This window comes from Lactuca serriola, chromosome 7 (assembly GCF_051521515.1).
Source record: "Lactuca serriola cultivar US96UC23 chromosome 7, Lser_US96UC23_V15, whole genome shotgun sequence".
Taxonomy (NCBI): Eukaryota; Viridiplantae; Streptophyta; class Magnoliopsida; order Asterales; family Asteraceae; genus Lactuca; species Lactuca serriola.
Genome location: NC_136414.1, coordinates 136,882 through 208,970, shown reverse-complemented (window position 1 = coordinate 208,970; position 72,089 = coordinate 136,882). Strand labels below are relative to the sequence as shown.

Below are 72,089 nucleotides of genomic sequence, written 5' to 3'. Positions count from 1 at the left end.
ATAAGGACCTAATAACATTCCTATAATTATTTGAAAGATATATTAAAAATTGTGTAAGCGTGTGACAACTCGAAATTTCCATTTTGTACGAACAATATCTATTCAATAGAAGTCAGTCCAGTTTCAGTGATTTTCAGACTTTTCCAAATAAGTTTGTGTACATTAGGGCTTACATTTAAGGAGATATCCGGAGAGTGGATGCTCCTGGGTTTGTGAAACTTGAGCATTTCAAAACTTCATAATGTTAGATTCCAATTCCAGAATAAAATATTTTCTGCCAAAATATTCCAGGATTATAAATAGAATTCTGAACTAAATTATTCATTATTCACATTTCCAACTAGAGAAAAGCCATTTTCTCTCTCACAGATCCTCTGGTTTTCATCCCAAATCGTGAGTCTACTTTCCTAGATGTGTTTTAATGCTTGTTATATGCTTAATAACATTGTTTACATGTCAAATATGTAAGATCCGGGACTTTACCGCCCAAGAACGTTCTTGGGGAGTAAACTCCAAAACGAAGCCTAAGAGCTATCTAGTCCCATTTCCTTGTTAGGTAGCTAGTTAAGGACATTATGTATGATCTTTTAAGGCTAGAACACAGTCAAGAACACTTAGCTTTTGGAGTTTACGTCCCAAGAGTTTCTTGGACCGTAAACACCATTTTCAAGGGCTTAAAGTGTGTCCTAATTACCCCTAAGGCTTTAGACTTTAACCCTCTATTACTTGTAGCTTAAATGGGGAGTAAAACACATCAAGATCATCCCTAAAAGGGAGTTTACGGCCAAGAAATACTCTTGGGCCGTAAATTCCAAGTGAAGGCACCAAAGTGTGCCTAAAGTCCCCTTTAGCCTTAAACAAAAGTCTAGAAATTATCCTTTGTGTGCAAGAGGCTTAAATGAATTAAAACACCCACCCCATAGGAGTTTATGGCCGTAAACTCTAGGGGATATGGTCTTTAGGCCGTAAACTCCTCAAAGGAGCATTCTAAGGCCCAAAAATACGCAAATGATTAAACCACCAATGCTAGGCTTATTCTAGAAATCATTTGACACTTTAAAACACCCAAAACCACCAAGAGTGGAGTTCACGGCCGTAAACTCAAGGTTTTACGACCGTAAACTCCAAGGGTGGGGTTTGTTGGGTGGTAAACACTTATCCAAGGTTCTTGGAAGCTTCAAACCCCTTTTGCCTTGTCCCGTAGCAACTTAGATGCAACCATTAGGACCTATAACACTTATACCAAGTGTTTGCATGTTCCTGAGTGTCCCAACTTATTTCATTAAGTTATTATTCGGCTAATTAGTTATATATATGCTCATTATATGATAACTAGGCTCGTGCGTGTGAACAAGTCTCCGTTTGCCACCTAGCACGGTATCCGACACTACAATCCAATCCACTCACCACAAGTGAGTTCATACCCCTTTAATTAACCTTTGAAATGATTTTAAATGTTTTAAATACTTTATGGGGGGAATACAAGTTAAATACTTATAGTTATTGCTTCAATCACATGTGATTGCATTAATCACATGTGATTAATAACTAGGAAACCAATGATTTTATCACTGTTCAAACTGTTTATCAAACTGTTTTACTTCAAAATGTTTTACAAACTCTTTTACTTATCAAATGCTATTATTTAAACTTTGTTTTACTTCTTATAAATTGCATGCCCATATATGTATAGATATATAAGTAATGTTTAAAGGGCTTAGGAAGGCCATCCGCCCTATTTCCTTTTTCTCGATTTGGATGTGGTCTGGTGGGATTTCGGGTGACCATCCGAAGCTCGTTTCAATATTAACTATATATCAAATATACATATATAGACATAAAAGTACTTCCATATTCATGCGTACTATACACACATCATTAGTAAGTTACCATCGGGGTAACACATGATCATACTACTATAACTTCTAGATCAATGAGTCAGTTCATTCATGAGTCTATACATTACATTACTATGAGAACATATACAACTATACTAGGAAGAGAACATATACAACTATACTAGGAAGAGAACATATACAACTATACTAGAAAGAGAACATATACAACTATACTAGGAAGAGAACATATACAACTATATTAGGAGGAGAACATATACAACTATACTAGAACGAGAAACATTACATTACATATACAAGAATACGTTAACAATTGTGATCCACTGGATCGGAGCATGCCTTAAATGTCATGTCCCGAGTTGTAGCCAGAATTCTCTTAGAGGGAGTGCGTGAGTTTGCGTATAGATCTATACTGGATTGACTATCCTACACCTTGCTGCTAGCTACAGCCGGACCTGCAGGTCAACAGGTGCCAAATGTCATTCCGTTATTACGACCATTCGTATCTCGTTGTTACCAGTCGATAGTATGGTGCAATTATCACATTATACCTTAATATAAATCCGGTTTAAGGTAGTTAGTACAGTAGTAGTTCCTATAATACAAAACTACAGCACTACAATGATTTACCTTTTACATATTTTTAGTGATAACCTCACTTAAACATTAAGGTACTAACTATATTTGTTAAATGATAGTTAAACTTGGGGAATTACACACTTTTACAACAAACGAGCATACAAAATAGTTAAGCCTTGGTAGAAGGCTACTTTAATAGAAAATATAGGTTTTTCTGAGAGATTCAAACTTTTACAAACACTTACATACATTTTACAAACTTATACTTGAGACACGTTCAAACGTTTTGATAACAAACATCGACACTAAAATACTTATGAACTCACCAGCTTAATGCTGATAAACTCTTTCACAATAACTTGTATTCTCAGGTCATCAGTAGACAAGTACCGATGCCAGCTTTTGAGAAGATGGGGCGCATTCAAGACTCATCATATTATTTTGATTTACATTATATTTTTGGTGCCTAAAACTGTACAGAACACGCTTGTATTAAAATTATATATATTTAATGCAATGGATGATGTTGTTTGCTTATTTACATTTACTGTGTTGTGATACTGTACATGACGTCCTCCGCCCCAAAACGGTTCCGCCGTTCTTGGTTTTGGGGTGTGACAAAGCGTAGCTCACTTACAGCGGATTTTTAAGAAAACCAGAACTTTATTTGGAGCAGCGTTTCAAAACCGAAAGACTCTTTTTCTCGGGACTCCAGGAGCCTCGGGGCTTCCCTTGGGAGCTAAGGGGTTTATCTAGGGTTTAGGGGACTCAAAAGGGGCTAGAGAGAGAAACAAATTAGAGAGAGAAAGTGAGTTTTGGTGCAAGAAACTCGCTGCCTTTTTATAGCCTGCGAGGCCTCGGTACGTTGGGCATACCTCGGACCTACGCGGGGCGTAGTCATCAGATAAGGTTGCCAGGGAGCCTCCAGCTATCTTACACTCAGAGCATATTAGAGCGAGGGTACACTGGGCGTAATTCGAGGCGATGTGTCCTTCATCCGAAGCGAGCCGTGATCAGCAAGCAACGGTCAGGATTGAGCCACGTCATCGATCGAGCAACAGGTTTTGCAAATTGCATTCTCGACTTCTAAAAATCATAAATTTTGCATACGAGCTCCATTTTCGATGTTCTTAATATCCACACGAAAGTGGGAACGTACTCTATAACTTTCGTTTAGACTCCGTCGGCTAATTTTCACTCGATTTCAAATTTTATATTATTAACAGGCCGGGACAGGATTGGTCCGTTAAATTCTCATAACTTCTTCATCCGACGTCCGTTTTCGCCCATCTTTTTCTCGTTACGCTACTCTTAACGAGATCTTTGATTCTCATTCAGGTCGGGTCGGCTAAAAACCGCTCGATCTAATATTCGAATTTTGGGCTGTACACTTCTAATCCGAAACTTCGAAAAATCATAACTTCTTCATAAGAAGTCAGATTTGGGCGTTCTTTTTATCAATGTTCTTAGTTTAACATATTCTACGACTTTCGTTTAGAGCGCTAAGGCTAAATCTCGCTCTATCGTAAGTTCACTATTTACGCTTCACAGTATCGTGCCGGTTCCGTTGCGAAACTTCGACCGGTCATAACTTATTCGTTATAACTCGGATTTCGGCGTTCCTTATATCCCCGGAATCCTTGTTTCGACCACTGCAACTTTATATAAAGATATCGGGTTTATCTCACACTTTAGTTTTGATGCTTATTTTTATTCTTTATTTATTAAATATTTATAAATACATAATAAGCATAAAAATTCACATAATTCACATAATAATCAAATATTTCATTTTTATTACTTCAAAAAGAGTTACAATAGTTGACCTAGACTATTACATTGTCTAAAATGTTTAGCCCTGAAACCCGGGCGTTACAATTCTCTCCCCCTTAGGATGATTCCGTCCCGGAATCATGCATCAGCAAACAGATGTGGATAACGACTCATCATGTCATCCTCTGTTTCCCAAGTGAGATTCGGCCCATTCGAATGTTTCCATCAGACTAGCACCAAGTCGACTATCTTTCGTCGTAACTTCTTAGTCTTACGGTCAACAATTGCCTCAGGCTCTTCGATCAGCCTCTTATTCTCATCCATCCTTAACTCTAAGATTGGAATTATGTTGGGAACTTCTCCCGTGAATTTCCTCAGATAACACACATGGAAGGTGTTATGAATACCATCGAGTTCTTCGGGCAACTCCAGCTTGTAAGCTTGGTTCCCAATCTTCTGAAGAACTTTGAACGGTCTAATAAAACTTGGACTCAACTTCCCTCATTTCCCGAATCTTATAAGTCCCTTCCATGGCGAGACTTTAAGCAAAACGGAATCCCCAACTTCAAAAGTCATTGGTCGTCTTTTCTTGTCAGCGTAGCTCTTCTGACGATCCTGAGCCGCTAACATTCTTTCCCTAATCACCTTCAACTTCTTAGAAGTCTCATGGACTATCTCGGGGCCCATAAACTGCTTCTCTCCGGCTTCAATCCAACAAGACGACGTACGACACTTCTGTCCATACAATGCTTGATAAGGTGCCATCTTGATGCTCGAGTGAAAACTATTGTTGTAGGAAAATTCCACCAGAGGTAAGTGCCCATCCCAATTCCCTTGGAACTCAAGGGTACATGCTCTCAGGATATCTTCCAGTGTTTAAATCATTCCTTCGCTCTGACCATCAGTTTGCGGATGATAAGCAGTACTCAAACACAACTTTATACCCAACTCCTCTTGTAGACTCCTCCAAAACCTCGACGTGAAACGACTATCACGATCTAATACAATCGTAAGAGGAACACCATGAAGTCTTACAATTTCCTTCACGTAAGCATTTGCGAGCTTATTCATAGACCACTTCTCGTTGGCTGCTATGAAGTGTGCACTCTTGGCGAAACGATCCACGACTACCCAAATCATGTCGTGACCGCTCTTTGTCCTGGGCAGTTTAGTCACAAAATCCATGGTGATGTCTTCCGATTTACCCATGGGTACAGGTAAAGGTTCTAAACTCCCATACAGTTTTTGATGTTGTGCTTTAACTCTCGCCCAAGTCACACACTCGGCCACATATTTCGCAACATCGAGCTTCATCGTCGGCCACCAGTAGTAGAGTTTTAGGTCCCTATACATTTTAGTGCTACCGGGATGAATCGAGTACATGGTCTTGTGTGCTTCTTCCATCAGAAGATCTCTTATTCCTCCCGTCTTAGGTACCCAAATCTGATCTTGGAATACCTTCAGTCCTCGACTGTTTGTACCGAACACTAATGTTTTGCCCAAACGTTCTTCCTTTCGGTCATTCTTCTCTAAAGCTTCTTCCTGAGCTTTCCTGATACTTTCCACAATCGTCGAGACGACTTCAATTCTCAACGCTCTTGGCCTTTTCCTTTCAAGATTGACTTTCCGAAAGAGAGCATCAGCAACAACATTTGCTTTACCTGGGTGGTAAAGTATCTTACAGTCGTAGTCCTTGAGTAGTTCTAGCCAGCGTCGTTGCCTCATGTTCAACTCCTTCTGATTAAAGAGATATTGGAGACTCTTATGATCAGTGAACAACTTGCACTTCGTGTCGTAGATATAATGCCTCCATATCTTTAAGGCAAATACTACTACTGCCAACTCGAGATCATGAGTGGGGTAGTTCTTTTCGTGCTCTTTCAATTGTCGAGATGCGTATGCTATCACGTTCTCTCTCTGGGTTAGAACACAACCCAACCCGACTCCAGATGCGTCACTGTAAACCGCGAAGTCTTCAACTCCATCTGGTAGAGAAGGTATCGGTGCTTCACATAACTTCTTCTTTAGATTCTTGAATGCCTCATCGTGCTTCTCACTCCACGTATACATAGCCCTTTGTGAGTCAAAGCTGTCAATGGAGCAACTATCGAATAAAAGCCTTGGATAAATCATCTATAATATCCGGCTAATCCTAGAAAGCTTCGAATCTCCGTGGGACTATTTGGATGTTCCGACTTCATTATAGCTTCGATTTTTGCTGGGTCAACCATTATCCCTTATTGGTTAACCACATGACCCAAGAATTGGACTTATCGGATCCGAAAATCACACTTGGAGAACTTAGCGTAAAGCTTCTCCTTCTTTAACACTTCCAACACTTCCCGTAGATACTTGCCATGCTCCTCTTGGCTTTTCGAGTAGATCAGAATGTCGTCGATGAACACTATCATAGATTTATCGAGGAATGGTTTACAAACCCTATTCATCAAATCCATGAATGCTGCTAGAGCATTGGTTAGTCCAAACGACATAACCAAGAACTCGTAGTGTCCATATCTCGTTCTTAATGCAGTCTTCTCGATATGCTGATCTCTCACTTTCAGCTGATGATATCCCAGCCTAAGATCGATCTTTGAGAAGTAGCTCGAACCTTGTAGCTGATCTAATAGGTCGTCAATCTACGACGATGGATACTTGTTCTTCACTGTTGCCTTGTTCAGCTCTCGGTAGTCTATACACATTCTCATACTTCCATCCTTCTTCTTCACGAATAACACTGGAGCTCCCCAGGGTGATGAACTAGGTCGAATGAAATCGTTCTCCAACAGCTCCTGAAGTTGCGTCATAAGCTCCTTCATCTCCGTCGGTGCTAATCGGTAAAGTGATTTTGCTATCGGTGTTGTACCTGGTAATAAGTCTATCCGAAACTCCATTTGCCTATCAGGTGGTAATCCGGGAAGATCTTCGGGAAAGACTTCCAAATAATCACATACAACCGATATACTCTGCACCTCTTTCTTTTCTTTCTTAGCATCGATTACGAATGCCAAGTATCATGCACATCCTTTGGGCAAACATTTTATGGCTTTCATCAGGGAGATGATTCCAGAATTCACTCTGTGTTTGTCCCCGTACACCATAAAGGATTCTTTTCCGGGTGGGTTTACCCTTACTATCTTCTTTCGACATTGAATCTCAGCATCGTTGGCGCTAAGCCAATCCATACCCAAAACGATGTCGAAACCGTTTAACTCTATGGGTAATAGTTCTTCGTGGAATTCGTTTCCGTTTAGGTCGATGACTACGTTCTTAATACAATTACTAACAGGTACGAATTTGCCACTGGCAACTTCTAAAATCAGGGCATTATCAAGTTTTTCTACAGGCAATGCTAATTTCCCACTAAATTTATGCGACACAAAGGAGTATTTGGCTCCGGAATCAAATAGTATATTTGCAGGCAAACCATTTACAAGAAAGGTACCTGAAGCGACGTCTGTTGCCTCCTTTGCAACCTCGAGCGTCATCTGAAAGGCTCTCGCCTTCGGCTTCGGTGGAATGTTGGGCCTTCCCGCATCTTTCTTCTTTGAGCAATCCTTAGCAATATGCCCTTCTTCACGGCACTCGTAGCACACCCTCTTGTTGATGGTGCACTTATTGGCATAGTGCCCCGTTTTTCCACACTTGTAGCAGGTTACTTCCTCGCTACATTTTCCTGAGTGCTTCTTCTTGCACTTCTCGCACCATTTCAATTCATTGAACCAAACATTCGGGTCTTGGTAGAAGACTACATTTCATACTAGTAGGAAATAAGGGATTTTCTAGGGTATTCAAGCTTATATCAATTGTTTCATTTAAAGATTTACAAGACATTCATAACCACTTTCCAAAACAAGAAAATGACACTTAAATACTTATGAATTCGCCAGCTTTAGGCTGATACTTGCTTTCAAAATAACTTGTATTCTCAGGTCACCAGTTAGACAAGTACGGTGGCCAGGCTTTTGAGATGACGGAGCACAGTCAAGACTCATCTTATTTTGATTATTCATGTTTTTGTTGTACATTATGAAAGAACACACATGTATTAAAACTTTACTATTAATGCAATGGATGATGTTGTTACTTGTTTACTACTTTACACTGTTATGATACTTCACATGACGTCCTCCACCCCGGAACGTTTCCGCCGTTCTTGATTTTGGGGTGTGAAAGATTGGTATCAGAGCATTGTTTATAGTGAATTAAGTATATCAACCCATAAAAGATATACTAACTATAAATACAATGGGATTAAAAATACTCTGTCTAAGAGTTTATACTTCTAAAATAATAAAATATTTAAGTAAGTATATGTGCCTGCATTCATACTAAAATCCGTGTCACAATGACAAGAACAAAAGTATTGCGATTGTTGAATATCACAGGTAAGCTCGGGGGTGTATGGTCAGTCTTGGGAGTGGAATAGCCTGATCAACTATGCTGGTCCGAGGAGTGATTAGCACAGGCCCAAGAATGGTTGTGATATGGCAACAAGTCTAAAAACTTACCAACATTACCACAATTAGAATATTATAACAGAACCTAAGTCTAAAATACCATAGGGTTGTTTTGTGTTACTATAAGTACTTTATACTTGAGAACTAAAATGGGATCTTCATTACTAAGTTGATAGTTGCTAAGTGGATACACTAAAGTTATAAGTAACTAGGATGTTATAGATTTAGAATCGGTGAAATTTTTGCTTTACCCCTATTCCTTGTGAATTTGGAGTTGAGGTCACTTATTCGAAGGCCTATCCTGTGTTGATTACATACAACTGGTATGCACTTTACAAATAACGATATAACTAATGAAGGTTTTCTAAATAATTATCTAGATAGTTCGCCAAATAATTATTTTCTTACTCCAATTCTCGCGTAGATAACATGGTTGGATTCCATCCCCACGGCAACATGTTCCTTCCGAACGAAGTTATTGCTGGATGGTTTGGAAAAGAACCAGTTAATGATCATCCAATCCCTTTGAATGATCACCATGCTGAAGACCTTTCATACGGTGCTATCTCCGAACCCGAGGTTCAGAACCTACCCCAGGCAGCTCCTGTTCCAATTCCTAACCTTCGTCCGACTTTTCATGGCCCGACGCCTCCATGGGTGAATGTCTGGAAACATGGAGCGAAGATCAAGATCAACCTATGCCGTTCAATGGAGACCAAATTTTCTACAACGTAAGTGAAGGGAGCTCAACAGACAGAGTTCTAGCAATTCTGATCCGAAGAGTTGCCCGAAACGAAATTCAGGGCAGGACAGCTCTACAACGTATCGCAGAAGTTGATACAAATGGAGGAATGCATATGCTTCGCACCAGTTGCCTTGAACATGCTCGTGAGAGGTCTGAAAGAAACCATGAAACCCTACTGCAAGCACTGGCTGAATCACGAGCCGAAGTCATAGAACTTCGAGTACGCCGGAGAGTGTACGAAAGACACCTACTTGATGTGGAACGCCAACTAGCTGAACTGAGAGTTCACCAGACGGATGACCGTCGCTAGTAGTAGATACTTTACTTTATATTCCTTGTTAGAAAGGAATCGTGTTCTTGTCTATGCCCGATGTGGCATTTTCTATAAAACTATCTTGTACTGTAAGTACTTTAGTTAGGTCTTTATACTGTCAGGAACTATCTTCTCTGGATATGATGTGAGATCTTTTTACAAGGTCATTTTCCCGAACTTGTATGTCATGAATATCCAAGATATTGACAGTCGGCTAATTTCTGTGTCATTCTTTATTCAAATACTCTTATCATACTTTCATTAGAGACTATTTGAAACATGCTCTAGTCAAGTCATTGGACTATAGCAATTTAACTCTGGAGACATCTCCAAGTCTCTTTTAAATGGTTGGATCATGTTATTCGCCAACCAACGATACCTCAGTTCGAACGACAAACGTCTTGAGACCATTGTACGAACTTACTTCCGATCCTTGCTAAGACTGCATCATAGGGATGTAGGTCAAACCTTCGTGAACATACTTCCATTCCGTACTAGGACTGCATCATAGGGATGTAGGTCGAACCTTAGAAAACATACTTCTATTCTTTTCATGAGCGATCGAACTACGTCTAGGTTCAACCATTTTCGCTCACAAATTCATTTTCTTTCGGTGTAACAGAATCATGTCACCCAAGAAAAATGATTAGCCCATCAACCAAACACCAACTCTTCAAATTGATGCAGCTACCTTGCAAGCTGCAGTCTCGGCTACCGTGTCAGCTATTCTGACCCACCTGAACGCTAACAACGCAATTGTTAGCGAGATTGATATCAACCATTCCAATCCAAGTAACAATCAAGCACCGCAACGAGCAACAAACTACCACGATACCCCAAGTCCCAAAACCAAGAGTAACAAATGGAAGTCTTGGACTAAATCTAAGGACAAGTCGCTTCGAAGGGCGAACAGGAAACAACCACCAGTAACAAACTTCACAATCACGGCGTCTGTACCTCAAACTACCTTTCCTTCTAGTATCCCAATTGTCCCTAAACTAGCCAAACTTTATGCTGGAAATCTCCCAAAATGCATCCAATGCAGTTATCACCACCATGGACCTTGTAGGGAGAAGCAGTGCTCAAACTGCAACAGAAAGGGGCACACCAAACGTTACTGCAAGAGCCTAACAAGGCCGATCAACCAAGTGTCCAGCACTGGTGTGAACCAGGCTTGTTACGGTTGTAGCAAGGTAGGTCACTATAGAAGGAACAGCCCAGAGGCAGCAAATGCTGGCACAGACAGAAGTATGCTACCGACCACCACCGCAGGAGAGTCTACTCCAGACCCACGTTAATGTAATTTAGGCGTTTCATTGTAACATACTTATGAACCATCCCAACACTAGTGCAACCAGAGTCTTATCTTTTACAGGATCCCGTCCGTTTAGGGATGCTCGTGCTGCGTATACTTGTCTTTTGTAGTATACCTTGTTCGCAGCAATAGTCTTGTAGTAAATCCTAAGTACAGTAACTCTGTTAAAAGTTGCACTGTTGTGTTTTGGTCTGTAACGCCTTATGTTCAAATCTAATGTCTTTAGTTTCCATATGTTTCCGAATTTATCATACGACTCGAGTAAATTTGATCCACACAATACCAGCTCCATACGTACATCTCTTTCTCAGTAATCGTCTTTTAGCAAATCCGTCATATCAGAACACCGAAGTACCCATGCAAGGAGTACCTTAAAGTTCATTTCCTTTCCGAAGGAATCCCCATGGTATCACTCGTACAGTACGTCAAGTTCAATCCAAAAGATGCATACGGTCGAGCTATCACTGAAGTATGTATACATGAGAGTATTATATAATCAAGGTTCTACAAGTTTAGAATTGATGATTCCACTTTAACTTCTTTCCCCTCAAAAGGGATGTGAGCTTAAAGAAGAATCAGTTATTCGACTACCTTTTCAATCTTAATTATATACGACTCGTATACACGAGATTGTGATCGTTGAACCAAGTATGAATTCTAATATGAACTTCAGGACGGAGACTGCCCAAGACTACGAGTAATTGCATTTGGCATGTGAACAAACTTAGAACCCAGTATGACTCTTATAACCAGATCGCCTTACCGTCTAAACACCTACGGAAATACAAGAACAACCCGGAAAACTCAGCGAACTACTCAACAATATAATTGGAAGACTAGGCTTCTCACCCTTGAGAGCTCTGGTCTTATTCTTACCAGAAGTCGACGGAGTGCATCCTATGTACCTCGACGACCGGGGACTTCATTAAGATTTCCTTTAGAAATCATTGTCTCTGCCTCGCATAGATGAGTTGATTGAGCAAACACAAGGAAAGAATTACTTTCAGAAATGGACCTGAGATCCGAATATCACCAGCTCAAGCGTTAGGGAAGGATGTCCTAAAGACTACCCTCCGAACTCGATGCGGACACTTCGAGTCCGTAATGATAACCCTCGGATAGGACCAAAACGCCCATAGTATTCATGAGCTAAATGAGTGGGGTACGTCTTTCTTACTGGGATCAGTTTGTCATTTCTCCATGTAATGACTTACTTATCTACCCTCGTAGTAAGAAAGAACGCATGGAAACATTACCCTCGGAGATACTTTTTGCAAAGTTCTCTGAACAAGAGTTTTGGAATTAAGAGTCAAATTTCCTGAGACACACTATTAGTGATGTGGAAATTCTTGAGTACTCTGTCAAATTATCCAAAACCGTTGGGAATTTGTCGGCACCGTAGTCACCGACGGAAAATTCGCCAAATACTAGGTCTTACAGACCTACTATCATAGTCCATTCAGAACTCCCCGCAAATTTCAGAAACCCTATCGACTTTGACCCAGCAAGAGGTGGCCCTTGACTGGGAAGTTAAGCGAGAGAAAGAACCTTTGGAATTCCAAGTGAGAGACCAAATTCTTTAGGAAACCTCACTCTGGGAATGGCTTAATACGCTTCGTAAAGCGTGGAAAGCTAAATCCAATGTAGTTGGGACCTCCGAGATTTTTACCAGAATCGGTCCTGCATCTCACAAACTAGACCTACTCCGCGAACTCAGTAACGTACATTTTACCCTTCGCGTCTCGAACTTGAAATAGTACCTTTCCGTTAGGACTCTCGTAAGCCCTCTCGACGAGATCGAGATTAACGAGATCCACGCCTTCGTATTAGAACCGTTGTGACCCTCAACTGAGAGGTCAAGCAGACGAAGCAACGCCATCACCCGTTATTGAAGGTTCGTTGGGATACCAACCGAGAACCCGATTTCACTTAGGAGCGTGAGAACCAATCGATCAGGAAGCTCACCTAACGACTCAATCACTTCTACCTACTTCCTTGCCTAAATTCTAATTTCGGGACGAAATTCCCTTTAATAGGGGGATGATGTGACAACCCGAAATTTCCATTCTGAACAAACCATATCAAGCCAATAGAAGTTAGAACAGTTATAGAGAAATTCCAGACTTTGGGTATAAGTTTGAGTATTTCAGGTTTAACACTTAAGGAGATATCAGGAGAGTGGTTGCACTAGGGTTTTGTGCAACACTGTTAATCCAATACTCTATGATATTAGAGTTCATTCCGGGGATAAAATATTTTCTGCCAAAAATCTCAAGACTATATATAGAAATCTGAGCCATATTCATTCATTAGTTACATTTCCAACTAGAGAAAAGCCATTTTCTCTCTCACGGATCTTCGGGTTTTTATCCCAAATCGTGAGTACCTCTCTCTAGTTGTTTTATATAGCTTAGATTGTGCTTATAACATCAAAATCGGATCAAAATCCCAAGATTGGGAGTTTAGCGCCCAAGAACACTTGGAGAGTAAACTCCTTTATAAGGGCCAAAGTGTTCCCAATGTCCCTTAAAGCCTTGGAAATCAACCTAGAAGCTACCATTTCATGTTTAGACCACAAAATCATAACAAAACTGCAAGATTCGGGAGTTTACCGCCCAAGAACATCTTGGGGAGTAAACTCTTATATAAGGCTTATATGATGCCTTGTCCCTTCCACTTGTTAAATAAAGAACTTAGGATTGTATATAGGTGTATTTAAGACAAGAAAACATCAAAGAAACACCAAAGTTTAGGTGTTCACGGCCCAAGAAGTTCTTGGACTATGAACTCCAAAAACAAGGACCAAAGAGTGCTTTTAACACTCCTAAAGCTATGGACAATTACCTAGATTTACTCCTAGTTATTTGAGGGACCTTAAAACATCATAAACCCCTCCCAAAGAGAGATTACAGCCGTAATCTCTAAGGGAAAAGGCTCTTGGGTCGTAAACATGAAAGAAGAGCACCAATGTGTGCCTAAGGTCTTCATTAGCCTTAGATAAATGTATAGAACCTATCCTACATGAGTTTGGGACTTGAAAGCAAAAAAATATCCACTTCCATATGAGTTTACGGTAGTAAACTCAAAAGGAAATGGCCTTTGGGCCGAAAACTCCTAAAAAGAGTGTTTTGATGCCCTAAACCCTTCCAAGGATTAAACCACCAAGGCAAATTGCTTCTAGAAATCATTTAGGACTTCAAAACACAAAATGACACTAAGTCTAGGAGTTCATGGCCGTAAACACAAGGTTTTACGACCGTAAACTACTTGTGTGGGGTTATATAGAGAGTAAACTCAAGTATGAGGTCCCTTGGAACCCTAAACTCACTAGCCTTGTCCCACAACAACTTAGATGCAATCCTTAGGGCTTATAACACTTATATAAAGTGTTTATTGTGTTCTAGGATGTCTTAACATTATCAATTAGTATTTTAAGACTAATTGGATACATATATGTGGTATTATATGTTAACTAGGGTTATAAAGTGTGTTCAAGACTTCACTTGTCACCTAGCGATCCTACATCTTCAGTTCATCCGTACCACTCACTACAGGTGATTTCATACCCCTTAATCAATGCTTTAAATGATTTTAAATGCTTTAATGGGGGAGGGGGAATACAAGTAGAAAACAGCATGTTACTAAATCATTCATATGTATTTTATAACTGTGTTTTCATTCAACGGATTTCACATACTACAAAATTTGATGCATGAAATGGTTTTCTATCTTAAAAATACTTCGTTATCAAATGTATTACTTTTGAAATGTTTATTAAAATGACATCAAGTCATTGTTAATTATTGTTCAAAACTCTTAGATGTTTTACAAAACCATTTTTACCTTCTGGAACCAAACTATACTTATACACATATGATCTTATATATGAATTGACATCATAGTTTCCATCCTTCATTCAGTTTCCCACACTCTTGTGTAGCAAGGGTGTATAAACTTACTTGAACAAACAATTACCTTTCAGTTAATTATCATAGGGATAGTTAGAAGATACAAAACATTATTCCTATTACAAGGAATCACACAAGAGTCAGTTCATTCATGAGTCTATACCAGTACATTACATGATACATGAGTACACTTACATATGCTTACATGATACATGAGCACATTTACCTAGGCTTACATGATACATGAGTACGTTTACATAGATACATTTACCTGAATACGCTTACATGAATACCATACATGAGTTACGAGGAAGATTTATTAGTACCTTCTATGTAAATTTTCCTGCCTATCCCAATTTAACGGGATATCTAGGCGGGACTAACCATTCCGAATCCCAGCTGATTAGCACCAGTGGTCGATCAACATCTACGGATGCCTAAGGTTAATACTTATATTAGGATTCGTTTACGGGACTAACCCTTCCTCCCCCCTGCTGCTGCTACAGAGGACAATTGAACAATCTTCGGATGTTCATTAGGTTATACATTTCGCTTACCGCGATGTAGTGTTAGTCCTGGTACCAAAGGATAACACTTATAGCATATCTTTTTCCTATTTTACTTTATTTTGTGACACATTCACATAAACGAGGAGTTAGACTCATTACTTTTTATAATAGTCAAAACGGAGGAAAAACTATCATTTTTATAACAGAACATTCAGGTCTTGGTAGAAGACTATCATGTTCTTTTGTAGTGTTAGTCCTAGTACCAAAGGATAACACTTATATTATGTTCATTTCCTATTTTACTTTATTTTGTGATACATTCACATAAACGATGAGTTAGACTAATTACTGTTTGTAATAGTCAAAAAGAAGGAAAAACTATCATTTTTATAACATAACATTCGGGTCTTGGTAGAAGACTACATTTCATACTAGTAGGAAATAAGGGATTTTCTAGGGTATTCAAGCTTATATCAATTGTTTCATTTAAAGATTTACAAGACATTCATCACAGCTTTCCAAAACAAGACAATGACACTTAAATACTTATGAATTCACCAGCTTTAGGCTGATACTCACTTTCAAAATAACTTGTATTCTCAGGTCACCAGTTAGACAGGTACGGTGGCCAGGCTTTTGAGAAGACGGAGCACAGTCAAGACTCATCTTATTTTGATTATTCATGTTATTGTTGTACATTATGAAAGAACACACATGTATTAAAACTTTACTATTAATGCAATGGATGATGTTGTTGCTTGTTTACTACTTTACACTCTTATGATACTTCACATGACGTCCTCCACCCTGGAAGGTATCCGCCGTTCCTTGTTTTGGGGTGTGACACCTGGTGAGCACATAGGGTTTTCAACCCATAATAAATAAGTTTATTAGCTTTATCAAACTAAACAAACCTGATTACCCGTTCCCGTTATCCTCACTTCACGTCCCTAAAACATCTAACACAAGGGACCTAGTCTAAGGACTATCATCGGGATGGACACTACTGCTAAGGGGATTCCTCAACAATAAATGTCCTTAAGGCAACCATGTAGGGGATGGAGTACATCTGGTGAGCACACAGTTCAAATAAACACCTACAAGGTGCGAGCCTGCTAGTGTTCCACTGGACTGTCTAGAATAGTCTGTAGTCGTCATCTATACTCCGCTAGATGACTGGATCATCAATAACATCTATAACGAGGCCTCTCATTATTTCATTTTATCACACAGTAACTAATACATCTACCCATGTTTTACCCCAACATTTTCGTAGATATAAAATATATATACAGTTTAAATCATTGAAAACATGTATAAAAATGTTCATCCAACATAGATAGCAAGTATTCAGATAATATGCACACATAGCACGTAATTTATATAAAAATACTTCATATCTATGTTTAAGCTGAAAGTAACTATGCACTCACTTGAAAGGTGGTGACCCAGCACTCGAACAGTGCTTCGATACTCTCAGAACAATTTTCCTTCGATAAAACCTAGTACAAATACCACTAGGGTTTAGTTTAATGATAACCGCAACAAATTAATTAGTCTGACTATTATTATTATATAAGCGTTAATAACACTCAATATAACTCATAATAATAGCCCAAATAATTATTTTAAGGACCTAATAACATTCCTATAATTATTTGAAAGCTATATTAAAAATTGTGTAAGCGTAGCTCACTTACAGCGGATTTTTAAGAAAACCGGAACTTTATTTGGAGTAGCGTTTCGAAACCGAAAGACTCTTTTTCTCGGGACTCCGGGAGCCTCGGGGATTCCCTCGGGAGCTAAGGGGTTTATCTAGGGTTTAGGGGACTCAAAAGGAGCTAGAGAGAGAAAGAAATTAGAGAGAGAGAGAGTGTGTGTGTGTGTGTGTGTGAGTTTTGGTGCAAGAAAAACGGCTGCCCTAGCTACCTTTTTATAGCCTGCGAGGCCTCGGTACGCTGGGCGTACCTCGGACCTACACGGGGCGTAGTCATCGGATAAGGTTGCCATCGAGCCTCCAGCTGTCTTACACTCGGAGCAGATCAGAGCGAGGATATGCTGGGCGTAATGCGAGGCGACGTGTCCTTCATCCTAAGCGAGCCGTGATCAGCAAGCAACGGTCAGGATTGAGCCACGTCATCGATCGAGCAACAGATTTCGCAAATTGCATTCTCGACTTCTAAAAATCATAACTTCCGCATACGAGCTCCGTTTTCGACGTTCTTTATATCCACGCGAAGGTGTGAACGTACTCTACAACTTTCGTTTAGACTCCTTTGGCTAATTTTGACTCGATTTCAAATTTTATATAATTAACAGGCCGGGACAGGATTGGTCAGTTAAATTCTCATGACTTCTTCATCCGACGTCCGTTTTCGCCCATCTTTTTCTCGTTATGCTACTCTTAACGAGATCTTCGATTCTCGTTCAGGTCGGGTCGGCTAAAAACCACTCGATCTATTATTCGAATTTCGGGTTGTACACTACTAATCCAAAACTTCGAAAAATCATAACTTCTTCATAAGAAGTCAGATTTGGGCATTCTTTTTATCGATGTTCTTAGTTTAACATATTCTACGACTTTCATTTAGAGTGCTAAGGCTAAATCTCGCTCTATCGTAAATTCACTATTTACGCTTCTCGGTATCGTGTCGGTTACGTTGCGAAACTTCGACCGATCATAACTTCTTCGTTATAACTCGGATTTCGGCGTTCCTTATATCCCCGGAATCCTTGTTTCGACCACTACAACTTTATATAAAGATATTGGGTTTATCTCACACTTTAATTTTGACGCTTATTTTTATTATTTATTTATTAAATATTTATAAATACATAATAATCATAAAAATTCACATAATTCACATAATACTCAAATATTTCATTTTTATTACTTCAAAAAGAGTTACAATAGTTGACCTAGACTATTACATTGTCTAAAATGCTTAGCCCTGAAACCCGGGCATTACATGAGGTCCCCGATCAGTTCCATGTGCGTTTGGGTACGTTGAGCGTACCAAGGGGGTACGCCCCATGTAACTCCTTCTTGGGGTTTTTGGGCTAAGCTTTATGTTGGGACTTGAGTGTTGGGCTTGGAGTTTGGACTTCATGCAATAGAGTCTTGGACTAGAGAAGTGGATATATGTGCTTTGGGCCCTTGGTTTGGGCTTGCCTCTTAGTTTAGGATTTGGGCCGTGTGAGGGCCCATTTATTATTGGGCCTTGGTGGGCCCAATGGGCTTAGGGCATTAATGGGTTGGTAGGTGGTCTATCTTTAGACCCAATAAGTGAGAGGTTGGAATTAGCTCCTAATTTAGATAATTGTGGGTTTAGCACAGGGTTAGAGGCCGGTGCGTAGCAGCAGTGTTTATAGGAGTTGTTCTTCACTCAAGGTGAGTCTTCTCACTATACATTACCTAGAGTGGTAATTAGAGTTATGTGACAGAGTATCTGTGTTTTACAAGGTTCTAAATGGCGTGAGGCGTGGCATGGCGGCAAGGTCAAGCCTCAAGCTTAACGAGCCATGGCGAGTCATGGCGTTTTTCAAGGCGTGATGTAAGGCAGCGATTTTGTGTTAATTTAAAATTATATTACCACATAAATATAAATTTATATTAAATATAACTTCTTTTTAGAAGTGTTAGATTAATAAATAATAACAAAAAGTTAACAAAAACCACAATACTTGTATCTCCGATTTGAAAAGACATAACAAAGAGCAAAAAATTGTGTGTCGAACGAAAAAACACGCGCCATAACGTGCCATGGCACGCCATATCACGCCTTGCCACACGTCACGCCTAACAACAACGTTATGAAGCTTTTCGTAATGGCGAAGCCAAGCCTCACGCCATGGCGCGCCTTGGCGCGCACCATGGCACTCCTTTTAGAACACTGGTATTTTATGTGGTATTTTGGGGAACTAACTAAGCTTCGTGCTTATAGTGTTATGTGTTATGTGTTTCAGGTTCTCAGGTTAGCGGGACGGCACCGGCTTGATTGTACACACCAGAGGAAGAGCTATGTTTTAAGGATCCTAGATTATTAATTATTCAAATATGGAGTTATGTTTTGAAAATTGAACAAATAAGATTCTTTTACAAAGTGTTATAAAAGTACACATTTTAAAAATGAAATATTTCTTTTAAATTTTCACGTCGTTACAAAGAGCATTCTATTACTTGCATGGGACCTCATAAGCCATTGGGACCTCATTTTTACACTCAACACCCCATTAAGAGTCTAAAAGGACAGATCATTTCGTCCAAAACACAACATACATCATATTGGAATTTTTGGGACAAGAAATGGTTCCAAAATACTAAAATGGCTAGATCTATGATATAAAAGCATAAAGTTTGAAGCTTTTTACCTTCTTGAGCTTCAAGGACACAAACCAATTTCAGATCTACAAGCTAATCTTCTTCTCCAACTTCTTGGTGTAATGCATTTACCTCGAAGAACTCAAAATACCCACCAACTCACACTCTCGCATAAGAACTAGGGTTTGGGACGTTTCTGAAGGATGGAGGCTAAGAGTGATGAGAGAAAATGAACCATAAGGATGTTTATATAGCTCTCAAACCAGGACATTAGGGTTTCCATCTCTTATGAACATGCCCAGCGTACACAAGATTACGCCCAGCGTACTAGAGCGCGCCCTAGTACGCGCAGCGTACCCTTATGTACGTGCGGCGTACTCCTCCTGGTCCCGAAATTACTAACTAGCCCTTAGGCTCTTCATGACATTATCCTTCCACTCCCATGGACAACAAATGGCAAAAATTGGGATGTTACACTATCATTGGAGGTTGATGACCCATCTCATTGAATATATGGATCACCTGTTCATTCGTCACCTCGTAAAACAAACCTGTGATGGGAAGTTTCAAGATCTGGGCAAACTGTTTCTTAGAGAGTTTGTACTTCTTTTCATTTGTGAGTTGAAAAGTTACAACTTCGGAAGTCTTGTTAAACACAACGGTAGGACCAGCCAAAGACAACCATGTCATGGGCACTGTAAAAGAAGAATACATTACAGTTGATAGCATAGAGTGATTAAGAGCAACAATCAACATCTATAGTTTTTTGAGCATTGTGAAACATCAGGTTGAACCCGATAGTTGGAACTTTTAATCCTCGGTAATGGTTGTTGTAACACCCCGAGTTCAGAAGTGCAAGTTCAGGGTTCTTGGTGTAATTAAGAAATATCGACTCGGCGAGTCAAGTCGCAATTTGGTCACGTGCTAAGTGACCGACTCGGCGAGTCGGCGGCTAGACTTGGCGAGTCGGTGCTGGAATGAGAAACCCTATTTTCAGGGTTTTCACCTTATTTAAAGAACCTTATGTTTTCCCCTCAGCCTCTCTGCTGCCCATTTGAGATCCAGAAACCCTAATTCGTGAGGAAACCCTATTGTTGAGTGAATTAGAGATTGGAGGAGGATCTTTGGTATTTGAAGCTTGAAGGTTTGGAGGCTTGTATCAGGAAGCTTGGGGAGATCAGAAATCTATAGTTGTTTGGGCTCATTTCAGGGATAAGGAACCATTTCCTTAAGCTATTTCTTCATGGATTCATGTATGGTGATTGATATGAGAACTAATTCGAGATTGAAGCTTGGATCTGAGGATGCTACTTCAGATCTAAGCTTGTGATGGTCCTATATGTCATCAAGCTTTGTTTAAGATTCATTGGTGAAGCCCCTTCGTCTTTAGCCCTAGCCCTAGAGTGTTTTGAGCTTATATCACCTTGGTTCCATGTAAAGTTTGCAACTTTATGTGAGGGCTAGGCTGTAGAAGAGTGGATCTATAGATTTGAGTCCCTACATGGCTTGAAAAGCCTCTACATGGAATGAGAACTGAAGAGACTCGGCGAGTTACATGGGTGCACTCAACGAGTTGTATGAATATGTGCATGGACTCGGCGAGTTAGAAGAATAACTCGGCGAGTCTGTTGAAGATTGCCATGGACTCGGCGAGTCTATTCTTGGACTCGGCGAGTCTGTTCGTGGAACCCTAACCTTTTCTCTTTGAGCTGTCAATCGGTGAGTCGAGGGATGACTCGGTGAGTTGAGCAGGAAGGGACTCAGAGCTTGTTGGACTCGATGAGTCTTAGGGCGACTCAGCGAGTTGAGTCATGGCATGGGAGTTCTAAGCATAGGAACTCGACGAGTCAACGGGTTGACTCGGCGAGTAGGGTCAACCAGGAAGGTTGACTTTGACCAAGGGTTGACCAGTTGTCTTCCAGGGGTATTTTGGTCATTATTGGTATTTATTGGATTGGTTATTTGGTAATGATCAGTGGTGGAGTTCGTGCTGGTGGTCGAAGCAGCATGGTCTTATTTCTTCAAGTCGGCAGTTGTAGGTGAGTTATCCTCACTATATCGACAGGGTCTAAGGCACCAAGGCCGACCCTTTATCGGATGGGAATCCGGGTATTTGTTTGTTATGTTATTGCTTTGCTATGCCTGCATCCTGGTAGTTAGGATGGTATATGTTAGAGACCTGGTTAAGGTCGGTATCCTGGTATATAGGATGATATTATGTTAGAGACCTGGTTAAGGTCGGTATCCTGGTATATAGGATGATGCTATGTTAGAGACCTGGTTAAGGTCGCTATCCTGGTATATAGGATGATGCTATATTAGAGGCCTGGTTAAGGTCGGTATCCTGGTATATAGGATGATGCTATGTTAGAGACCTGGTTAGGTCGGTATCCTGGTTAGGATGTTGTTATGTTATGTGATCTGCTAGATCGGTTGATTAGTTGTGAATTGCTATATGATTATATGTTTATGTGCACATGGTTGTTGGACTGGGGTTGGGTTGAGGCGGGTCTTGCTTTGTGTTGTAGGCCAACATACCCAAGGCGAACCGGTTAGGCCGAAGGCCCGGCGAGCGGTCCGGATAGGCTGAAGGCCCCATGAGGGCGAACCAGACGTGCCGAGGCTCGGAGAGTGGACCAGACAGACTAAAGGCCCGGTGCAGGTGGACCAGTCATACTGTACACTCGGAGAGAGGGTGGACCGAGTGGACTGAAGGCCTGGTGCAGGCGGACCAGTCACACTGTAGACTCGATATGCATGGCTGTTCTGTTTATGATATGATATGTTATGTGTATGGTATTGTGGTTGGTATGTTGGGGGTAACTCACTAAGCTTTCGGGCTTACAGTTTCAGTGTATTGTTTCAGGTACTTCAGGAGACCGTGGCAAGGCGAAGGCATGATCGTACTGCTCCTCATGTTTTATGATTTATGTGATATGGTTCTGGGAAATGCTCTGATGTTTAAACTATTTTGAAAACAAATGTATGAACTTAATGGTTTTGAATGAATTAAAATGTTTTAATTTGGCTCGAATTTTATGGTAGTTGCAGTTGTGATGTAGCTTCTTTAGTTGTGTTGGATGGATCAACATGACCATGTTGTGCCGCCATTGTTAGGGTTTTGGAAAATTGTGTGAAAAGATAAGTATAAGGAAGGATGATTTGGGGAAAATTTCAAATAGGATGCGTAAAGTTTTAATTTTAGACCACCAAATTCCTATTATACTTAACACACAATTTGAACATAGCCTTGTTGGGAAGAGAAAGGTAGCTCGTCGACTAATGCGAATATAGCCTTATTGGGAAGGAACCATCATAGCGAGTGTTCCATTAAGGCTACCAAGCACATTGAGTCTATGAGGCTTAGCTCGACATATAGTAGCATGCTTCTAGGGACACCTAACTAGTACATAGATTCGAATTTGTACCCGACCCTCTATCACGAAGCAATGTCCACCAATATGTGTCGATCAAGATATACACTGAAAAAAAAAATTGTTAAACACAAAAAACAACAACAAAGAAAATATTTTTGGAATTTTCATTTTTGAATTTGAAAAACAAAAATAAGAAAATATTTTTGGAATTTTTATTCTAAAATTTAAAGACAAAATAAAGAAAATCTTTTTGGAGTTTTTGATTTTGAAATGTAAAAACAAAATAAAGATAATATTTTTGGTATTTTTGTTTATAAAACAAAATGAAAAATATGAAAATGTTACAACACATTCAAAGTAAGAAGTATCAACTTCCAGACAATGTACTTTCAATCAGCAATGTTTCTCAGACAACGAAGTATGAACTTAACCCTTTAGATATATTTCGAAAACGAAGTGGTTCAAACGCTAAATAGTGAATAATAACTTCTGAATCCTTCAGCAGTATTTCGATTCCTAATTGTTTCACGATGATGACAAGCTTGGAACAGCATTTGCATCGAGCATTCCTAAACCAGACAAGATCCTTAGAAAAGATTTCTCATCCAAAAGCTTTGTAAAAATGACAGCAAGTTTATCCATTGGCTTTTCAAAGTGAACCTCAATCTTACCATCCTCGACATGATCCTTGATGAAATGATATCAATGTGCTATGTGCTTTGTCTTCCAATATTGCGTCGGATTATGGCAGATGCGTATTGCACTTTGTGAATCAGAATACAAATGTATCTTTTTCATGTTGATTGCGTAATCATGTAGTTGACTTTGTATCCATATGACCTGAGAAGTGCAAGCTACAGCACCAACATATTCTATTTCTGCTATCGAAATCGAAACATAGGTTTGTTTCAATGATTGTCAACTAGCACGCTTCCCGTCCAAAAGTTAACATCCACCAGTAGTGTTTTTTCTATCGAGTTGACACCCACCAAGGTTTGTATCTGAAAACGCATGAATGAAGAAACCAGTCTTTGAAGGGTACCCTAATCCTAACGACACAGTTCCTTTGAGATAACGAAAGATATTCTTTACAGCTGTTAGATGGGGTTCTCTAGGATTCGATTGATACCTGGCACAATTACAAACAACGAACATAATATCAGGTCTACTAGCAGTTAAGTATAGTAAAGAACCGATCATGCCCTTGTACAACGTAAGATCAATAGCAGGCTTGTCCAACGAAGATCCTAAGCGTGTGGCAACTACCATTAGTACATTCATTTTTGATCTATTCGTCATGACAAATTTCTCAAGCAAGTTGCTAGAATACTTTTGTTGATTGATGAAAATCCCATCCCTACTTTGACGAATATTCAATCCCAGAAAATTATTGATCATACCCATCATACTCATCTCGAATCGACTTTTCATCATATTCTCAAATTCTCTAGAGAATGAAGGGCCAGTCAAGCCAAAAATAGTATCATCTACGTAAATTTGAACTAGCATCAGATGATCCCCCGCTTTCTTTTGAAATATAGTGGGATCAACAGATCCTTGTTTAAATTTAGAGAGTTTTAAGAACTTGGTAAGAGTTGCATACCAGGCTCCTGGTGCTTGTTTTAATCCATAAATAGCTTTATCGAGAATATAGCAATGATCCGGGAATTTATCATTTATGAAACCTGGTGGTTGTTCAACGTAAACAGTTTCTTCTAATACGTCATTAAAAAAAAGCACACTTGACATCCATTTGATAAACATCAAAGTCCTTGTGTGCTACATAAGCAAGAAATATTCGAACAGCCTAAAGTCTTGCGACAGGGGCAAAGGTTTCATCATAGTCAATACCTTCTTGTTGCGGATATCCTTTAACAACCAACCTTGCTTTGTTTCAAACCACATTACCTTTTTTATCAGTTTTTTTCTTAATAATCCATTTTAAGCCTATGAGTGAAACATCATCAGGTTTTGGAACAAATCTCCAAACCTTGTTTCTTTCAAATTCAGTAAGTTCATATTGCATGGAAACAATCCATTCAGGATCTTCCAAAGCAAACTTTACTATTATCGGTTCTATTTTTGAAATAAAAACATTAAACATGCAAAATTCTTGGTGCACATTCAACACCTCATTTTTAGCACGAAGACGAGCCCTTGTCAAAACTCCAACTTGAGGATCACCAATAACTTTTTCTTTAGGATGATTTTGTGTCCACCGGTCCAGTGGTGGATATGCAGGATCGAAGTCTAAAGGTGCATCTTCGAACATTCCATCCGTCTCAGAACCTTCACCTGCATTGGCCACATTATCAGATACATCATGAAACACATCAGTTTGTGCATTTGAAACATTTGGTATAAATCCATTTTGCTCTTCCTCAACAATTGGATTTAGATTGTGATGCTCCCCCTCAACATCAACATTCAAATGTTCAGCCTCCCCCTCAAATGAATGGTTAGTTTGACCATGCTCCCCCTCATAATTAGACTCATTGAAATTATTGTGTGATATCGAATTCAAGCGCTCCCCCTCCAATCGATCACCTTGCAACACCGGGTGAAATTCGACATGTATTTGAGAGTTTGAGGTAGAATGTGAATCATCATCATCCTAAGTTACCGTCAAATCATTAAAATGTTTCGACGCTTTGGGAATCCGATTATCAACAACATGAACTTCTGCATTTATTACCTTGTCATGAACACCAAAAATTAAGTTATAATCAAAATCAGAAGAATTAGAAATTGATGACTCATCATTTGTTTCTATAATGATAGGCTTATGTTCAAAAGTCTTTTCAACATGTTTGACATAGTAATCATCGAAAGTTAGATTGAAAGTTTCTTCAGTCTTCCTTGTTCGCTTATTCAACACCCGATATGCTACTGAGTTGTGCGAATATCCCAAGAATATCCCAACATCAACCTTAGAATTAAATTTAGAAAGGTTATCTTTGATATTCATTATGAAGCACCTGAAACCAAAAACACGGAAAAATTTCACATTTGTTTTCTAGTTTTTAATGATTTCATACGGGGTGATATTAAAACGACAATGAATAAAAGATTGATTTTGAGTGAAACACGTTGTCCAAACCGCTTCTGCCCATAGATATTGTGGTAGATTTGCATAGGTGAGCATCATCCTTGCTGCTTCACATAGAGATCTATTTTTCCTTTCGACAACACCATTTTGTTGTGGTGTGTAAGGAGATGAAAAATTATGTGTAATCCCTAGATCAGCCAAAAATGAATCAAGAGCTTGGTTCTTGAATTCTGAGCCATTATTACTTTTGATCGTTCAAACTTTCTTTCGTAGACTGAGCTCAATATTCTTGATAAAATCAATCATTACTTCGGTCGTTCTAAACTTCTGACAAAGAAAGAAACCCCAAGTGAACCTTGAAAAATCATCAACAATGACCAAGATGTACCTCTTTTTGTTGAGACTCCCAACAGTCGAAGGTCCACAAAGGCCAATATGAAGATGTTGCAGTGGTTCGATGATTTTGGGATCAATGATGATAGGATGATCTTGACGATGTTGCTTTCCATATTCACAAGCTACACATAACGATTCATTATCAAATTTTAAAACGAAAAACAACGTACAAGATCATGTGAAACCAATTTGTTAAGATTACATGATTAACAATTTGTTAAGATTACTTGGTCAAATTTTAAATTTCCTCTTAGACTTGAGCAAGACTTCTTTTGTTTCTTTGTTCGAAATGACACTTCCTTCCTCATCGAAGACTACTTGATTACCAGTTCCCACATGTTGTGAAACACTAATCAAGTTGTGTTGAAGACCTTCGACGTATGCCACTCGATTGACTATAAACTTTCCACTTGTAACCTTCTCATAGACTTTAACCTTACACTTGTTGTTATTTCCGAACTTCACCACTCCAACATTTTCTAAACTTCTATAATCACACAAACTATCTTTTCGACCTGTCATGTAACCAGAGCAACCACTGTCGATGTACCCATGTTCATCATATTGCTCATCACACAATACCTGCAATCAATTAAAGAAATTAGGTCCCCAAGGATTTTTGGGTCATTGGTTATTAGAATAAAATGCATTGTGAAATGACGATCCTAACACCCAACTTCGAACCTTTGATTTCAAACTATCGATTAAGTCAATTTCTATAGACTTACGTATCAAAATGAAACCATTCATTGGTTTAGGTTCATCACCAACTTCCCCTTTTGCATCAGTAGTTCGTTTCGCCTCAACTTTTCCTTTAGGAACTTCTTTCCATTTTTCGAACTAAAGGATTCGATTCCATTGAAGAATAACTTCCAGTTTGTGACTCGTTCAAGTAACTTTCATAAGCATACCTTATTTCCTCTTGAGAAAACTTCCTAGATTGGTATGGCTTTCCTTTGCCGTCGATCTAGTGATTTACATTCTTCATTTTTGTTTTGCCCTTGACAAATGAATCTTTGACTTTCTGCTTCAAATCAGGATTTTGAATATGAAGTTGTTTTGGTTTAAACAGTTCGTTTCTCTTTACTTGAACTTCCAACTTTTTGAAATCTCTTTTTGGAAATGATGATTTTGCATGGTTTTGATATAGATTTTGAAAAAAAAAATTGTTATAACCGACAGATGTACTATTAAAAACTTGTTGACCATTTGAAAATATTCCTTGACCTTGAGATTTATGTGTCACACCCCCGAACCAGACGGCGGAAACGTCCGGGGGCTGTCGTGACTCAATTGAATACCATAACATTGAATATATGAAACATAACAACATTCGTCACCATGCATTAATATAGTACAACCAGTAGAATTTACATGAAGTATATTGTTTAAGCATTACATTCCCAAAAATAAATTGTTCGATTCGTACATAATCAAACTGCAAGCCATCACCGAATATGTTTTCCTTTGGTTCACTGGTTCCCTGAGAATACAAGTATTTTGAAAAACGTCAACATAAGAAATGTTGGTGAGTTCATAAGTAGTGTTTTAAATTCCAATGTTTTGTATTGTTTGAAAATCGCCAGAAAATCCGATATTTTCTGAAATGAAAAGCCTTCGAAAATGTTTGTGAAGATCCATAGGTATGCTTGTTTGTTTCTATACTTAAAAAAAATTGTTCGTTAAAATTGTATGCATTTCAAATCTGTATGTATTGAAAACCCTAGGAAAACCCGATGTTTTCCTAATTCCTTGAATTACATGAAGTTACATTGAAACCATTGCATAGCGTATAGTGTCAGTCCCAGGCGACGTTGGATTATTTTTGAGCATGATTAATTACTACAAACCCGCATTACACAAACGCCCAGTTTATAGCTATACTAACGATCCCGAAGGCGTCGTCCGTACTAATCACGTTATCCAGCCGCCCTGACTACGTGTCGTCCCACATCCGAAGAGAAAGAGGGCACGAAGACCTCGATGACTCTAATAGCCGGTTGGGGATAAAATGTGTACGAGGGGTCCCCGACCCGCCTCGCAAAAATGTAGACTTTACTAGCAATACCAAAGGACCCTTGGGGACCAGTAGTATACAAGCCATTGAAAGTCCCTCTACGTTGTGCCAAGTCGGTGAAACCCAACACTTCGTAGAAAAAAAATGTCTTCGGGCCTTAAGATCAGGTCATTGGGCTAGCTAGGCCCAACAAACAAGATTTTACACTTTTGGGGCCCAAAGATGGTGCGTAGACGTCTGTGCACACTCGCATGTAAATTTAGTTCCCAACGTTATTTGTATAAATCGTAGCGTCGTCGTGTTAGTAGTTTCGGATTTTCATTGGTTCGAGACCGAACCAATTCGTTTCACAACGATTTTGGTATTGTAGTGTATTGTATTTCGTCGATAGTCGCGGTACCATGGTTTGATCAATTACATGTATTGAAATAGCCTTGGAAGTTTTCTGTTTCAGCCCCTCATTGTTCGTAAAATTTACTTTTTCAACCCTTTAGTTAAATACTTTCCGGTTTGGTCCTTAAATCAATTTTCTTGACATTTTAACACCAAAAATTATTGAAATTGATATTTTTCAGCATATTTTTCATAGAAAACAGTTTAAGTCCCTGAAATTTCAGTTTTCTCGGTTATAACCCTTCTTTTTTGCAATTTTGACAATTTTGGCCCAAATTGTAAAATTTTTGCAACTTTGGTCCTTTTTAATTTAAAAAGCACTTTAAACCTTTGAAAAGGACTTGGATCACTTATGGTCCACTTTTTTACAGAAAATCACAGTTTTGGCCCTCCAAAACAGAAAAATTCGCATAATGGGCCTCATTGGGCCGAAAATGTCATTTTTAGCCCATTAAGCTTGAAATTTATGTTTTTAATCCTCTAAATGAGTAAATTTCCAGAAATTGTTTTATTGAAACTGTTTTGACACACCTCATCCATCAGAATTCGTGATATGTCAATTTGGGCCCTTAATTTTGTATTTTTCACATTTTAGGCCCAAAATTTGTGTTTTTAACCCAAAGAAAATAGTTACTAAACCACTTAACCATTTTTCTTGAAACACTTTGTATTTAGAAATATATTTGAAGCTAAAATCATTTAACACAAGATATATCTCGGTTTTGAGGGGTTTTATGGCTAGATCCAACATTATAACACACAAATGCATGCATATAAGCATGGAAATCATACAAGGCATACAAAACACATATAGATCTACACTTTCACTTGTATTCCCCCCCCCCCCCCCACAAAACTCATAAAAACAAAAAATAGGGGGTATGAAGCTCACCTTGGGTGTGGTTTCGGTTTTTGGAAGAAAAGATGGAGGAAAACTTGATGATTTTTGGCCTTAGCACCTTTCCTTGGTAGATCTCGAGTTTGAGATGGTTCTAGGGTGCAAGATCATGATTTTTGCATAGATTAGGAAAGGATTTTGATAACAAAAAGAATCTAAACCATAGATCCAAGCATAATCTTACCTTAGATGATGATTAACTTGCAAGATCCTCTTGAAAGCCCCTAATTTTCGAGATTTTTGGAGAGGAGAGGGAGGAGTGTTCTTGAGTGTTCTTGAGAGGGTTTGAGAGATTTTTGTGGTGTGTGTGTGCTTGTGGCCGAGAGTGAGAGAGAGGAAGAAGTGAGGTGATCTTTGAAGTGATACTTGCATGGAAGAATAAGATACAATGCATGGATATCCTTTGGGTAATAGTGAGGTGGCATCCAAAGTCAACACTTCCATTTCTCCTTGGGTTTGGGCCTTGGGCCGAGAATTTGAAAGGGAAAAGAAAATTTTGGGCTTTTTCCCTTTAAGCCCAAAATTAGAGTTAGTTAGGGTGTGTTTTATACCTAAAAGAATGTGGTAGGATTTTCATATTTTTATTGGACTAGTTTAGGGTATTCATGTATCAAGGCTTTTAGTTCATTTCATTCTAGGTCCAACATGCCCTAAAATGTTGAATTAAATAAATGTGGGTCCAATTTGAATCCAATTAGGGTTCTAAGCCCTTGATAGTCAAATTGGAAGCTTATTGGTCCATTTGGATCCAATAAGGGAGTCCTAGCCCAAAATGGACTTAAACAAGGACTTCTAAGGTTTCCAATTGCTTGATGACTATTTGTAGTACTTGCATGATGTATTTGATTGAAGTTTTTGATTCACATTAGCTTGAATGTATAGATTACATGACACAAAATTTCCAGTTGTGACATCATCCCCCCGTTAGAGGGAATTTCGTCCCGAAATTCTGTTTGAAGGATAGATTTGAGACTACTAGAATAGGTGAGGGTACTTTTGCTTCATTTGGTCTTCGTGTTCCCAAGTGAATTCTGGCCCACGCTTCGCGTTCCACCGTACCTTCACGATTGGGATGCGGCTCTGTTTAGTACGCTTCACCTCCATGTCCATGATTTCAACTGGTTCTTCGACGAACAGGAGATTCTCATTGATTTCGATTTCGTCAAGCGGAATGACAAGGGTTTCATCTGATAGGAACTTTTTCAGATTAGAGACATGAAACACGGGGTGTACACCGTTTAGTTCCGCGTGTAGTTGTAGTCTGTAGGCTACCGGACCTATTCGGGCGACGATTTCGAAAGGTCCAATGTATCGCGGGTTCAGCTTTCCCCGTTTTCCGAAACGTATAACCCCTTTCCAGGGTGAGACTTTCAACAATACTCGATCACCGACCTGGAATTCTAAGGGCTTTCGCCGTTTATCGGCGTAGCTCTTTTGTCGGTCACGCGATGCTTGTAATCGGGCTCTGATCTGAACGATCTTTTCTGTGGTTTCGCGAATGATTTCCGGTCCCGTTAGTGCCCTGTTTGACGTATGCGTTTTTGCTAGCTGGGTGTCACCTACTTCCGCCCAACATAACGGTGATCTACATTTACACCCGTACAGTGCTTCGAAAGGAGCCACCTTGATGCTCGAATGGTAACTATTGTTATATGAGAATTCGATCAACGGTAGGTGGGTATCCCAAGACTTTCCAAAGTCTATCACACAAGCACGAAGCATGTCTTCAAGCGTTTGAATGGTTCGTTCACTTTGACCGTCCGTTTGTGGGTGATACGCGGTGCTCATATCAAGATGAGTTCCCATTGCCTTGTAGGTACAAACGCGTCAGTCTCTCCATCTTGTAGGATTCTTTGATTGGCAGGAAATGGGCAGATTTCGTCAGTCGGTCGATTATTACCCATATGGTGTCCAATCCGTCCGACGTCTTGGGCAGCTTGGTCACGAAGTCCATAGAAATCCCCTCCTATTTCCACTCAGGGATTGCCGGTTGCTGTAACAATCCGGAAGGTTTCTGGTACTCCACTTTCACTTTGGCGCACGTAAGGCACTTACCAACATAAGTCGCGATTTCCGCCTTCATGTTAGGCCACCAATAGTGTTGTTTAATGTCCAAATACATCTTGTCCGAACCGGGATGAATGGAGTATCGTGTCTTGTGGGCTTCCTTCATAACGGTCTCCCTAAATCCTCCGATTTTTGGGACTCAAATACGGTTCATAAAGTAGTATACCCCATTCTCCTTGACTTCTAGGTTCTTCTCCATCCCGCGTAATGCCTCGCTAGTTCTATTTTCCGCTTTCATAGCCTCTGCCTGGACTGATGCAATTTGAGTGGTCAGATGAGACTGAATGGTTATCGAGTGCGTTTTCGTACGGCGATTAGAGTACTCCTTCCGACTTAATGCATCGGCTACCACGTTGGCCTTGCCTGGATGGTACTTGATCTCGCATTCGTAGTCGTTTAGCAATTCCACCCATTTTCGTTGTCTCATGTTCAGCTCCTTCTGATTCAAGATGTGTTGGAGGCTCTTGTGGTCTGTGAAGATGGTGCACTTTGTACCGTACAGGTAGTGCCTCCAAATTTTTAGGGCGAAGACCACGGCTCCCAGTTCTAGGTCATGGGTCGTGTAATTTACTTCGTGCGTCTTTAGTTGGCGGGACGCATATGCTATCACTCTTCCACGTTGCATGAGAATGCAACCTAAGCCCTGATTTGACGCGTCACAGTAAACTACAAAATCTTCCGTTCCTTCGGGTAGAGATAGTACAGGTGTGCTACAAAGAGCTTGCTTCAAGGTTCGAAACGCAACCTCTTGTCGGTCCGTCCATTTGAATGGCACGCCCTTTTGCGTAAGCAAGGTAAGCGGCTTGGCGATCTTAGAGAAGTTTTGGATGAATCTCCTATAGTAGCCTGCTAGGCCTAAGAACTGACGAATTTCGGTGGGCGTAGTCGGAGTTGCCCATCCTTCCACAGCTTTGACCTTAGAGGGATCCACATGAATTCCGTCTTGGCTAACTACGTGGCCTAGGAAATTCACACTCCGGAGCCAGAACTCGCACTTGGAGAGTTTGGCGTACAGCTTTTCCGTTCGCAGAGTTTCTAGGATCTGTCGGAGATGTTGGCCATGCTCCTCTTTGTTTCGAGAATAGACGAGGATGTCATCGATAAACACAATGACGAAGTTGTCCAGGAACGGTCGACATATTCGATTCATTAGGTCCATAAATGCGGCGGGTGCATTCGTTAGACCGAAGGGCATTACGACGAACTCATAATGTCCGTAGCGGGTTCGGAAAGCGGTTTTAGGAATATCCTCTTCTCGGACTTTGAGTTGGTGGTATCCGGACCGTAAATCTATTTTAGAAAAATAACTAGCTCCTTGGAGCTGGTCGAATAGATCATCGATTCGCGGGAGTGGGTAGCGATTTTTGACAGTGAGTTTATTTAACTCTCTGTAATCGATGCACATTCTGAAAGATCCGTCCTTCTTTTTGACAAAGAGCACCGGAGCTCCCCATGGCGAGTAGCTAGGTCGGATAAATCCCTTGTCCAGAAGCTCACTGAGTTGGCTGGACAATTCCTGCATTTCAGCATGAGCCAATCGATATGGTGATTTAGCAAGAGGAGTTGCTCCTGGAACGAGGTCGATTCGGAACTCAACCTGTCTCTCTGGGGGTACTCCTGGAAGATCTTCGGGAAACACGTCCGGAAATTCACATGCTACTGGAATGTCTTGGATGTTAGTTTCTTCTTTGGTCTTGTCCACTATGTGAGCCAAGAACGCCAAATTGTTCTTTCGCAAGTGTTTTTGTGCTTTGATGCACGAGATGAGACGAAGATTTGTACTGGGTTTGTCTCCGTAAATTACTAGGGTTTCGTGATTTGGGAGACGAAGGCGAATGGCCTTCTCATGGCACATAATCTCAACATGGTGGGGGCTTAACCAATCCATGCCGATAATCACCTCGAAACTCCTAATTGATACTGGCATCAGATCTATTCGTAAGACGTGTTGGTTGAGGGTTAGGGTACATCCGATGTAGATCTCCCTAGTGGATTCGGTTTTCCCATTGGCCATTTCCATTGTATAGGTTTCATTTAGCTTCTGGGTTTGTTGTTTTAATAAATGTTTAAACTTCTCGCTTACGAAACTTCGCTCCGCTCCGGTATCAAATAAGATGCATGCATAAGTGTGGTTTAGGAGAAACGTACCGGTCACAACTGCGGGGTCCTGAACTGCATCACTCTGACCCATAGTCAGCATTCTTCCTGCTACTCTGTTTCCTGAGTTGTTGTTGTTAGGGCAATCCCGACGGAAGTGTCCCGTCCTTCCGCACCCGAAACAGGTGTGGCTAGGCCCTGTATTGTTGCTGCCGGCATTGGTTTTGTTGTTATTGCGGTGGTTGTTGTTGTTCTGGTTGTTTCCCTGACTCTGGTTCTGAGAAGGATAAGTCCTGCAGAACCTTGCAGTGTGTCCCCTTCGGTTGCAACTGGTGCAATGGAACTCCCTACATTCTCCTTGGTGATGGAAACCGCACTTGTTGCATTTGGGAAGATTACCGGAATAGGGTCTTGAAGCATTTGAAGCAGCTGAGGCTGGAGCATGTGGTGTGGCTGGAACCGGCGCAGTGACAGCGTTAACTGCCACTGTTTGCTGCTTTTTAGAGGTCTCGGGGCCCTGACGCCCCTTTCTCTTGTTGTTCCGCCCTTTCTTGCCATCATCCTCCTTTTTCTTCTCAGTCTCCACTGGCTTCTCGCCCTTTTTGTGGTTATGATCATATAGCCTCTTTGCCAATCTCTTTGCACTGTCAAACGTTTCAGGGTTCGCAGTTATCACATTCCCTTGAATGGGGGATGTCAGTCCCCAGATGAATCGTTCAATCTTCTTTCCTTCTGATGTAATCATACCCGGGCACAACAGAGATAGTTCGCTAAATCTCGTTATGTAGGCATCGATGTTCCCATTCTGCACAGTGAGATTCCATAGTTCCTGTTCCATCTTTTGTATTTCGCCTCGGGGGCAGTACTCAGCCATTAACATTTCTTTCATTTCTGCCCAGGGAATAGAGTTGGCGACAGGGAGCGTCATAGCTTCTACGTGTCCATTCCACCAAGTGAGTGTTTGGTCCAAAAAAGTACAGGCCGCGAACTTCACCTTCATCTGCTCGGGGCAATCGCATATCTCGAACACCGACTCTACCTTCTTAATCCATCGCTTCAGGGTAATCACTCCTCCAATGCCGTTGAAAGTTCGGGGTTTAGCGTTCACAAGGTCCTTGTAGGTGCACGTTTTAGTGGGTCCTTGATTCGTCCCGTTGTTCGAACTTCCGGATCCTTGTCCGTTACCTCCTCCGTTGTTCCCTCGGTGAAGTTGTGCCATAGCTGCTGTGACCGCAGCAGACACGGCTGCCTGGAAAGCAGTGGTGTCAACTTCGGGCGGGGTTGGTTCGGGATTTCCGCGAGTAGCTCGGCGAGGCATCTTCTTGTCACGAAACGGAAAGATGTTGAGTGTACGTGGTTTCCGTGAGGTCGTGGTCCTACTGACTAGGTGTATGGCACGAACTTAAGTACTTCTATCATTTAGCATACAATCATAGATTCGCAACACATAGCAAAACACGTAAGAGTTCACTAATATCATCCTATGCCTCTCCCACTATTGCAGACTAAACAGACGTTCTCTTTTTGGTGCTAGAAGGGTATAGTTTTAGGTTCCCTAGCTATCCCGTTCTCATCAAGACGTGTGTTAGTTTTACTTTGGAGAGAATGTAGTTGATCAGGCTACATTCACTCCTTGGTATCACTAAGAACAGTCCCGAATTAACCGAGATACCAGCATTATTGTGTTTGATTCGGCGTTAGATCCTTATTCCTAATGCAAGCAAGTGTGTTTTATTTACTTGTTTTGTTCAGAGTTATGTTAGTCCCTCTTTTGGCTTATAGTTGCATATCAATGTGTGGCTCGACATGCTAGTTCACTATAAACAAAGCTCTGATACCAACCTGTCACACCCCGAACCAGACGGCGGAAACGTCCGGGGGCTGTCGTGACTCAATTGAATACCATAACATTGAATATATGAAACATAACAACATTCGTCACCATGCATTAATATAGTACAACCAGTAGAATTTACATGAAGTATATTGTTTAAGCATTACATTCCCAAAAATAAATTGTTCGATTCGTACATAATCAAACTGCAAGCCATCACCGAATATGTTTTCCTTTGGTTCACTGGTTCCCTGAGAATACAAGTATTTTGAAAAACGTCAACATAAGAAATGTTGGTGAGTTCATAAGTAGTGTTTTAAATTCCAATGTTTTGTATTGTTTGAAAATCGCCAGAAAATCCGATATTTTCTGAAATGAAAAGCCTTCGAAAATGTTTGTGAAGATCCATAGGTATGCTTGTTTGTTTCTATACTTAAAAAAAATTGTTCGTTAAAATTGTATGCATTTCAAATCTGTATGTATTGAAAACCCTAGGAAAACCCGATGTTTTCCTAATTCCTTGAATTACATGAAGTTACATTGAAACCATTGCATAGCGTATAGTGTCAGTCCCAGGCGACGTTGGATTATTTTTGAGCATGATTAATTACTACAAACCCGCATTACACAAACGCCCAGTTTATAGCTATACTAACGATCCCGAAGGCGTCGTCCGTACTAATCACGTTATCCAGCCGCCCTGACTACGTGTCGTCCCACATCCGAAGAGAAAGAGGGCACGAAGACCTCGATGACTCTAATAGCCGGTTGGGGATAAAATGTGTACGAGGGGTCCCCGACCCGCCTCGCAAAAATGTAGACTTTACTAGCAATACCAAAGGACCCTTGGGGACCAGTAGTATACAAGCCATTGAAAGTCCCTCTACGTTGTGCCAAGTCGGTGAAACCCAACACTTCGTAGAAAAAAAATGTCTTCGGGCCTTAAGATCAGGTCATTGGGCTAGCTAGGCCCAACAAACAAGATTTTACACTTTTGGGGCCCAAAGATGGTGCGTAGACGTCTGTGCACACTCGCATGTAAATTTAGTTCCCAACGTTATTTGTATAAATCGTAGCGTCGTCGTGTTAGTAGTTTCGGATTTTCATTGGTTCGAGACCGAACCAATTCGTTTCACAACGATTTTGGTATTGTAGTGTATTGTATTTCATCGATAGTCGCGGTACCATGGTTTGATCAATTACATGTATTGAAATAGCCTTGGAAGTTTTCTGTTTCAGCCCCTCATTGTTCGTAAAATTTACTTTTTCAACCCTTTAGTTAAATACTTTCCGGTTTGGTCCTTAAATCAATTTTCTTGACATTTTAACACCAAAAATTATTGAAATTGATATTTTTCAGCATATTTTTCATAGAAAACAGTTTAAGTCCCTGAAATTTCAGTTTTCTCGGTTATAACCCTTCTTTTTTGCAATTTTGACAATTTTGGCCCAAATTGTAAAATTTTTGCAACTTTGGTCCTTTTTAATTTAAAAAGCATTTTAAACCTTTGAAAAGGACTTGGATCACTTATGGTCCACTTTTTTACAGAAAATCACAGTTTTGGCCCTCCAAAACAGAAAAATTCGCATAATGGGCCTCATTGGGCCGAAAATGTCATTTTTAGCCCATTAAGCTTGAAATTTATGTTTTTAATCCTCTAAATGAGTAAATTTCCAGAAATTGTTTTATTGAAACTGTTTTGACACACCTCATCCATCAGAATTCGTGATATGTCAATTTGGGCCCTTAATTTTGTATTTTTCACATTTTAGGCCCAAAATTTGTGTTTTTAACCCAAAGAAAATAGTTACTAAACCACTTAACCATTTTTCTTGAAACACTTTGTATTTAGAAATATATTTGAAGCTAAAATCATTTAACACAAGATATATCTCGGTTTTGAGGGGTTTTATGGCTAGATCCAACATTATAACACACAAATGCATGCATATAAGCATGGAAATCATACAAGGCATACAAAACACATATAGATCTACACTTTCACTTGTATTCCCCCCCCCCCCCCCCCCACAAAACTCATAAAAACAGAAAATAGGGGGTATGAAGCTCACCTTGGGTGTGGTTTCGGTTTTTGGAAGAAAAGATGGAGGAAAACTTGATGATTTTTGGCCTTAGCACCTTTCCTTGGTAGATCTCGAGTTTGAGATGGTTCTAGGGTGCAAGATCATGATTTTTGCATAGATTAGGAAAGGATTTTGATAACAAAAAGAATCTAAACCATAGATCCAAGCATAATCTTACCTTAGATGATGATTAACTTGCAAGATCCTCTTGAAAGCCCCTAATTTTCGAGATTTTTAGAGAGGAAAGGGAGGAGTGTTCTTGAGTGTTCTTGAGAGGGTTTGAGAGATTTTTGTGGTGTGTGTGTGTGCTTGTGGCCGAGAGTGAGAGAGAGGAAGAAGTGAGGTGATCTTTGAAGTGATACTTGCATGGAAGAATGAGATACAATGCATGGATATCCTTTGGGTAATAGTGAGGTGGCATCCAAAGTCAACACTTCCATTTCTCCTTGGGTTTGGGCCTTGGGCCGAGAATTTGAAAGGGAAAAGAAAATTTTGGGCTTTTTCCCTTTAAGCCCAAAATTAGAGTTAGTTAGGGTGTGTTTTATACCTAAAAGAATGTGGTAGGATTTTCATATTTTTATTGGACTAGTTTAGGGTATTCATGTATCAAGGCTTTTAGTTCATTTCATTCTAGGTCCAACATGCCCTAAAATGTTGAATTAAATAAATGTGGGTCCAATTTGAATCCAATTAGGGTTCTAAGCCCAATTGGAAGCTTATTGGTCCATTTGGATCCAATAAGGGAGTCCTAGCCCAAAATGGACTTAAACAAGGACTTCTAAGGTTTCCAATTGCTTGATGACTATTTGTAGTACTTGCATGATGTATTTGATTGAAGTTTTTGATTCACATTAGCTTGAATGTATAGATTACATGACACAAAATTTCCAATTGTGACATTATGAACATGTGTTTGTTCATTTGATTGAAAACCATTTCTTTGAAAATTGTTTTGCAAAAACCTTGCATTTTGACGATTAGGAACAAAATTCCTTTGTTGTTGGTTTTGAGCAAAATTTGCATTTCTTGGTTTTTGAACAATCGGTGTTGGAATTGGTTATTGAAATTTTAAATGATATTTTGAAAAATCATTTTGTTTTTTTAGCAGGTGTTTTCTGATCAAAAGACTTATTTTTTTAAAAAGTCTTAACTTGTTCAGTCGATTTTTGTTCAGACGATTTTTGTGGAAAAACTTTTTGTTTCTTAAAAGACTTGATAGTTTTCCAATGAACCTTGTTTCCTTCTTTTGACATCGAAATACCATCTTCTTTTGAAACTTTTTAAATTTGTTCATTGAAAATGTGTGCTTTTGTGTTTTGATTTTGAGAAACTGGTTCAACTAGTTGTTTATCAACATTTGCTTTTTCTGTTTTAACTTCCCAAATTCTTTTTGGTTTTTACCTTTGAAAAGTAGATGAGTTCTTGGTTTGAGAAAAACCCTTCTTTCATAACTCCTTGATTTTCTTCATCAACAATTTTGTTGATGTCAGGATTCACTTTGTCTCTATTTCCAGTAGTAACAAACACTTGATTTGGAAACACCATATCATCGGTGCATTTGAATGACGGATGTACGAATGAGTTCGATTCGAGATAATAAGGACCTTTTTCCTTCATTACTTTTTCGTATTTCTCTGTTTCCTCATAAACTTGATCAATAACAACTTTGGGAATCGTTGTTTTGTCCTCATCACTATCACTATCATAGTCTTTGACCTCCACATAATCATAGTTGTGAGCTTTAGAAGTTGAGGGTCGGTCAGTGTTAACCTTTTCCAATGAATCATTACAATTTCTTTACCCATGTCCATTGAAGTGATATTAATGACAGATAACTGGGAACAATCAACAATTTACTCTTCCTTAATTTCACTGATATTGTCAGAATCATATTTGATATTAGCAAAATTGTGTTGAGAGTCAAATGTTGAATTCTCAGTCTTTTTCAAAATTTTGATTTGTTCATTCTTAGTCAAGGTCTCATACATAATATGCACCAAATCATTAGCATCTAAACATTCATTTATTTTAACAATACCATATGCATAATAATCATTTGGGACTGTCAAATTCAGAGATCTTTTTCTCACAATCATAGGATGTCGAATCTACTTTCTCCCTTTCGAATATCAAAAAGTGAAATAGTTTCCTATGTTGTTCCTTACTAATATCAGAAGAATGATGTAGATTTGTTAGTTTAGCATGCAATCGTTTAGTAGAATTGTAATAAATGTTACCGTTGTTTCATCAAAATACAATTATCTGCTCTAACACTGTCCAAAGTAACATTTTTCAATTGTAATTCAAGATTATCTACTCTACTCCTCTTTGTCTCCAAACTTTTCTGTGTTTCTAGCAACAATGATTTTGATTTTTCAACATCGTTACTAACAAAAATAAGCATGTCATTAACATAATATATAGTATCATCGAAGTCAGATAAAACAACATCATATGAACTGAAAAGAATATCAAAGGATTCAATAAGAGAACATACCTTCAAAGTCATTGGAGATTTTTCTGCTCCAGTTGAAACAAAGCACTTTCCTATCACTTTATCTTCCTTAGAACTTCCATCCTCAAACCTTGCATACATAGCACCGTGTGTGGGGTTCGTCGTCTCCTCATCATCTGATCCAAATGACCAGATTTGATAAGTACCATTCCCATCACCACTCCCCTTCACAGCGAGTGACATTCCCTTCGTCATTTACCTTACGTCCTCCAGCCTTTCGACATAGTAGGCTTCATCCTTCACTCTTTCTTTCTTCTCCTCTCTTTTCCTCAACCTGCAATCAACTGCCAAATGGTTTGCACCATTGCAGTAATTGCAATAAAAACTAGAATCTCCTTTTATCTTCTTCTCCACCTTATTACCAGCAGTCTTATTCTCCTTCTTCTCAACCTTCGAATAATCTCTAACACTCTTCCCATGTGATGAATTTCCCTTGAAATCATTGTTTCCTTTGAACTTCAGATTGAATGGCTTCTTAAAGAACTTCTTAACTTTGTTGTTCAAATAATAAGCCACAACTTCATCTTTAGAATTCATGAGAAAACCCTCATCACTTGAACCATCAATCTCACCAGACTCGACTTCAGACACTTTTCCTAACACCTTCGAATCATCTCTAACACTCTTCCCAGATGATGAATTTCCCTTGAAATCATTGTTTCCTTTGAACTTCGGATTGAATGGATTCTTAAAGAACTTATCAATTTTTTTGTTCGAATCATAAGACACAACTTCATCTTCTGTATTCATGAGAAAACCCTCATCACCTGAACCATCAATCTCAGCAGACTCGACTTCAGACACTTTTCCTGACACCTTCGAAACCAATGCAAGAGGGCCACCCAGATTCATTTTCCCTTTAGCAATTGATCTCACTCTCATGAGGTTTTAGAACATTATAGAGATCTCCCAAAGAGTAGTTATCGAATCTTTGTTGGGTCTTGATCATCAAACTAATGTTTCTCCATTCCTTTCGAAGCCGCATTAAAAATGTGAGATTGTACTCAAGAGTAGAACGTATGACTCCATAATGATTGCATTTGAAGATCAACTCGTTTAGACGATCATAATAGAGTTTGATTGTTTCACTGTCCTTTTTCTTGAATTCACCCAATTCAAGTAGACACCGCTTAACATAAATTTTTCTTGTCTTCTCGCTTCCCTGATACTTCACTTTCAATGTATCCCAGATTTCTTTTGCTGATTTGCAACCTTGCACATAATTGTAAGCCACCAGTGAGAGAGCACCGCGAAGTTTACGCATACACCTTTTATCATTCGCTTTATGTTTGTCAGCTTGCACACCAATATTAGCAAAGGAACTAGTTGTTCCGATTTCTTCTAGCCTTCCTGGACGATAGTCTCCACTATTGATACAGCGCCTAATATCTTCATCAATCCCATTGAGATAATCTTCCATTATATCCACCCATTGCTCATAATATTTAGGGATTAGCATCGGAATTTTGGTAGAAGAACCAAGAAGATGAGAGAAACCAATCATGGTATTCATGTTAATGTTCGCCATTGATGTACGGACAGAAATGAAGAAAACTTTCAGAAAGTTGAATCTAGCAGATGATTCTATCATAAACAGATCAGAGAACACTTGATTTGTCAAACAAAATGTAGAATCGAATAAAATCAATTGATTAGGTCATGTTTTCTAGATCAAAAGTGTGGAAAATTTCTGAATCGAGAATAGTGATTCAAAACTTTTGAAAACACGAGAAAACCTAAAAACAATTGAAATAATCCTGCTCTCATACCAAATGTAGTTCGTATGAATCTAGTGTCACTACTAGAAAAACAACCTTTTACGACGCTCATTGCGCGTCGTAAAAGGCTCAGACAACGCGCAAATGCGCATCAAGGAAGTCCCTGTTATAAAGAGAGACGACGCGCAATTACGACGTGTGTTTACGACACGCAATGCGTATCAAGGAAGGCCTTGTCATAAAGGAAGACGACACGCATTCGCGTGTCATAAACAGGTCTAATTAGTCAGGTGGGTTGTTTTTATCTTTTTGACAATTTAAATTGATATGAAAGAGCATGATACGACTTGGGGTTTTAGTTTTTTGCATGAATCATGTAATCCTAGATGGATATAAGAGTGAAAGATTTTATGTGGGGGAGTTACAATAAATCATCCCACATAGAGAAGTTTTAGCACTTACCAATATGTTCCATCATTGTTATGAATCAAGAGATGACTGGGCTAATGGATATTTGTGGGACATTGATTGTAGGTGTGTTGTGGGGGGAAGTCAACCCACATGAATAGAATCAAAGGGTCTGGTAATGGTACGTCATAATCTCCAGGTTTTGCTTCCCGTTGCAATAGGATAACACTAACCTTTTGTAATAGGCTGCACTTGATTGTAACATTAAATGAACTTTTATTTTGGTGCTCCTGGTGTTCCTTCAACCCATCTCCTCAACCTATAATTTTCATAAGATGAAAAATAAGACTTTGAACACTAAAATTTTCATTCAAGAACACAAGCACTCAACTAAATTTGGCATCCAAGAACACAAGTACAATCTACATACTCAAATTTGGCATCCAAGAACACAAGTATAATCTACACTAAAATTAACCTTCTCCCGGTGCATTTATTTGTGTATTATAGTGGCCAGACTTTCTCTTACTTTCTTATATATAATTGTTTCTGAAATAAGAAGATAATAAAGAATAATCACAATTATTTGTAATATGTATATGAAAAAAAGGAATCACAAAATAAAATAACTTACAACCAAGTGCTTCAATCCAATCACAACCTTCCCACCCGAATTAATTACAGCCAACTACAAACTAACTCAAAACCCATAAACTTGTCAGAATCCTCTTTTCCTGACGAATAATTGGTGATTCTCTCTTTTAATTTCTATAGATATTGGATTTTGTAGGTAAGATTCATCTCTGATGAGTGTAAACTGAAATTAGATGAATTATAGATATGGAGTGAGAAGAAGGAAGGAAACCTGCTCATATGCCGCTGAAAATCTTTTCCTGTCAAATAAAATGTAACACATTTATAAAAGGAATTAGGTTTTTAAGCTTAATCAATACCGATCCAATGCCGAGAGATTCCGTTGTTGAAAATCACGAAGGAAATTCACTCTTGACGAAAAGTAGTTGGAGGTTTATGAATAAAGAGAGGGGAATGGTTAAAGAGAATTTAAATTAAGAAATACTGATTTGGTTACTGATTGATCGGCTTCTTGGTATTATGAAGGAAGAGAATTCAAATTTTGAAAGCCCTAAAATTACGATTTTTGAAACGCAACAATAGAAGAGGAACAAAAGTTTCTAAATGAGATTTTTGAAATAGGGCACACCCTGAATATTAGTGTAAACATTGAAAATAGTATCAATCTAGCCTTTCTTTTCCTTCTTCCTCCAAATTCGAACCAAACATATTAACATATGATTCTAGGTTATCGTTTATCAACATCCAATGTTTCCAAATCCGATCCTGGTTATCAAAATTGTGGTTGTTGATATATCAGAATCAAAAACTAATTGTAAGAATCGTTTTATCAAGAAGGAAGTAGATAAACAAATCGTACCAAGGAAGTAGAACCAATGTTGTTGACATGACGATCTAACTGAAGAAAACAAACCACGTCCTTCATTTTCTTCCTCAAGTATAGAATTCATTTTCTTCCTCAAGCCTAGAAATAATAGACAATTATGCAAGAATCACAAATGTAAAAAGGAAATTAATCTTCTAAACACCCAAAACCAAAACCCATGGTTAAATCATCCAACAGAAGATGCGTTAGCGGAAGATGAGCTGTGATTTCTGGAGAAAAATAGATGAGAATCGAAGATGCGTTAACGGAAGATGAGCTGTGATTTCTGGAGAAAAGTAGATGAGAATCGAAGGTTTATTTAAAAATTAAATAGTATCTAGTTTTCAAAATCAAGAATGTCAAATTGACGGAAATAGAGGCGTGATTTATTTTAGTTTTAAAGAATAAACGGATGAGTAAACAACGTTTAGGGGTTTTAAAAGCTGAAGGGTAAATTAGGTATTTTACTTTGAAATTTTGATAGATGGAGAAGATGTCATGTAAGATAAATGGTTTGTTTTATTAGAGTAGAGGATTTACAAATTGACCTATATAAGGAAGCATTTGGTATCAACCCATTTCATATTTTGATCATTTGACAAATTTGGTCAAATTTTCCTATATAAGGGAGCATTTGGTATCATTCATTCCTCCTATGACTATGCTCCAGCCAAAACCTAGCAGACAAGTGGCAGAGATAAGTGGAATATATGCAAAATAAATTCTATCATATATACATCTACTTGAAAAACGTAACACTTTATCGGAAAACATAACGTGACTACTGTTTCATTGGAGTAAAATCCAATAAAGAAATGTTCTGCTCTGCTGGTGTTTGCAAAATCAAGGCCATAATCAATTTTGAATTCATTACTATCATATCCTTCCGCCAAGACCCACATATTATATTAATATTATTCGACATAATGTGCAGGATGCATGTGAGTGTGACCGCATTTACATCAAAAGTTTAAACTGGAAACAGCAACTCGCCCTATTAAAATTAATTAATTAAATCACACCAAACTTCAAACGTACCCTTTCTCACTTGACCAAAACTAATTAATTGAATTAGCAATCATCAAACTAAATTACTCTTTCAACACTCAAGTTAGATTTTTATTAGATTCATCACCGCAACGTCCACCTCCTAAGATCGGTGGTTGAACAAGGAGACACCTCGCCACCTGCGATGCTCTCAGTATAATACGACGAATAATTGGACTGCTGTTCCATCCCCATCCCCATGTATGCATATGATGCTTGATTGACGCTGGTAAAGCTTGGACTCCTCAAATCCTGTCCATTTCCACCACCATACGGGTCTGGAACCGGGAACGAGAGCCGCTTCTTGGCTGATCCGGATCTGTCCCTCTCCGGAGTCGAAGGCCTTTGTCTGGGTGCACTCTGAGACCTTACCCTAGCCTTGGCTGACTCGGTTGCAGCCATGTAATTGGGCATTGCACCTCCTCCTCCTCCGCTTGTCGAACCCCTTGCATGTTGCTGCTGATGATGCAACATGACCGTGTTGAAACTATAGTTAGACCTTAAGCTTGGTGTTTGGCTTTGCGTGCTGTGATAGCTTCGGTCTTCTCTAACATAATGAGGGCTTGCAGAACGGACTTGTATTGGCCTTGTTTTGGATGGGGAAGGTGTTACTGTTACTGCTGGGGACTGATGGTGTTGGGCTCTATGGAGAGGAGAAGCAGAAGAGGGGGAATTTCGTTGGTTATGGTGGTGGTGATATTGATAACTAGATCTTCTCATATGGTTAGGAGGGGGTAAGCTTGAGTAAGGCTGAGAGGTGTCCACTTGAACAGTTTTAACACCATCTCTGTGATCAGTTGAAGCTCTTCCCATGGGCCTGCTGCTATCCCATGCTTTTGGACCCAGCCATTGCTGCCTCTCTCCAATGCCAACCTCATTATCACTGCCCATTGATGAATTCCTACCATTTCTTCTCATCTTTTAATCACAAAACAATCACGCATATCAATTACAATTCTTTGATTTTAATACAACCAAAACAGCAGTTACTACTAAAATACCAAAATAGGATCGGAGGTGTTCTATCAGGAAATCACCACATTTTGTAAAAGTATCAAGAATTAAACATTTATTTCGCAAAATGGACTTTGCCAAATTGCTTTGATGACCTTTCCAGCAAATCTTGAATACTTTTCTAAATTTGTAAAATTATTGTTATTTGGCAAATCAGTTGCACAAAACAACAAATGAAAAAGTCAAAAATAGTAGGGAGTAGGGATGTAGTCATAAAGTAACTTCAAAAAACCAAAGGTATTATTTCATAAAACTCATTTTACAAAATGGATTGTTATTTTGTTACAGTTTTCCAAAACGTGGATATTTTGTGATATGACAACCAGTCATTTTAGTGATTACCATGTATGAAGACAAACCTCTTGAGAGAAGGCTTGCGACAAAGTCTTGTCGCGTCTAGCAGCTCTATTTTGAAGCATTGCTTTCACTTCCTCAATAGTGTGTGGCCGTTCATCCCAGTCATCAGCAATGCTACTTCCATCTCGAGACTAAAAGTTACCAAACAAAGCTTTTTGAAACATATCAAGGCAAAATGTAACAACTATGTACATACATACATACATATATACATGTGTGTGAGTGTATTCATAAGCACACACCAACAGAAACACATTTGCATGGTTAAATAGATATATAGGGTAAATGAGGCACATACCATCGATCTCCTGTCAGACATATCTTGATGATAACGAGAGCCCCAGGCACTGTTGGTGTCACTAAATGTAGATTTTCGACTAGTGCATTGGTCAGATTGCTTCATGCGCTGATCAAGAACACGAGCCTGCACTCTAACCAAAGCTTGCATGCATTGAAGTGTCATTTTGGCTTGCTTTCTCACATTGTGACCCCTCACTAATGCTTGCAATTTTACCAGTCCTTTGAGTGCACGAAGAGCTCTCCTGGCCTACGAAGCAAACACTGTTAGCTAGGTTATCGAACAACAAACACTTAATTAAAGATGCGAAGAAAAATAAATAACACACAATATTAGGGTAACTTTGCTACATACACAGGTGAATTAAAGAAGCTTATTGATTTCAAAATAATATTTACTATAACATGGAGATTCAATATATAGAGCTAGGAATTTTGATTTTGATTATAAAACCGCCAAGTATTACACATCTACTACAAGTAGAAGAAATAGTCACTTTATTATGGTAGAAGAAATGATTTTGATTATAACATCCATGTTTGAAGCCAAAATGCAAACTTTTGAAGTATTGGTCACTTTATTATGGTAGAAGAAATGGGCTTCCTTATAGAAAGCATGGTATATATAGCAGGGAAAGAATTTAATTTCCTACAGGATAGATTACGGGTATCCAGAATAGAATATGTTGAGTGGGTGCATGTGCCCTTGTTGCATTCACAGGCATGTTCCCATGTGCTTCATCCTCGTAAAATACCAAGGTTCTGTTTTGGTATAACGTAATCCAGTAAAATGTATTCAGATATTTACTTTTACTCAATGTTGAAAAACTAATTAAAAAAGATAGTCCGGCATATTAAACAACTAATTTTTACACGATTTTCTTATGTGTGAAAATCAACTTTGACCAAAACGCTTTCGTTTTTGGACTCCCGCATCATTTCCAAATAATCCATTGGATTTTTTTAGCAACCTCAAATAAAGTGGTCATTTCTTTTTATTTTGTCATCCGTAAGTATTTTTATTTTCACACTGATTGGCTGATTGTAGTTCATTTACTTTTGAAAAGACAAAAATATTGATTGTAAATGTTTGATATTCTGGATACAAAAATTAAAAAGTAATAGCCACACGAAAATACCGTCGTCATATGAGTTCAATATGTGGTCAGTGAATGAATGTAGGACCCTAGAATTAACAGCATAAGCTAGCTAATTAATTAAGATGGTTAGATGATAGATCTTTGTTTTGACACTAACCAGATAACCCCTGAATGACGTCTGAATGATGGTAGCGGCATAGTGCTCCCTTGAATGACCAGCCGGCGGCCTACTGATCGAAGCCACCTCCATTGCCGCCGGAGCCGTGGACATCGCTGCAATGGCATGCTTTTGTTCCGACGCCCCAAAGTCTGTACAAGTGGCATCGCTAGCCACTCGGCCGCCGCTCAAATTACTCATCTTGGCTTGCTGGGTTGATTGTACTGTTGCATTTTCATGGACGCTGGTGGGCTTCCGGAATAGCCATCTTCTCTTTTCCCTTTTCTGAATTTATGGAGAAATTAATCCATTTAATTAGTACAAGAGCAGGACATGAATGATGAAAGGGAAAAAAAAAAAGGAACCTTGTCGTCTTCCTCGTCAAGATCTTGAGCTTGAGTATCATGATTTCTTCTTTGAGTCTTTTTATCGGAATCTTTGCTAGGAGATCGGAAAGCCCTTTTAACAGCGGTGAGCCATGAGGATCCACTTTTCTTCCCCATAGATGTTAGAAATAACAATAATAACAACAAAGAAGTTGCATTTACAACAGAAGAGAAAAGGGGAGCTGCTAAAAGGGGCAGTGCTCAGAAAGAAAAGAAGAGATCTGGAGAGAAAAGATAGCGAGGCCTGGTTCACCTAACAAGCAAAGCACTTTTATCTGTAAAGGAAAGAGATGCATAAATATATGAGAGAGGATAGTGTGTCAGTCATGTGTAATGGAAAATGGTGGTGGGGTTGACAGGGAGAGTTATAAATGGTCAATAGTTTTCTTCCATTAATAAAATAAAAAGGATAATCACTTTTTAGTGGGTGTGTTTTCCTTTTCGATATTTTTTCATTTGTTGAAGTATTCAGAAAAATATCTTTACGACTTTATCAGTTTCCAGCGAGCTTGTGAGCTTTGGCGAGCTACGACGAGTCTCAAGCCAAAAAAAAAAAAAAAAAAAAAACTTAATTAATATGTTTTTCCATCGGAAAATCTTCAACCCATATTAAACATCTTCAAGAACAAAGATCAAAAATTGAATTCATCATAAATGATTTTAGATTTGTGTGTGAGTGTGTGTTAGATCTGAACAAATTTCAAACATAAACCCAATTTCAATTTTCAAACATAAGAACTCAAACCTAAAAATCAATTATTCATCTTCATCTTCTTCTCTTCAAACTCAAGACCTCAAACCTAGAAAATAATTCATCGTCTTCATTTTCTACGATAAAAAATAATAAATCTATCGACAGGTTCTGATGGGTTCGTTCATCGTGTTCTTGAGCTAGGTGTAACGCCCGAGAGTTTGACTAAACGTTAAGGGGATAATAATAATAAATATTTGTTTTATCAAATAATTAAAATTCTCAAATACGATAAATTTTCTTCGTATGCGTCACAAGTTATACAAATACTTATTTATTATATATGAGTCATGTGGACAAATATTATGGGTATGTAATATTTGTATAAATCTTGTTATAAACTTATCGAAAAGTGATAGAATAACATTTTTAAATAGAAGGTTATTTAGGATAAATAATCTTGACGAAAATTGTAACGATTGTAAAATCTCAAACTATATAAGACGTATTTTGTCTAAATACATTTTAGGGTGAACCCAAGTAATAAAACAATAATTTTTCCGTTATACCCGTTTTTCAATAATAATTGACCGAGTACTTTTTACAACGTTAGTTATTGAATATAAATTTGGATAAGATTTTATTATAAAGGGTATAATGATTTTATTAATAAATAGTTAAGGGACTATAGCGTAACTTGAAGGATATATTATGTTAATACAAGAATAACTGGAGAACCATAAATGTAACTATAATTGATTTGTGAATTGCAAACCAACATAGGTGTAAGAAATATACGATATTTTATTAACTAAAAATAACACGTATTGTTTAAATATGTGATCGTACAACTTCATTTAATAAAAAGGTATACGTGTTTTGTTTTTTTGTTAACTCTTCTAACTAGAGTTATACGTGTCAAGAATTTTAAATGAGTAAGCATTTTAAACCGTACGAAAGATAAGAGATAGGCGATTTGCATTGTAGTATAAATAGCAACATCTTGAATTATTTTCATATATCAACAAAAGTCTTTCAAGAATTTATTTTTAGATATTATTTCACATATTAGATGTTTTAGGCAATATAATAAGTTGGCAAACAGTGTTGAGCTTGGAACCATAATAGTAGTTAGTTTTCATTAACTAATCAGGTGAGTGCATAGTTACTTTCATCTTAAACATAGATATGAAGTATTTAATATAAATTATGTGCTATGTGTGCATATTATCTGTGTTCTTGATATCTATGTTGGATGAACAAAATATACATGTTTTATTCGATTTAAATTGTATACATATTTTATACCTTTAATTATGATGGGTAAAAATGGGTAGATTAGAGATGAGATGAGAGATGAAAGATGAGCTGAATGATGAGAGATGAAAGATGATATAGATGACGAGAGGTAAAAGATTATGAGAAGCGATGACCCAGTCATCTAGCAGAGTATAGATGACAACCACGGACCATTCTAGACAGTCCAGTGGAACACTAGTAGGCTCGCAACCTATAGGTGTTGTGAACAATATGTTCATCAGATGTACTCTAAAAACCCATTGACATGTATTGTGGCTGGACTCCCTAAAATAATATTGTCAATAAACGAGATAAACTCCGGCAGCTATGGGCTTAGTGCCTAACAAATAACCTCGAAAGCTATGGACTTAGTGCCTGTTGTATAAACCCTGACAGCGATAGACTTCGTGCTTATTCCTTAAGACAATCCGTAGGAATGAATGAAAGGATGATAGATGATTCTTAGGGTAGATCCTTAAGAAATAAAGAAGATAATGGGGATTGGTAATTGGGTTAATTGTTTGATGATGAAACATAATAACTTTATTATTGTGGGTTGAAAACCCTATGTACTCACCAGGTTTCCCAACCTGACCCACTTAGTTTACGTGTATCACAGGTATCGATACGAAGCTATATTACACAGAGAGATTAAAGGAAATGTAAATCACCAGTGTAAATGAATGTAAGGTCTGTTTATTCTTATGCTTCTGTATTGACGATGACATCCCAAAGTTTTAATATAAACAAAATACATTTCTTCGGAAATATTTTGATAATATATTTATCAGGTTTTTTGGGAACAAATTCCGCAATATTATTCTTTAGAATGAATACTCTGATTTTCAAATAAGCATAAATAATATTTTTAAAATGACCGTGAATTTGGGGATATCCCGCTAAGATCTTTATCGGGTTCATCAGGTTTATTCGTCGTGTTCTTGAGAGTTTCTTTAGATTTGGATGTGTGTGTCTGTGTGTTAGATCAGTACACGAACCCATATCTAGATATGTGTATGATTTCGTTTTTTGCTAGATCTGCTACGGATGAGATCATTTTGCTTAAGAAATCATTTCTGGGATTTTATTCTTCAAAAAATCGAGGTTTTGCTCAAGAAATCGTTGTAGATTTTCTTAAGAACACCATGAAAGAAGATTGAAGACGATGAACAGTAATCGAAGTGTATGTGTGTATGTGTGTGTTCATGATGTTGGATTAGTGTCTAAGCCCGTAACTATATTTGGTATGTACTTGACCCGGTTGTGCATGGTCTTTTTGGGTTGCCTTCACCGAAGCAACTTGACAGGGTAATTTGATGATAAAGAGAGGATAATATGATTTATTAATATATTATAGGAATAATATATTAAAGGAGAAATCATATTTATTTAGTTAGTCTTAGTCATAAATTAATTAGGAATTAATTTAGTGACTAAAAGAGACTAATTGAATAAAGGGGCATAAACTGTCAAATGTGTGATAATTGAGTTTTGGGCTGGGAAACCTAATGGACTAAAGGAGAACGAAATTATGATGAAGGATTATCATATTTTCGTCCAAGGCCTTATTCCAGAAGGTTCCTTGGGCTGCTTGGTGACTAAGCTGTCCATTAGGGTTTAGACTGAAACCCTAGCAGCCTACAGTATAAATAAGACCCATAGCCTTCAATTTTCGGCCACATGCTTCTCAAGAGAAACCCTAGGTCGAAATTAAGCATCCTCCCTCCTCTCTCAAATTTGCCTTCTTGCTTGTGGTGTTTGTAAGCCATTAGAGGAGTTACACTTGTGACTCTAAGCTCAAGAACAAGAAGATCCAAAGGATTTCAAGCCAATTTGTAACAATTGGCAAAAATATAGACTTTGGTAAGATAATATATATTAATATTTAATAACGAATATTGTATTATCCAAGGACTCGGAGAAAATGTGGTGCAATTTAGATAATAACTTGAGAAATTTACCTAAATATCTAAGATTACCACTAATAATGGAGTCTAACTTTATATATATATATATATATATATATATATATATATATATATATATATATATATATATATAATGAATTGTCTTGACTAGAAACGGCTTCATGAGAACAATTGAATAAAAACCGTTTGTTCAAATTATTACATTTACACGACTCCAGATAACGGAAAATGTTGATCTTGTAAACTTACTTACAATGGTTATAAGTGATACCATCAACGAACTTATATATGAAATTGAAATTTAATTAAATTAAGTCATTCATAAACAAACACGATGGAAAACAAATAACATCTTTACGAAACACTTAGACACACATAATTGCGCTTTAGACCATAAACATTACTATTATTTTATAAAAATATGATGCGGTATTATACAAGGAGTAATGAAAAATATTTTAACGTCCATTAAACATACACACTAGTATAAGTATTTAAATAATAAATACATGTAATCACTATTGTTATTTATATGAGTTGTCATGCAATAATAAATAAAAGAATGAGTAAATAAAAATGCCAAACATGAAGAAGTTACAGGAGCATGATTCGTGTACATCTAAAGAGATAAGGGAATAGAAAATTTTAAATAGGTTAAGATGGCTATAAGTTAGAAGAAAGAAATCACCTAATGCAATATTTAAATCTTTTCTTTTGCTTCCCATTCCATTCGTTACCCTCTCCTCCCTCACAATCCTTTTATTTATTTATTTTTCTAACTAAATTATTTGAAAAGCAACTAGAACTAGCAAGTGGGATGGTGGAACTTGCAAATTGCAAGGTAAACAAAAAAAAAATCATATAAAATTTTTATGCTATACGATCTAATAGAAATTTAGCAATCTTCTCACCCTCCCTCTTTCCCCTATAAATGTCGATACTTCCCCCTCATTTCTTCCTTACAAGTGCAGCTAAATGTCCTCTATATTACACTCAAATAACCATTAAAACTCAGCCAAAATGTTGTACTTTTCCTCACTTTATGAAACAGCAAAACATAAGCCAAAAAGAGGGTGTTATCCCTCCATTTCCAGCTACTATTCCAGCCCCTTTTCACATTCTTTTTGCTTAATATTTTCACCCTAAAATACCTCTAAAAGTTAGTTAATTTGCTGCACTAAAATAACTATTCAAAACAGTAGCCAAAGTACTCTTTTTTTTATATTTGTTGTGATTTTCAAGCCACATACTTCCCCAAAAGCATTCAAATTTCAAGCCTAGAACCGAAAACATCCCGACTTCCTCGAACCAAATACCGTCACGCGACAAAAGTGAGTATCTACGGCCCCATTTTATCTTTTAAATAATTTATGGGGGAGAATACACATGACAAATTGTTCTAGTTAAACTTACTAACACTTATTTAAGTTTAATGGCATTTTATGTTATATTTCTATTTATATTCCATTTTATGCTAATCTATGTATTTTAAATCGTATTATCGAACATGTCACAAAGAAATGCCATAATTTGTCTCATGCTAGAATTTACATAATGATTCATAAAGATATACATGTATTATTATTATTATTTTAAAGTGCATAGATCATTAACGTATAAAAATAATAACGCTAAACTCTTTACACAAATGGATGTCAGTTAAAGCTGCATATGTCCTAATGGTCATGACATAAACATAGATTATTCATACATATACAGTTTAATATATATATATATATATATATATATATATATATACACACACACATATATATATGGATGAATATGTTGTTACTATAAAATTTCGTGGGTGTTTTATGAATAAAAGTGAATATTAGGGCTGGCAATTCTCGACACGACCCGCGACACGACACGAAATAAATGGGTTTGGGTTGAGTTTTTCAACCCGCTAACCCGCCAACTTGTTTATTAAACGGTTCATATATGGGTTCCTCAAAAAATAAATGGGTTGACCCGCCAACCCGTTTATATTTTTAATAAAAAAATTATTTTATTTTTAAATGTATTTATGTATCAATTATTAATATTTAATAAGTATTATATAATATATACCATTGATTCATAGACCATTTGACCGTTTTGACATTTTGACTTGTGGTGGATGATCTAAGGTCGTAAGTCGTGACCTATAAGGCTAAGTCTGTAACATGTTTCTATGATGTTTTTAATTTTCATTTGGATGTTTAAGACTTAAATGTCTAAAATTCAGACCCACCAACCCAAATCTAACCCACGAACCCGCTAACCTGTAAACCCGTATAAATAAATGGGTTGGCGGGTCATATATGGGTTTATGTTCCAAACTCGCCAACCCGTGACCCGCCAACCTGTGACCTGTATATTTAAATGGGTCATGTTTGGGTTGACATATTTTGACCCACCAACCCGCCAACCCGCGACACGCCAACCCGAACACGACACGATTGCCAGGCCTAGTGAATATATTAACATACCACTTGAAGAGAATTGTTATCGAGATTATGAAAGCAATTATGATTTGAGTGATTAAAAAATAAGAACACGAAGAGTAAATATTAATCAGATCTTATATTGATAAAGACTGATTACAAGAATAAGCAGAAAGGATATTTGAGTTCCAAAAGTTATCCTCTACTTCTATCCTCAGTCCCTATTTATTGGGAACCTGGGTGTACAAAAAATATACTAAGTCTATTACAATACGCTTCGCATAAAACTGACTTAGTAAAATAACTAAAAATGCGAAACTAAACAAACACACTATTCAACTTTTACAATTTAACCTCTACAATCTCCCCCTTTGTAAACAGTCGAAGCTATTCAGTCCATAAGCCTTTGAACAGCAGAGTGAATTGTCTTTCGCACTTCTCCATACCAGGAAATCACCTTCTTGAGATCCTTCTTGTCTCCTTCATTATTCTTCTTGCAGCTGTTCATACGAACAATAAAGTGCGTATATTGCGAAGAAGTATATCTTTCAACTTCTGAGACCTTAAACAAAAATTTCTTGGGTTTTCCCTTCGTATCTCTTCCCGAAAACACAATGCCGAAAGGTTTCAGGCATATTTCCCCAACAACATACTTTGATAATGCTGACTGGGTTAAGGTTTCTTCCCAAGGGACGTTCACTTCCCTTCCCAAAGTAGTTGCCAATTCTTCATCAGTTAGAGCCAAACAATCGAAATAATTGTCAATATACGTCTTGACATGTGCGAACCCAATCTTAAACACTTCAGTCTCAAACCCTTTGAGATTATTCTCTTCTATATGTTTCAAAATGAGAGCCACTTGAATCAAATCATTGCAACTCATCAGAGGAAAGTCAGCTATTGTGAAGTCATACTGCTTGTTATCAGCTCGAATAACAAAGTAACGAAAATTCTGAAGCATGTCTTCAAACATCGTATCTTTCTTGATCGTTAACACCTTTTTGATCTTCATTAAAGACCATACTTCATCTGGATTCTTCCCCAATACAGCATGAAATATGATTTTCATGTGTATGTAATCATCAGGATTATCAAACTTCTCACTAATCTTGTATTGAGCTGTAATGAAGAGCATTTCGTTAATCGGAAAATCTAACTGACAATTGTCTGAATTCGCAATATCATAACCTCTCTTTGGCTTCTTCTCGAATTCATACATTTCCCTTCCCACAACTTTTGACTCTATAGTTTCATAAGAGTACAGCTTCGCAGGATCTCCTTTGTTCATTGTAGGAGGATCACTTGCCCTTTGCCTCATAATACTTTGGACTTGTCTCATTCTCTCTAACTCAGCATCTGCTTCAGCTTTCTTCTCCTCCTTCGATTTTTCGTACAAAATTCCTTTTCCTTTTCCCACAATATCAGTTTGAGGTTTCGAACTCAAACTTCCTTCTTTTTTCCCAATTGATATTCCTTTGGCAATTGGTCTTGTGGTTATTGTTGTTGAAGAAATTGGCATCGTAAGTATTAGAAGAGTAGATTTGAGCTGAGTAGATATTACTTTCCCCACTGTCTTCGCATCATCCTCTTTACTTAAATTTTTCTCTCCCCCTTGCACCCCTGTGAAAGCAGGTGGGGCACTCTTTGGTAGTAAAGAGGTGAAGTTCGCAATCGGAGCCAGTGCCTTCTGAATTGTTTGTTCCAAAGTATTAACCTTTAGAGACAAGAACTCAGGAGTGAGAATTTGCTGAGTTGAAGATTGCGAAACCACCGTTTTCAGCTCATTCACGAACTTGATCAACTGATCAAATTTCTCCTTGGTTTCTTTGTGGTTAGCTTCAAGGATAGGGTCAACAACAACTTTGTGCATTGCATTAGCAACCACATCAACCCGCTTTTGGACTTCAATATGTTGAGAAGTAATATCCCGAAGCTCCTTCGCAATTTCAGATTTCAACTCTTCAAGCTTAAAGTTGACATCCTCCCGAACTTTCTTTACATCCTGTACAAACAGAACATGGCGTTCTTTTGCAATAGATTGTAAATCTTTTACGACTCCATTGAATGAACTTCCTTGAGCTTTAATGCGAAGCTCATTGTTTTTGTCAGTCTGATCAACCTTATCCAATATTCGCTTCTCAGTAGCCTTAAGCATAATATCAACCTCCATTGCTGAGGTAGATGACATTCTGCCAAAATCAGCTTGTGACTGAATAATGGCATTCAACTTATGATTCAGGATTTTGAATTGCTTTCCTGTCATAAGCATATGATCAGGTATATCCTCCTCCTCTGAATCAAAGTGAATATCTTCAAGTACTCCTCCAAAAGCTCCTCCTTCGGTTTCATTATCAGACATGGGTTGCGAAGGTTGAGGAGTTTCAGGTGATTGTGAGGGAAATAGAGTTGTAAATGGGTTTTGTAGAGGATGATCAAAAATGGATGAGGTTGTGGAAGGTGTAGTAGTTGGAAGTGATACAGGTGGTAAAGAAATGGGTAATGTAACAGGTAGGCTAATTGGCAAAGTGGTTTCAACACTTGTGATAGGTGCCCCCGTATCAGATACGTTGACAACCATATCTAAAATAGGTACCTCCTCAGAAACTGATTTGGTAGTGACTATTTCAAGTGGAATGGGTTGTGAAGAAATTTGCGAAACATGTATATTAGACACAGGTGGAAGAGAAACGATTACCGGTGTAGAAACTGGTGGAGTGTCTGGAACCACCTCTTCATCTGAAGACTCATTGCGAATTATCAACTTTCACTTCTTCAACAATGTTTGTTGCATTTGTTTTGCAACATCTTGAGCACGTTGTCTCTTAGATCCTGGAGAGACAGGAGCTGGAATATTGCGAACTGTCACCCCCTTACTGCTCACTTCAGTCTTGCGAATCTTTTTCAATACCCCTGATTTTGAGGGTATTGTATCCTTCTTCGATTTTGGCGAGGTTTCCTCTATCTGAACCTCCTCCTCTTGACCCTGTTTCGAAGATTGAGCAGTTGCATCCTTCTTGATAGCCTTCTTCTTCTTTGGGGTTTTTGTGACATCCCCAAAATCACGGCCAGAAAAGACCGGTTTGTTTATGCTTTGTTTAAAAATCAGAGTTACATTTTAAATGAAAGTGTTGCGGAATTTGTCCCAAAACAAAAATATGATAAAGATTTATCAAAAGCATTTCCATAGAAATGTATTTCATTAAAAGACTCGGGATGTCATGTTCGTACAGATCAAAAGCATAAACAGTACAATATAAGCCTTACTCCATTATTTCATATCTACAGGCCTATATCCGTAATCCCTCGTCCAAAACATCACACCTATGCTCATGCGCCACTACCTGTAATACATAAAACTGAGTGGGTCAGGCTTGGGAGCCTGGTGAGCACATAAGGTTTTCAACCCACAATAAATAATTTTATTAACTTCATTAAATTAAACAAACCCGATTACCCGTTCCTGTTATCCTCACATTACGTCCCTAAGCATCTATCACAAGGGACCTAGTCTAAGGACTATCATCGGGATGGACACTATTGATAAGGGGATTCCTCAGCAATATATGTCCTTAAGGCAACCATGTGGGGGATGGAGTACATCTGGTGAGCACACAGTTCAAATAAACACACATTTCAAATAAACACCTATAGGTTGCGAGCCTGCTAGTGTTCCACTGGACTGTCTAGAATAGTCTGTGGTCATCATCTATACTCCGCTAGATGACTGGATCATCAATAACATCTATAACAAGGCCTCTCATTATTTTATTTAGTCACACAGCAACTATTACATCTACCCATGTTTTACCCAACACATTTTGTAGATATAAAATACACTACAGTTTAAATCATTGAAAACATGTATAAAACGTTCATCAAGCATAGATAGCAAGTATTCAGATAATATGCACACATAGCACGTAATTTATATAAAATACTTCATATCTATGTGTAAGCTGAAAGTAACTATGCACTCACTTGAAAGGTAGTGACTCAGCACCCGGACAACGCTTCGATACTGTAACAACGCAAATTTTCAAACAAATTTTTCATTTTTAAAATATAATTATTTCCATTCAAAACAAGGCATAAATAGTTTAAGTATTCTGTCAAATACAAATATTCAAAATCCCAAGATCATAAAAGCATTCTTCAGTGTGTATCGATCACGCCGGCGCCTTCCCACGGTCCTCGCTAGTACCTGAAACACATACATAACAACTGTAAGCATAAATGCTTAGTGAGTTCCCCAATATACAACTTACGCACATACGCCTTTCCAGGCCCTGACCTTCCGGTCATCAACACCACGCCTTCCGGTCCATAACATATTCGCCTTCCGGCCCATAACATATTGCCTTCCGGCCCACATAACATACATAGCACATATAACAAATATCTTACCACATATAGCATACATATCACATATCGTATCTGACCTTCCGGTCACACAGTCAAACCCTACCGGGTACAGTATAGTGAGAAGACTCACCTCGTGAATGCTGAAAGCTAGCAAATCCTGAAATCACTCGTGCACAATCCGACGAGCTACAACCTTCCTATACATCACATATCTCATTAACACATATATCTTCTAAGTGTGACTATCCCTAAGAAGTCAGACTTAGGTCAACTCTGGTCAACGGTCAACGGTCAGCTCGACCGGACTCGGCGAGTACCATGGCGACTCGGCGAGTCTAGACGTCCTCCAACTCTCTGGGATTCCCTATCTACTCGTCGAGTATCCCCCTTGACTCGACGAGATCCACGTGGAAGAATCGCGGGGCCACCCTGACTCCACTCGCCGAGCCTGAAGAACAACTCGGCGAGTCCCAGTGAACCTTCAAGCTACTCGCCGGGTCTGAAGAACAACTCGGCGAGTCCCAATAAATCTTCAAGCTACTCGCCGAGTCTGAGCATTGGACTCGGCGAGTCCATGCCATGCAGACGAGCAACTGCTTCCTGAAATACGTATGGTCCCGAGATATACAATCATGGGACTTTCTGGACTTCTAAACATCTTATTACTGGGGTATAAACGTCTGGGTAACAACATAATAACCCATCTAATCACTAAATGGGTTTCATAAACCCTAGATTCGTATACACATCAAAATAACAGAAATGGTCCGAGTATTACCTGAAAACGCACTCTCTGTGTCCCCAAACCTCAGGACTCGATCCTCCTTGATATTCCTTTGGCCAAACTCTTCTTCTTCTTGCCTAACAAGTTCCTCCAAGTTCCAATAGCTTTCTCTCCTGCTCTAGACGTCCACAACGATTAGGGTTCTTCTCAATCGGCCAAAAGACGGACTATGACGGCCTAAGAGGCGTTATATACGATCCAAAACCAAACGGCTAGGGTTTCTGCTGAACAGCGTCGACTCGCCGAGTCCATATCTGGACTCGTCGAGTCCAGTCGCGAACCCGCGACCAAGTCTGCGGTCCTACTCGGCGAGTCTGGCTCCAACTCGCCGAGTCCCTTCCTAAAATGCCCCCAAAAATAGTTTTAAAGCAATACCTGAAATTCCGGGCTGTTACAACTCTCCCCCACTAGAACTAGACTTCGCCCTCGAAGTCTCACTCTGCGAATAACTCCGGATGTTGCTCCCGCATCTCACGTTCCGGCTCCCAAGTCATCTCCGATCCCTTCCGGTGTTGTCACTGAACCAACACCAGAGGTACCTCCTTGTTTCGCAGAACCTTGATCTTCCGATCCCTGATAGCTACTGGTCTCTCGGCGTAATTCAGACTCGCATCCACCTGAATATCCTCTAACGGAACCACTGCCGATTCATCGGCTATACACTTCCTCAACTGTGATACGTGAAAGGTATTGTGAATCTGTCCCAACTCTGCTGGCAACTCTAGCCGATAAGCTACCCGACCTACTCTTGCAATTACCCGAAATGGACCTATGAACCGGGGTCCCAACTTGCCCCTCTTTCTGAACCGGATCACTCCTTTCCAAGGAGAAACCTTCAGGAGAACGAAGTCGCCAACCTGGAATTCAAGCTCGGACCGGCGTCTGTCCGCATAACTCTTCTGTCGGCTCTGGGCGGTCAATAACCTCTGCCTAACCTGCTGAATCTGCTCTGTCGTCTGGAGTACGATCTCTGTACTGCCCATCACTCTCTGTCCCACCTCTCCCCAGCAAATGGGAGTTCGACACCTCCTACCATACAACAACTCAAAAGGTGGCATACCAATGCTCGAATGATGGCTGTTGTTGTAGGAAAACTCAGCCAAGGGTAAATGCGCATCCCAGCTACCCCCGAAGTCTAACACACACGCTCTAAGCATGTCTTCCAATGTCTGAATCGTCCGCTCGCTCTGACCGTCTGTCTGGGGATGGTATGCGGTACTAAAATGCAATTTGGTACCCAGCTCCTCATGAAATTTCTTCCAGAACCTAGAAGTGAAACGCACATCACGGTCTGAAACAATCGAGATCGGTACCCCATGCCGAGATACCACCTCTCTCACATATATCTTCGCCAACTTCTCCGCTGAAGAACTCTCACTGATGGCAAGGAAGTGTGCACTCTTCGTCACCCTATACACAATCACCCAAATTGCATCAACTCCCCTGACAGTCCTCGGCAATTTGGTGATGAAATCCATAGAGATCTGTTCCCACTTCCACTCGGGAATCTCCAATGTCTGTAACTTGCCATGCGGTCTCTGGTGCTCGGCCTTAACCCTACGGCAGGTTAAGCACCTCTCAACGAACCATGCCACGTCCCTCTTCATACAGGGCCACCAATACTCTTTCCTCAAATCCAAATACATCTTTGTAGCACCGGGATGGATCGAGAATTTAGATCTATGAGCCTCTTCCATCAAGGTAGTACGCGTACCGCCCACGAATGGTACCCAAATCCGACCTTGAAACGTCAGAAGTCCTCGTCCATCCTTAACGAACTCTGAAATTAACCCAACAACCCGCTCTTTCTTCTGCATCTCGGATCTCACAACCTTGGCCTGCGCCCCACGAATAGCATCCAATACCGGAGTCATCACCGTCAGTCTCAGACATACATCTCGCAATGGAGTGCTCTCCGCCCTACGACTCAATGCATCGGCTACCACATTAGCCTTGCCTGGGTGGTATAGGATCTCACAGTCATAATCCTTAACCACGTCCAACCATCTCCTCTGACGCATATTTAGGTTGGGTTGATCCATCAAATACTTCAAACTCTTATGGTCCGTGTATATAGTACAACGAACCCCATACAGGTAGTGACGCCAAATCTTGAGAGCGAACACTACTGCCCCCAACTCCAAGTCATGCGTGGGATATCTCGCCTCGTGAGGCTTTAATTGCCTCGATGCATAAGCTATCACATGGCCCCTCTGCATCAACACTGCACCCAGTCCCGAAATCGATGCGTCGCAATATACAACAAAATCTTCCATCCCTTCCGGGAGGGCTAATACCGGGGCTTCGCACAGTCTCTGGCGTAGTGTCTCGAAGGAAGTCTGTTGCTCGGGTCCCCATGAGAATGTAACACCCTTCCGGGTCAATCTGGTAAGCGGCACTGCGATCTTGGAGAAATCCTTAATGAATCTCCGATAATACCCTGCCAACCCAAGGAAACTCCTGATCTCGGAAGGTGACTTCGGCACCTCCCAACTCATCACCGCCTCAACCTTGGCCGGATCGACCAATATCCCTTTCTGATTGACAACATGTCCTAGAAATTGGACCTCCCGCAGCCAGAAATCACATTTGGAGAACCTTGCATAAAGCTTCTCCGACCTCAATACCTCGAGGACCTCCCTCAAATGCTCCTCATGCTGCTCTCTAGATCTAGAATACACCAGAATGTCGTCGATAAATACAATCACTGACCGATCCAACATCGGTCTGCATACCCTATTCATGAGATCCATGAACACAGCCAGGGCATTGGTGAGCCCGAAAGGCATCACCACAAACTCATAATGCCCATATCGCGTCCTAAATGCTGTCTTCTGGACATCCCCATCCCGCACTCTCACCTGATGGTACCCTGACCTCAGATCGATCTTGGAAAACCAAGATGCTCCCTGCAACTGATCGAATAAATCATCGATCCTCGGCAACGGGTAACGGTTCTTGACCGTTAACTTGTTCAACTCCCGGTAATCAATGCACATCCGGTGTGAACCATCCTTCTTCTTGACGAACAGAATAGGTGCTCCCCATGGCGAGCTGCTCGGCCGAATGAATCCCTTCCCCAGCAACTCCTGGAGCTGCGAAGACAACTCTTGCATCTCTGGAGGTGCAAGACGATAAGGCACTTTAGCAATAGGCGCGGCCCTCGGAACTAGATCGATACCAAACTCTACTTGCCTCACAGGAGGTACTCCCGGCAACTCCTCGGGGAAAACATCTGAAAACTCGCGCACCACAGGAACCTCCTCAACTGATTTCGGTCTCTCGGAAACCTCCCGCGTATCCATCACATACGCCACAAAACCCTTACAGCCCTGCTGTAGACACTGCCTCGCCCTAGCGGCCGAACAAAAAGCTGATCCCGAACGGGTACCCTCGCCGTACACCGAAAGAACTCCCCCACTATGGTCTCGTATAGTCACCAACTGACGCTCACAGTCGATGACAGCGCCGAATCGGCTCAACCAGTCCATGCCCACGATGACACAGACATCACCCATCGCAATAGGAATCAGGTCAATCGGGAACTCCACCCCGAAAATCTCTAGCACACATCCCCGAAGAACCTCAGTGGCACAAATCACTTTCTCGTCAGCTATAGAAACTCTCAAAGGTCGACTCAACGACTCACGACTAACGCTGATATGCTGACTAAAGGCTAAGGACACAAAGGACCTACTCGCACCCGAGTCAAATAACACTAAGGCAGGCACAGAGTTCACAAGGAAAGTACCTACGCATATAATAACATAAGCATAACATCTCGACATTAAAATAAATACATGAATTACAACATACCTGCCACAACATCGGGCGCAGCGCGGACCTCCTCCGCAGTCAGCTGAAAGGCTCTCCCACGAGCCCTCGGGGCCTCGACCTTCACCGATCGAGTCTCAGTAGTCCTGGCAGTAGGTGCAGATCCCTGACAAAGCTGAGGGCACTCGACCTTCCGATGGTCGGTCTGGTTGCAATGAAAGCAAACCATAAACCCCTTGGGGCACTCCCTAGCAATGTGCCCCTCCTTGCCGCACTTGTAGCAAGCACCGGCTCGACACGCCCCATCATGACCCTTGCCGCACTTTCCGCAAGTGCGGCTCTTCGAACCTCCCGTCCTCGAATCGGCGGACTTAATCCGCTTGGCTGCCGGCTGAGACTGAGCCGGCCGCCGGTCTGCCTGCTGAGACTCGGCCTCCTCCCTGGCCTGAGTCTCCAACTCGATCTCACGCTTCCTGGCATTCGCCTGAAGCTCAGTAAAAGTATGGTAAGTGGAGTTTGACACAAACTCCCGGATCTCCCTCCTCAGAACACCCAAGTACCGGCTCATCCGAGCCTGCTCTGTGGCCACCAGCTCGGGGCAAAACATCGCCCTCTCATGAAACTTCCGCGTGATCGCCGCCACCGAGTCAGTACCCTGCTTGAGGGTTAAGAACTCCTGAACCAGTTGTTCCCGCTCCACCGGGGGAACGTACTCATCCCTGAACATGGTAGTGAATCCCTCCCATGTCACTGCCGTAGTTTCTGCCAAAGTGAAGTTCGCCGTCACGAACTTCCACCAGTCCTTCGCTCCCAGACGGAGCTGGTTCAAAGCGAACCGTACCCTCAGGTGCTCCGGGCATGAACAAGTGTAGAAGCACCCCTCTATATCTGCGATCCACCTCATCGCAGCAATCGGATCCTGCGTCCCATCGAACTCTGGTGGCTTCGTGTTGCTGAACTCTCGGAACAGCAACGAGTCACCCCCCTGTGGCCTAGCAGCGGCCACAGTTGCGGTAGCTGCAGCGGTTGCAGCCTCAGTCAATGCGGCGTACCGCTCATTGAACGTCTCCATCAGGGTGGTCTTAATAGACCCAAACATCTCCGGGATCTCAGCCCGGATCGCCGCCGCTACCTCCTCGTGAATCATTTGACGAATCTCCTCGTCACTCACACCGCTCGAACTCGCTCCGTGGCGTGGTCTAACCATGACGTCTCTGAAATACAACATAAAACTATCAGAGACTCCAGCGAGTGTAATCGCACTCGATAACGCAACCCTACTCAGTCTCCGATCTCCAGGGATTCTTACTTGGGCCTCCCCCTGACCCGGTGTCCTCGGTAGTACGGGCCCAATACTACCGACCACACCGCATCAGCGTTCATCCCAAGTCCTCCTCCCCAAACTCCGGATAGTGAGTACTCTACTTCTGATATGCACTATCTACCCGCATACTAGCAAAGCATCTCATATAGGCAAACTTCCCTAGACTACGGTATCACAAATCAGGCCACTCTAGTCCTATCATGAATACCTAGTCTTCTAGCATGCATAACAATTCATATCATATAATATTGTAAGGTATTTTGGGGATCTTTACCGTTCGGGCGCTGACTGATCGTACACACTGCTTCTTTCTTGCTTACCACAAAACCATTTACAAAGTTTATGCCTTTATTTAAAAAGTTTCCTCAAATCCTCGGTTTGAGTTCAGTTACTCCCGAAGGTGCACCCGAATCCCTCAAACCAAGGCTCTGATACCAATTGTAACAACGCAAATTTTCAAACAAATTTTTCATTTTTAAAATATAATTATTTCCATTCAAAACAAGGCATAAATAGTTTAAGTATTCTGTCAAATACAAATATTCAAAATACCAAGATCATAAAAGCATTCTTCAGTGTGTATCGATCACGCCGGCGCCTTCCCACGGTCCTCGCTAGTACCTGAAACACATACATAACAACTGTAAGCATAAATGCTTAGTGAGTTCCCCAATATACAACTTACGCACATACGCCTTTCCAGGCCCTGACCTTCCGGTCATCAACACCACGCCTTCCGGCCCATAACATATTCGCCTTCCGGCCCATAACATATTGCCTTCCGGCCCACATAACATACATAGCACATATAACAAATATCTTACCACATATAGCATACATATCACCTATCGTATCTGACCTTCCGGTCACACAGTCAAACCCTACCGGGTACAGTATAGTGAGAAGACTCACCTCGTGAATGCTGAAAGCTAGCAAATCCTGAAATCACTCGTGCATAATCCGACGAGCTACAACCTTCCTATACATCACATATCTCATTAACACATATATCTTCTAAGTGTGACTATCCCTAAGAAGTCAGACTTAGGTCAACTCTGGTCAACGGTCAACGGTCAGCTCGACCGGACTCGGCGAGTACCATGGCGACTCGGCGAGTCTAGACGTCCTCCAACTCTCTGGGATTCCCTATCTACTCGTCGAGTATCCCCCTTGACTCGACGAGATCCACGTGGAAGAATCGCGGGGCCACCCCGACTCCACTCGCCGAGTCTGAAGAACAACTCGGCGAGTCCCAGTGAACCTTCAAGCTACTCGCCGGGTCTGAAGAACAACTCGGCGAGTCCCAGTAAATCTTCAAGCTACTCGCCGAGTCTGATCATTGGACTCGGCGAGTCCATGCCATGCAGACGAGCAACTGCTTCCTGAAATACGTATGGTCCCGAGATATACAATCATGGGACTTTCTGGACTTCTAAACATCTTATTACTGGTGTATAAACGTCTGGGTAACAACATAATAACCCATCTAATCACTAAATGGGTTTCATAACCCTAGATTCGTATACACATCAAAATAACAGAAATGGTCCGAGTATTACCTGAAAACGCACTCTCTGTGTCCCCAGAGCTCAGGACTCGATCCTCCTTGATATTCCTTTGGCCAAACTCTTCTTCTTCTTGCCTAACAAGTTCCTCCAAGTTCCAATAGCTTTCTCTCCTGCTCTAGACGTCCACAGCGATTAGGGTTCTTCTCAATCGGCCAAAAGACGGACTATGACGGCCTAAGAGGCGTTATATACGATCCAAAACCAAACGGCTAGGGTTTCTGCTGAACAGCGTCGACTCGCCGAGTCCATATCTGGACTCGTCGAGTCCAGTCGCGAACCCGCGACCAAGTCTGCGGTCCTACTCGGCGAGTCTGGCTCCAACTCGCCGAGTCCCTTCCTAAAATGCCCCCAAAAATAGTTTTAAAGCAATACCTGAAATTCCGGGCTGTTATAGATACTCTCAAAACGATATTCCTTCGATAAAACCTAGTATCGATACCACTAGGGTTTAGTCTAACGATAACCGTGACAAATTAATAGTCTGACTATTATTATTATTATATAAGCGTTAATAACACTCAATATAACTCATAATAATAGCCCAAATAATTATTTTAAGGACCTAATAACATTCGTATAATCATTTAAAAGCTATATTAAAAGTTGCGTAAGCGTAGCACACTTACAGCGAATTTTATCGAAAACCGGAACTTAATTGGAGCAGCGTTTCGAAACCGAAAGGCTCTTTTTCTCGGGACTTCGGGAGCCTCGGGGCTTCCCTCGGGAGCTAGGGATTTTAACTAGGGTTTAGGGGTGGTTTGGGAGCTAGAGAGAGAAAGTATTTTAGAGTGAGAAGGAGAATGGTGTGAAAAATGAAGGGTGCCTCGCAGCTATTTATAGGCTGCTGGCTTCGGACTACGCTGGGCGTACTCCTCGGATAAGACCACCAGCTCGGACCCAGCTGTCTTGCACCCATCGGAGGGATCAGATCGGACCTACGCGGGGCGTAACCTCTTCAGACGCGGGGCGTACTGCGAGGGTGGCGTGTCACAATCCGAAGCGAAGCCTTGGTCAACAAGCAACGGCCCAGATGCAGCCACGTCATCAACCTTGCAACAAACTTCACAATTTGCACACTCAGCTTTTAAAATTCGTAACTTTCGCATACGAGCTCCGTTTTCACCATTCTTTATATCCACGTGAAGGTGGGAACGTACTCTACAACTTTCTTTTAGACTCCGTCGGCTAATTTTGACTCGATTTTAAATTTTATATTATTAACAGGCCGGGACAGGATTAGTCCGTTAAATTCTCATAACTTCTTCATCCGATGTCCGTTTTCGCCCATCTTTTTCTCATTACGCTACTCTTAACGAGATCTTCGATTCTCGTTTAGGTCGTGTCGGCTAAAAAGCACTCGATCTAATATTCGAATTTCGGGTTGTACACTGCTAACTCGAAACTTCGAAAAATCATAAATTCTTCATACGAAGTTAGATTTGGGCGTTCTTTTTATCGATGTTCTTAGTTTACATATTTTACGACTTTCGTTTAGATCTCTAAGGCTAAAACTCGCTCTATCGTAAATTCACTATTTACGCTTTCCGGTATCGTGTCGGTTCTGTCGCGAAACTTCGACGGGTCATAACTTCTTCGTTATAACTCGGATTTCGACGTTCCTTATATCCCTGGAATCCTTGTTTCGACCACTACAACTTTTTATAAGGATATCGGGCTTATCTCACACTTTAATTTTGATGCTTATTTTTATTCTTTATTACTTCAAAAAGAGTTAAAAGAGTTGACCTAGACTATTATATTGTCAAAAATGCTTAGCCCTGAAACCCGGGTGTTACAATTCTCCCCCCTTAGGTTGATTCCGTCCCGGAATCATGCATCAGCAAACAGATGTGGATAGCGACTCATCATGTCATCCTCTGTTTCCCAAGTGAGACTCGACCCATTCGAATGTTTCCATCGGACTAGAACTTAGTCGACCATCTTGCGTCGTAACTTCTTAGTCTTTCGGTCAACAATTGCCTCAGGCTCTTCGATCAGCCTTTTGTTCTCATCCATCCTTAACTTTGAGATTGGAATTATGTCGGGAACATCTCCCGTGAATTTCCTCAAATAACACACATGAAAGGTGTTATGAATACCATTGAGTTCTTCGGGTAATTCCAGCTTTAAGCTTGGTTCCTAATCTTTTGAAGAACTTTGAACGGTCCAATAAACCTTGGACTCAACTTTCCTTATTTCCTAAATCGTATAAGTCCCTTCCACGGTGAGACCTTTAGCAAAACCGAATCCCCAACTTCGAAGGTTATCGGTCGTTTTTTCTTGGCAGCATAGCTCTTCTGACGATCCTGGGCTGCTAACATTCTTTCCCTAATCACCTTCAACTTTTCAGCAGTCTTATGGACTATCTCGGGGCCCATAAACTGCTTCTCTCCGACTTCAAGCCAACAAGACGGCGTACGACACTTTTGTCCATACAAGGCTTGGTAAGGTGCCATCTTGATGCTCGAGTGAAAACTATTGTTGTAGGAGAATTCTACCAGAGGTAAGTGCTCGTCTCAATTCCCTTGGAATTCGAGGGTACATGCTCTCAGCATATCTTCCAATGTCTGAATCATTCTTTCGCTCTGACCATCAGTTTGCGGATGGTAAGCCGTACTCAAACATAATTTCGTACCCAATTCCTCTTGTAAACTCCTCCAAAACCTTGACGTGAAACGACTATCACGATCTGATATAATCGTAAGAGGAACACCATGAAGTCTTACAATTTCCTTCACGTAAGCATTTGCGAGCTTATCCATAGACCACTTCTCGTTGGCTGCTATGAAGTGTGCACTCTTGGTGAAACGATCCACAACTACCCAAATCATGTCGTGTCCGCTCTTCGTCCTGGGAAGTTTAGTCACAAAATCCATGGTGATGTTTTCCCATTTACCCATGGGTACAGGTAAAGGTTCTAAACTCCCATACGGTTTCTGATGTTGTGCCTTAACTCTCGCACATGTCACACACTCGGCCACATACTTCGCAACATCGAGCTTCATCGTCGGCCACCAGTAGTGGGGTTTTAGGTCCCTATACATTTTAGTGCTACCGGGATGAATTGAGTACATGGTCTTATGTGCTTCTTCCATCAGAAGATCTCTTATTCCTCCCGTCTTAGGTACCCAAATTCGATCTTGGAATACCTTCAGTCCTCGACTGTTTGTAGCGAACACTAACGTTCTTCCCAAACGTTCTTACTTTCGATCATTCTTCTCTAAAGCTTCTTCTTGAGCTTTCCTGATACTTTCCACAATCGTCGAGACGACTTCAATTCTTAATGCTCTTGGCCTTTTCCTTTCGAGATTGACTTTCCGACTGAGAGCATCAGCAACAATATTTGCTTTACCTGGGTGGTAAAGTATCTCACAGTCGTAGTCCTTGAGTAGTTCTAGCCAGCGTCGTTGCCTCATGTTCAACTCCTTCTGATTAAAGAGATACTGGAGACTCTTATGATCAGTGAAGAGCTTGCACTTCGTGCCGTAGAGGTAATGCCTCCATATTTTTAAGGCAAATACTACCGCTGCCAACTCCAGATCATGAGTGGGGTAGTTCTTTCATGCTCTTTCAATTGTCGAGACGCGTATGCTATCACCTTTTCTCTTTGGGTCAGAACACAACCCAACCCGACTCCAGAAGCATCACTATAAACCGCAAAGTCTTCAACTCCATCGGGTAGAGAAAGTATCGGTGCTTCACATAATTTCTTCTTTAGCTTCTCGAATGCCTCATCGTGCTTGTCACTCCACGTATACGTAGCTCCTTTATGAGTCAAAGCTGTTAATGGAGTAGCTATCGAAGAAAAGCCTTGGATAAATCGTTGATAATATCCGGCTAATCCTAGAAAGCTTCGAATCTCCGTGGGACTCTTTGGACGTTCCCACTTCATCACAGCCTCGATTTTTGCAGGGTCAACCATTATTCCCTCCTGGTTAACAACATGACCCAAGAATTGGACTTCCCATATCTAAAAGTCGCATTTGGAGAACTTTGAAAAAAGCTTCTCCTTCATCAACACTTCTAATATTTCCCGTAGATGCTTGCCATGCTCCTCTTGGCTTTTCGAGTAGATGAGAATGTTGCCGATGAATACTATCACAGATTTACCGAGGAATGGTTTACAAACCCTGTTCATCAAATCCATGAATGTTGCTGGAGCATTGATTAGTTCGAACGACATAACCAAGAACTCGTAGTGTCCATATCTTGTTCTGAATGCAGTCTTCTCAATATCCTGCTCTCTCACCTTCAGCTGATGATATCCTGACCTAAGATCGATCTTTGAGAAGTAGCTCGAACCTTGCAGCTAATCGAATAGGTCATCAATCCTCGACAATGGATACTTGTTCTTCACCGTTGCCTTATTCAGCTCTCGGTAGTCTATACACATTCTTATACTTCCATCCTTCTTCTTCACGAATAACACCAGAGCTCCCCAAGGTGATGAACTAGGTCGAATGAAACCGTTGTCCAACAGCTCCTGAAGTTGCGTCATAAGCTCCTTCATCTCCGTCGGTGCTAATCGGTAAGGTGCCTTTGCTATCGGTGTTGTTCCTGGTAACAAGTCTATACGAAATTCCACTTGCCTATCAGGTGGTAATCCAGGAAGATCTTCGGGAAAGACTTCCGGATAATCACACACAACCGGTATATTCTGCACCTCTTTCTTCTCCTTCTTAGCATTGATTACGAATGCCAAGTACGATGCACATCCTTTGGACAAACATTTCCTGGATTTCATCAGGGAGATGATTCCAGAATTCACTCTGCGTTTGTCCTCGTATACCATAAATGATTCCTTTCCGGGTGGGTTTATCCTTACTATTTTCTTTCGGCATTGAATCTCAGCATCGTTGGCGCTAAGCCAATCCATACCCAAAACGATGTCGAAACCGTTTAACTCTATGGGTAATAGCTCTTCGTGGAATTCGTTTCTGTTTAGGTCAATGACGATGTTCCTAATACGATTACTAACAGGTACGAATTTTCCACTGTCAACTTCTACAATCAGGGCATTATCTATTTTTTCTACAGGCAATGCTAATTTCCCACCAAATTTGTGCGACACAAAAGAGTAGTTGGCTCCAGAATCAAATAGTATATTTGCAGGCAAACCATTTACAAGAAAGGTACCTTAAGCGACGTCTGCTGCCTCCTTCGCTGCCTCGAGCGTCATTTGGAAGGCTCTCGCCTTCGGCTTCGGTGGAATGTTGGGCCTTCCCGCATCTTTCTTCTTTGGGCAATCCTTGGCAACGTGCCCTTCTTCACGGCACTCGTAGCACACCCTCTTGTTGGTGGTGCACTCATTGGCATAGTGCCCCGTTTTCCCGCACTTGTAGCATGTTACTTCCTCACCACATTTTCCCGAGTGCTTCTTCTTGCACTTCTCGCACCATTTAAATTCATTTCCTCCCCCGAACTTCTTTGAACCGAACTTGCTCTTCTTTTTGTTGGGTTTAGCAGACCCTTCAAATTTC

At 40.0% G+C, this 72,089-nt stretch overlaps 1 protein-coding gene across 1 annotated transcript; it reads right to left on the bottom strand.

The window, feature by feature from the left end:
- Positions 1-44,976: 44,976 nt before the first annotated feature.
- Positions 44,977-48,775, bottom strand: LOC145061123 (protein IQ-DOMAIN 17-like). Its single transcript, XM_079008500.1, has 5 exons — positions 48,430-48,775; positions 48,065-48,349; positions 46,809-47,057; positions 46,513-46,641; positions 44,977-46,057 (listed from the first exon to the last, which is right to left on the bottom strand). Exons 1-5 carry the CDS (start codon positions 48,565-48,567, stop codon positions 45,224-45,226), a joined length of 1,635 nt encoding a protein of 544 aa, XP_078864626.1. The 5' UTR covers positions 48,568-48,775; the 3' UTR covers positions 44,977-45,223.
- Positions 48,776-72,089: the final 23,314 nt, after the last annotated feature.

What these genes read in the sequence shown, in the direction of transcription:
- LOC145061123 (XM_079008500.1), bottom strand. Translation starts at nt 48,567, where the DNA reads ATGGGGAAGAAAAGTGGATCCTCATGGCTCACCGCTGTTAAAAGGGCT. An exon ending in CGTCATTCAGGGGTTATCTG is followed by an intron (nt 47,058 to 48,064) that starts GTTAGTGTCAAA and finishes TTTGCTTCGTAG; the next exon opens with GCCAGGAGAGCTCTTCGTGC. An exon ending in CGCAAGCCTTCTCTCAAGAG is followed by an intron (nt 46,058 to 46,512) that starts GTTTGTCTTCAT and finishes TGTGATTAAAAG; the next exon opens with ATGAGAAGAAATGGTAGGAA.